Genomic DNA, 72,089 nt, shown 5'->3' with positions numbered 1-72,089 from the left:
GTCTTATGGTGTCCAATCTAGCCATAGGTGCAAAGGTGTCTGAATAATCAATACCAAGAATCTGTGTATACCCCTTAACTACAAGTCTAGCTTTGTACTTGTTGATGGAACCATCTGCATTTAACTTAGTTTTGAACACCCACTTTACTCCAATAACCTTTCTATCCTTCGGTTTGTCAACAAGCTCCCAAGTCTTGTTTTTTCTTATCATTGACAACTCATCTTCCATTGCCTTCTTCCAGTTTTGGTCTTTAATAGCTTCTTCATACCTTGCAAGTTCACAAATGGCCACATTGTATCTCCGATAGATATCGGGGAGCAGTTTTGTTCCATGGATTGGTAGATCATCCGCCAACTCTTCTTACCACTATTCTATTGCTTGCTCTTCTATTGTTTAGAAGGGAAGACTTGATTTATGCTTGCTCGTGGATGCTTCTTGTGTCTCTTTCCAGTTCCACTTCTCATCTTCATTAAAGAACACATCTCTACCGACAATTATCTTCCTTGTTTGAGGTTGAAACACCTTTTAGCCCTTGGAGGAAGAACAGTAACCCACGAAGATGCTCAATTCTGACTTCTTGTTAAGTTTATCACACTTGACCTATGGAACGTGAGAGAAACACATACAACCGAACACTCTAAGGAAATTGAGTGAAGGTTTATAGCCATACCATGCCTCGAATGGAGTTTTTTCCTCTAATGCCTTGGTAGGCAATATGTTCTGCAAGAAAACTGCAAGATTTGCCGCCTCAGCCTAGAAATTCTTTGGCAGCTCCTTTTCATGCAGCATGTATTGAGTCATTTCTATTATGTATCTATTTCTCCGCTCACCGACTCCATTTTGTTGTGGAGTGTAGGGAGCAATGATGATGCACTTAGGGCTCGCGAACTCGGAATGGGCTGAAATTTGGTCGGCCGCATGGAAATAGGTTGTTGATCGAAAGTTACTACTATATTGTAACGAATGGCATTTTTTAGCTTTTCGGAGTCGTCTTCATGGGTTTTTGAGCGTTTTTTGTAGTTTCAGTGGCGTTTTTGTAATTTTATGTTCCTTAATGTAATTAAGGTTAACACCATATAAAAGGGTGTTTTAGGGTTTCGAAGAGGACAGACTTTTGATATTATTCTATGGATTTGATAATCATATCCGAGAGAACAAATTGTTCCTCATTATCAATTCCAATTCTCTTGTTTAGCTAATTTCCGTTTGCGTTTCGGCATCAATTGGTATCGGAGCACATGTTGCCTTAGACCGATGGCTGAATAGAATCGAGGTGGTCGTGGACGGTGGCCTTGTGGTGGTCAAGGATGTGGAGTCGTTCTTGAAGCAGATGAACAACCGCATCTAAGAGACCTACGAGACGTAGAAATTGAAGAACAAAGAAGGCAAATCCAGGATTTGGAGCGACAACTTGCGGAGGCGAAATTGGACGTTCAATCCGAAGAAGGAGCGGAATCCGAGGTTCAATCTGATGATGAAGAGGAGGATGTCAACCCTTTCGGGGTTATGAACCAAGGAACGGAATCAAGGAGTATGACCTGAAAATCAGCCATATTCTCGTAATTTCGGGATGAAGATCGAGATTCCCGAGTTTCAAGGTAAGGCTCTTCCCGATGAGTTTATTGATTGGTTATATATAGTAGAGAGGATCTTTGATATTAAGAATCTGAATCAAGAGCATAAAGTTAAATTAGTGGCTATTAGGCTACGAAAGCATGCCTCGATATAGTGGGAGCATGTGAAAGGCAACGAGCTAGAGAGGGGAAATCAAAAGTGAATCGATGGGATAAGATGAAGAAATTGTTGTAAATTTTTTTTTTACCTACTCATTATAGGCAGGAGGCGTTTATTGAGTATCACAATGTTAAGCAAAGAGATTTAACAGTGGAGCAAGATACCGAGGAGTTCGATCGATTGCAGATGCGTTGTGATGTGGTTGAGGAAAATGAGCAAACAATTGCTCGATATTTGGCAGGGCTGCGGTATGAAATTTCCGATGTTGTCCAGTTACAACAGTATTGGACCTATGAGGATGTGTGCGGATTGGCCTTGAAGGTGGAAGGTTAGCGTAAAAGGAAGGACAACAGTTCCAAACTCTAGAATCGATGGTCAAGCAAAGAATCCCAAGGAAAAGTGGGGATTTCTTCAACCAATTCGACACCAACTACAGTTAAGGGTGCAAATTCTAAACCCGCATCCAAGGAAGGGCAGAGTAGTGTTGGAATTAGCAGGGGAGGAGCTACAGCCAAGTGATGTTTTAAGTGCTAAGGACTCGGGCATTTTGCTACTGATTGTCCGAACCGACATATCGTAACGGTTGTTGATAATCCAACTATTGATGAAGATCCAATTTATGACGAAACTTATGAAGGACAAGAGGATACGGATCTAGATCGGGATGACATTATCTATGCTGATTCCGGTGAGTCACTAGTCGTTAGAAGAATTTTGAATGCTGTTGTGGCAAAAGATGAATTGTGGCTTAAGCGTAATATCTTTCATAGCAAGTGCACTAGTGGGGGAAAAATATGTAGCATGATAATAGATGGAGGGAGCTGCGAGAATGTGGTATCCACTACCATGGTGGAGAAGTTGGGGCTGAAAACAGAAGATCACCCTCGGCCATACAAGCCGTCGTGGTTTAGGAAAGGAAACGAGGTGAAAGTTAGCAAGAGGTGTCTTGTGCAATTTTCGATTGGGAAAATGTATTTTGATGAGATGTGGTGTTATGTAGTCCCGATGGACACTTGTCATATTCTGTTGGGAAGGCCATGGCAGTTTGACGGGAAGATACAACATAACGGCTTCAGGAATACCTACACCTTCAATAAGGATGACCGGATTATTACCCTAGGTCCTTCAGATTTGAGAAAGGAGGTGAAGAATAATCTGCTGTCCCGGTCAGAGTTCCAAGAAGAGGCAATGAACGAGCCCGAACTTTTTACCATTATGGTGATGGAGCAGAATTTTTATAGTCTCGAAATTCCCACTCAAGTTTTGCCTTTGCTTGATGAACTTGCTGATGTCGTGCCGGGAGAGATGCCACCCGGGTTACCGCCCATGAGAGATATTCAGCATTGTATTGATTTCATTTCGGGAGCTGTTATTCCTAATAAAGAAGCTTACAAGATGAGTCCTAAGGAACATGAGGAGCTGCAGAGGCAAGTGCGGGAGCTATTAAAAAAAGGAACAATCAGAAAGAGCATGAGTCCCCGTGCAGTGCCGGCTTTATTGGTTCCTAAGAAAGATGGGTCATGGAGAATGTGCATAGATAGCAGAGCTGTTAACAAAATCACAATCAAGTATCAATTTCCTATCCCCCGGTTTGATGATTTAATGGATCGGTTGCATGGGGTGACTATCTTTTCGAAGATAGACTTGAGATGTAGATATCATCAGATTAGGATGCGACCTGGGGATGAGTGGAAAACGGCGTTTAAGACTAGAGATGGTCTGTATAAGTGGATGGTGATGCCTTTCGGATTGTCTAACGCGCCGAGCACTTTCATGAGGCCGATGAATCAGGTTTTTCCTCCTTTTATTGGCCAATTCGTTGTCGTTTATTTTGATGATATTTTGGTTTATAGTGCTTCGATTGAGCAACACTTGCAGCACCTGAGAAAAGTATTTGAGGTTTTGAGAGAGCAGAAATTGTATGCCAACACCAAGAAGTGTCACTTTTTAGCCGATCAAGTGACTTTTTTGGGTTATATTATATCGAAGGAAGGCATTTAGATGGATCCAGTTAAGAGATAGGCCATTACGACTTGGGAGACTCCGAAAAATATTCATGAGGTACGTAGCTTTCATGGGTTAGTGTCCTTTTATCGGAGGTTTATTCGGGATTTCAGCACCATTATTGCACCTCTTACGGATTGTCTAAAGGGAGGCAGATTTGTGTGGAACAAAGAGGCAGATGCCGCATTTCAGTTATTGAAGAAAAGGGTGACCGAAGCCCCAGCTTTAGTGCTTCCAAATTTTACCGAGGTTTTTGAGGTGCATTATGATGCCTCGGGTGTTGGTGTTGGGGCTGTCCCGAGCCAGAAGAATAAACCCGTGGCGTTCTTCAAGGAGAAGTTGAACGACGCGAAGAGAAGGTATTCGACTTATGACAAAGAATTTTACGCCATAGTGAGGAGCTTGGAGCATTGGGGGCACTACTTTATTCCGAAGGAATTCATTATGTAATCAGATCATGAGGCCTTGAAGTACATCAATGGGCAGCATAAACTGAATGCTAGGCATGCAAAGTGGGTGGAATTTCTTCGTGTTTTCAGTTTTTCCATTCAACATAAAGTAGGAGTGCTGAATAAGGTAGCGGATGCATTGAGCCAAGACATTCTTTGCTGTCTACAATGCAGGTGAGAGTTTTGGGCTTCGAGTCATTTAAGGGTTTGTATGTTGACGATCCCTATTTTGGAGATATTTGGATAAAGTGCAAAACATGACCTTTTCAACAGCTTTTTATTGACGAGGGTTTTCTCTTCAAAGGCAACAGGCTATGTATCCCTCAGGATTCTTGAGGGAATTCATTATTACCGAGAATCATACAGGAGGTCTAGCTGGGCACTTTGGGGTGGATAAGACGATGGCCTTGCTGTGCAAGCACTTTTATTGGCCCCGTATGGAGCATGATGTGACTCGGTTTGTAGAGAGATGCAGAATATGTCATTTGGCAAAAACCAGAGGTACCAATGCTGGTTTATATATGCCTCTACCTGTCCCAGTTGCGCCATGGGAGGATATTAGCCTTGATTTCATTTTGGGATTGCCGCGAACACAGCGGAACAAAGATTCCATAATGGTGATTGTCGATAGATTTTTGAAGATGGCGCACTTTATTCCCTTTAACAAAACATTTTATGCTTCATAGGTTGCTCGATTGTTTTTGCAGGAGATTGTTAAGTTACATGGAATCGCCAAATCCATAACCTCCGATCGTGACGTGAAGTTTGTGAGTCATTTTTGGCGCACTCTTTGGAAGCACATGGGAATCAAATTGCAATTTAGTTCCTCTCACCATCCCCGCATTGATGGGCGGACCGAAGTTGTAAATCGAAGCTTAGGGAACCCATGCAGCGGTTTGGTTAGAGATAGCCCGCGGCAATGGGGCTTGGTGTTACCTCGAGCGGACTTTGCTTACAACAGACAATAGAATCGCACTACAAGCAAGAGTCCTTTCGAGATAATCTATGGACGGAATCCAATTACTCCTCCGGATCTCACGCCATTGCCGGTTCACAAGCGCTTCGGTTCAGACGCAGATGAACATGCAAAGCAGATCAAAGAGTTGCATTCGCAGGTTCATAATCAGATCAACAAGCGTAACATGAAGTATAAGTAGCGGATGGATCGGCACAGGAAGAGAGTCATCTTCAAAACGAGTGATCTAGTATGGATTCACCTAAAAAAAGATCGTTTTCCGGCTAATAGGTTTGGCAAATTGCAACCTAGAGCTGATGGACCATTCAGAATTCTTGAGCAAATTAATGACAATGCTTATAAGATTGAACTGCCGGGTGGGTACAATGTATCCGGGACTTTTAATGTAACAGATTTGTCACCTTACCATGCGGACGAGGAGGAACCCGAGGAGATTGATATTGATGAAGACGAAGCAGATTCGAGGGCAAATTTTTTCCTAGCAGGGGAGGATGATGCATTTAGGGCTCGTGAACTCGGAATGGGTTGAAATTGGCGAACTTGGAATGGGCTGAAATGCGAACTTGGAATGGGCTGAAATTTGGTCGGCCGCATGGAAACGGGCCGCTGACCGAAACTCACTACTATGCCATGATGAATGGCCTTTTTTAACATTTCGGAGTCGTCTTCATGGGTTTTTTAGCGTTTTTTTGTAGTTTTAGTGGCATTTTCGTAATTTTATATTCCTTAATGTAATTAGGGTTAACACCATATAAAAGGGTGTTTTAGGGTTTCGAAGAGGACAGACTTTTGATATTATTGTATCGATTTGATAATCGTATTTGAGAGAACAAATTGTTCCTCATTATTAATTCCAATTCTCCCGTTTAGCCAATTTCCGTTTGCGTTTCGGCATCAGGTGAGTTGGTGCTCGATGCCCGATTCTTCACAAAACATGTTAAACTGCTCCGAAGTATACTCTTTTCCATTGTCAGACCTAATGCATTGAATGTTGCTACCACTCTGCCTCTCCACCATTTTCTTGAACTTCCGTAACATGCCGACCACTTTTGATTTATTCTTCATGAAAAGAAATCCAACACATTCTACTAAAATCATCTATGAAAATAACATAGTACCGACTACCCGTGAGTGATTGAGTTCTTTGAGGACCAACAATATTTGTGTGGATTAGTTGCAACTTGTGGGAGGCTCTCCAAGTTGACTTAGGAAATGGGTTTCTATTTTATTTACCGAATTGACAGGCATGACAATTCGGTAAATGGTTTGCAAAGACTAGTAAACCATTTGACAGCTCCTTTTTCTTCATCAGCAACATTTTTGAAAGGTGACAATGGCCTAGTCTCTTGTGCCAGGTCTCGCTCACATTCTCTCGTACATTCACTTTCCCCATTTTAATCCTTCAACGAGTACGTTAAGACCATTTTCAACCCCGTACATGAACCAAAACAAGACATTTGAATGCCATCAGAGGGACGAATATAGAAGTGAAAATACTAATTTAGGGACTAAAATGAATAAGGCCAAACAAAGAATGCCCTAAAGTGTTGGAACCACAAGTATAGTATCCCAATCCCTTAATTTATAGAAATTAAGAGACAGAAAATATATCGTGTAAAGGTATCTTGTCGTGATTGTTCATTTATGAAAATTGACAGATCGACAAAATATATATGAGGAAAAGTTTATCTTGTACTTGATTTTTGGGGGTTAGATTGCCATTGTTCATTCGGATGTTCACTAATTGCCGTAAACAAAATTCAAGCAGGTTCTAAACAAATTAATGGCGTAGAAGCCCTAGGAGAGGGGTAAATTTGGTGAGGTTAGCTCATCTCCTTTGCTTTTTCTTTATCTTATCATCTTTTCTCCGTACTTTCTGCTATTTTCCTTTTATTTGTTTCTCCGAGGAAGGTTTTCTTTGGGTCCTTTAAGAATGTTGCAAAGCCTAGTTTTATTGTGTATGATGTTGAAGATGTTGGAATGGAAGCTGTTGAAGATGGGACCTCCGAGGAGGAGGATTGTTTTGATTATGTTTGTGCGCTACAGGATAATGGTTGTTCCCTTTTATGGTACATGTGTTCTATGACGTCCCAAGACGCGTCATTGACCCATTTAAAATTTTATCTTTTAATTAAACATATGCGGAACGTGCTACTTCTCCATACAACATTTAAACAACAGTAGGGATAGCACAACAGGTAGTCAAATCAATCAACATCAGCAAAACCATAATTTTATTTATTTATCTCGTTAACCTTGGGAAATACGTATGTACAAGCCCTACCTTAGAACCACTTCCTACAACTATAAAAAAAAATACTAGGTTTAGATTAGGGTTAACGCTACTCCGTGCTAACTTAAAAAGGAATCCACGTCCACTTCTAGCTTTTCATAGCTAAGGGCTTGAAAAGTGGTTAACAACAACGGGGGAGATATAAAATCTCCGTGAGTCAACACCTAAGTCCAATTAGGGCACCGATTCGCTCAGGGCGACCTAAACATACAGGTCAATGTCAATAATAGATCAATAGCACACGACTCTCGCAACGCTATAGCTACCACATGATTAGGCACAACGGAATAGTTAACTATCAATCACATGTCAGCTTACCCCGCCTTAGCTCACATATTATACAAGACTCAACATAGCATTCAACCACACACAAATCAAGGCTCATAACCAGAACACTAATCACAACTTTCATGCCAAATATGCAATAAATAAATTGCACGTGATCAAACATGCGGTAAATAAATTGCACGTGATCACCTACACACAATTTAATCGCCATCCTTGAAAGTTGCCAATCAATTTATTACATAAGCCAATTTATATGGCTATTCCCAATATCGACATCACAATTTAAGCATAGAACGATCATAGACGAGTATTAAAACTACACAATAATATTAGTAAAATAATAAATCGATAGCTTATCGTCCAAACCTTGACAGATTATCATCACAACCTTGATAGCTTATTGTCAAAACCTTGATAGCTTATCACCTAAACCTTCGATAGCTTATCGCCAAAAACCTTGATAGCTTATCTTTCAAACCTCGATAACTTATCATCTAAAACCTCGATAGCTTATCGTCTAAACCGATAGCTTATCGACCAAGGTTAACTAACCCAACCAAGATTAATAAAAAGTAACTATGGTTAACATCAAGTAACTACAGTTAACTAAAAGTAACTACGGTTACTTTAACTAATCAGAGTGAACTAACCGAATCGCAGTCAACTAATCCAACCGTAGTCAGTTAACTTAATCCAACCATCATTAACTAAACTAGCCCACAATTAACATAAAATAATCTATCTCTAAATGTAATTAACGACCTAATTAGAGATTAGGGATTAACTCACAAATAACGGCCATCGACGACAAACGATCGGCGGTAACAACTCGAGCGCGACAACCGTAATCCTCGGCAACTCTTGGCCTCTTAGCTCAGCACGGCGGTCGGAAACTTGAGCTTGGTGGTGTCGCGTGGCTTGGAGACGACAACCCGCAGCACCACGGCAACGAACGACGAACGTCGGAGCTTGAATCAACACCGAACAAACAGGGTCTCCATCGACTAGCCTATGTTCTGCTCGGATCTACGAAATTTCAAAAATTTTATAGACAATCAGCCCTCATATCCAAATATTTCTAGATCTTATGGTCGCGTAAGAGAAAACGAAGCTCAATTTGCCCTTCAGACAAGCTCAAACGAGCGATTTCTTCTCGGGCGCGCGTAGAAATCCGAGAAGATGGGTTTTCGGGTGTAGGGGAGTTTTAGCAGAAAATTGCAAGAGAGAGAGAGAGACAGAGAGATAAAACCCAACCTTCTCTCCTCAAAACTTACTCCCCAAGACAAAATCAAGAGGTGATCTTCTTGAAAGATTTGGCTACAAAGTCTTCCTCTCATAAAAGCTTATTGTCTTTTGTTAATAATGCAAGAAGGGCATTTTGGTCATTTCACAAATAAGGGTAAGTTAGTCATTTGGCACAAATGATTGAGGGTACTTTGGTAATTTAGCATCAATGGTAAGATGGTAATTTTACAAAGGAGTAGAATAACCATTTCAAGGTAAAAGGGCAAAACAGTAAATTTACCTTTAAGGGCAAAATGGTAAAATCACTTCTAAGGTTTGGCCGGATTAGGCTGAAGAACGAATTGTCTCGAGGCTTTGATGCGACGACTGAATTATCCCGGCTTGATTTCCCTTGTCCAATGCTTTAAGGTTACCCAATACCTTTTCAATTCTATAAATCAACGTCTAACGATTGGCCTTTAATCCTCGAAAATCCAATATTATCAACTAGACTGAAATTCGTGGTTAAAATCCATCGAATTCATTTATCTTACAAACGTCGAATTTTCAGGATGTCACATGTTCCTCCTCCAATTTTCTTTTCCCGATATTTATTTTTTTGATGTGTTAATTATGCAAATTTAGTGATTAGAGTACATTTGGTTTCAATTCTTTAGAGCATTCTTTGTTCTGGTCCCCGAATGAATGTTTTGCCACCATTTTCGTTGCCATGATGCCATTTGAATTTACTTTTTTTGTTTTCAATAGAGGGGGCAAAACGGTCTTAAAGTACTCATTTAAGGACTACAATGGGAAAGTGAAGATATAGGGACCAAAAGAAAGGACGTTCAAAATACTTGGACTAAAATTATAGTTTTCGTTTAGTGATCCCAGTCTTCCAGTTTAATCCTCAAATACTCTGTTGATTCTTTTGGTCCTATTGTATCGTTTCGGTTCCTATGAGAGAAACACCCTTTCTACCCGAGTGTGTTGCTTATAGTGGCAATGATAACAAGGAATCAACCATGAGTGTAGTTCGTTTAGTACTCAACTCACTATAAAACTCCAAGATAATTGGATTTGACCGGTAGACTAGTCAATCGGTTGCTGAAGGAGAGAGCCGCCCGCTACCAAATTGAATGATTCCCAAATTGAATATCCAACCTCGTCCGAGGATTAGTAATCAATCAATTATTTGATGATGGAAAGTAGGTAATCGGAATCTACCCACTAGCAATCCAGAAAGATCACTCCATCCTTCCTTCCGTCATTCTCCCAAGAACCATCAGCTTGATATAATTCATTTGACTAGTTTCACTTACTAAGTGAGCCTTGAGCTCGGGTCTCTCACTCGGAACAGAAAGACAATTCTTGATCACACCGAGAAAAGAGGCCATTGTCAACATAGTAAACATTAAATTACACCTTTATCTTACAACTTAAGCTTTTAGAATAATTGGCGGTGATCCTATAGAATCTCACATGATATTAGAGATGGGACTTAGTGCAAACCTTCCAAGCTCCTATTTGCCTTTCCAATTAAAAAGATTCAGGCTTAAGTACTAAGCAAAAGACCAAGCTAAGTGTCAGGGGGATGTTAAGATATTAAACATTAAATTACAGCTCCATCTAACAACTTAATCTTTTAGAATATTTTGTAGTGGTTCTACGGATACTAAACATTACATCACGCCTTCATCTAACAGATTAAACTTTTAGAATAGTTAGCAGTAGTTCTATAGAATCTCACAGCTTCAAAGCTAGGAGTAGTTGCAATGGCACTAGCAATCAATTGCAGCCGTCGTCCTAGCTCTAAACCTGCTAATCTCTCTCCTCCACTCACTTCTAATCCCTAGAGCCCACGATTGCCTCCACTCTTCCAAGGTGCTCATCACCGGTGCATTTGAGCTCAAGAGCCTCGATCCAAGGGGCGGAGGACCATACACCAAGCATCGCCAATGGCCGACGCTAAAGTCGGAGGTGACAAGCACGAGTGTGGACTGGGAATTCAAGTATCTAGAATTCACAAGTGGCATATCTTAGTTCAATATATGAAGGAGCCGACTACAAAAAATTCTGGCCTTTACTAACTTAGAAAATAGAAAAAAAGTGGGCGATCTAAGAGTGTGTTTGATAAATTAGTTATAAGTGAACCAAAAAAAAATTACAAAAAGGAAGAAGTAAAATCGAAAAACAGAATCGACCTATTTTCGGTTCGATTCGCTATTCAATGCGGTTCAGCTACACGCCCTACCGGTTTATTTCATTTTTCAGAAAAATCAAACAAAAATGAACCATTGACATCCCTAGACAAGAAGGCACGTAGTTTCGCTCGTCGGTGAGCGGGTAGGGTCTACGGGAACTGCTTGGGCGAGGATCGCTATAGCAATGCCACCGAGCCGCTAGAGGACTTCTATGATTTTTTTTTTAATAAAAAAAGACTTTTATAGTTTGAGCCCATATTTTATTTGTATTTTGGGCTTGGGCCCATAAATAACTACCGCTTTATATGTTACGCCCCGATCCCCGAGTACACGACAACCCTATAATTCACTCTTAGCTAAAAAAAGGATAACATCCTAGGCATGTTACTAACCCATTTAATTTTATCTTTCATTACGCATGTAGAAACGATTTACTCCTATACAATAAAATAAACAGGGATAGTAAAGAAACACAACAACAATCAATCACCAAAAGACATTTTCATTTCATTACTAAAAGTAGATGATTGTTAATCGTATAGAGCTATATAGCATATACAACCCCACTTTTCGAGGTCGCTCCCTAAGACTATCAAAAAGGTAGGTGGGTTGGGAAAGGTTAGCTTTCTCATCGACTCCAAAAAAGGGGCTCCAACACCCTCATTCTCATCATCAACAAAGCTCTCAAAAGGATCCCACACACCTATGACCAAGAGTCCCGGCCATGAACAGAAGAGGGTGTGGGGACATAGTCTTATGCCATCGAAGGCACGTACTCCGAGTCGTCATAAATAGGATCATACTCGGGGTCTACAACCTCCCCGTCAAGATTATCAAGGTCCATCGGATCCCAAGCGAGGGATATAAGGGGTCGATTAGACGGCCTCTCACATCCGCGGAGCGGGCCAAAGAGGTTGTCCCCATCATGCACGAACTATGCTTTGAAGATATGGACCATTATGTGTCCCAATCCCTCCTCCACCTAGATAGTAGTAATGTGGTGCTCTCGGACCCGATCCGTACAAAGAACCAGATGGTACACTTTATTGAACGATTGGTCGATAGGAGCACCGAATCTGATATGTCTATCCATTACTTTGGACTTGAAAATATTTAACCATGATATGGTGTGAATAAATCTCAATGAGTCAATGCCTAAGCCGGCTAAGGGCGTTGATTCGTTCGAAGCATTCTACCAGCCAGCACAGAGTCACGACATATAATATCAACCACATGCAACTTATCAGCCATGAGTCACACATAATACAATGCTTGACACGACACGACACGACACGACAATCACATCAAACAATCACTAGCAAGGCATCACATCAACTTGCATGCACAAGACACAACATGTAGTCCATTTATTAGCAAATAATGCCACTCGGCCCGGCACACACGACTAGTGTGGCCTAACATCAAAACTGTCGGTGTCTATCAGCGGAATCGGGCATCGTCCCATTACTTAGGTGACGGTGACTACCATGCTAGTGTAATTTCGATTGACATGACACGGCATAACAGTCATTCCTGTAAGGAGCGTTAGTCTGTCACAAGCTACAACCGGCATCCGATCAATTCTATGACACGGATTGACGTGCATTAACAAGTCGTGTTGTTCCGCACGGCTGGTACGATACGAACTTGTTAGGTAACCCATTATATAACCACTCAAGCACATTCGACAACCAATCAATTCTTATCTTTGTAATTAGTCGAATGTTCATACAATCGTGCTCAAAGACTCGGCCCAAGGTCGGTTTCATACTAAAACATGTATTTTGGTCCCATACGTGGTCATATGAATACATAGTTTATCAATTAGACTTTGCATATGATATAGGGTGACTAACACTCACAAATCTACCCATAACACTCAACAACCAACCAATGGATCCAATCAAGCAATCGATCATAACGATTAATTAAACACATTTAATTAATTCAACTGTAATTAATAATTTCAATTTCAACAGATAATCAATTGCCCATCGGCTCTAACTTATCGCTCACTCGCAACCAAATAACTATAGTCAATCAATCAATTCAATTTAATCACCAACTACCCACAATCCACCTAACTATCCATTTGATTTATTTAATTGTGGCCATTTAACCTAAATCGAATTTCTAACTAAATCAACCACAATTGATCTACCTAAACATCATATTATACTAATTAAGCTATTACTAAGCATAATTAATGGCCTAACCATGAGTTAGGAATTAACTCACAATCTAACGACACGAGATGACGGTGTGGCGACATGGGCGGGGATGGCGAGGGTCGCGGTTCCGGGGCTCGGGGCGGCATCAAAGATAACCCTTGGGGCTCGGTGGCACACGGAGGGCGATAGCGAGCAAGGGCGCAGGCTGGTTAAGCTCTCTAGCTTCTCGGGTCCTACGGGCGTGGAGCGACGGCGGAATGGCTCGGCGGGGTGTTGGGGGTTGCGGGGTCGAGAAGGGGTTTCGAGGCTTGGGGTGGTCGGCCGGGATAGAAAAGTGGCGGGTGGTGGCTGTGGGGGCAAACTGCCGACGAGTCCGGCGGAACAATGGTGACAACGAAGGGTAGAGGATGGCGGAATGGGGCTATAGAGGTATCGGGCAAGAAAGTGATGTAGAGGAGGAGTAGGGGTCGCCAACCTCAAGGTGATAGGACGGTGAGGGCACAAAAGCACTACCGAGAGGTGGCGGGATAGTAGGCGGCCACGGTAGTAGGAAGTAGAGACCGAGAAGGAGAGGGAATAGAAGTTACCGGGGCTGGTTGGGTTCTAGTGGCGAAAGGGAAATGGCATGGCGGACTGCTGCGGCGGGGCGACGGTGGTGAGTTAGTGAGTGCAAGAGGAGGGCGTCGAGGTGCCGGGACCGAGAGAGTGAGGGCGAGCGGCGGGGCTGAATGGCGTTGGCTCTCGCGAGGTGACCCAACCTTGGACGGGCAATGGAAAGCCAAAGGGTGGCGCACGGCGAGCGGAGTGGCGGAGGATTGTGGTGAGGTGGTGGCCGGCACAAAATGAGAGGGGAGGAGGAGATGGTGGTCGGGTGAGTGTGAGGTGAGGGGGGAAGGAGAGAGAAAGAGGAGAGAGGGAAACAAGAGGGAAAAGTGAAGTGATGGGTGGGTGAAAAGTGATGATGTGATGGATAGATGGTGAGGTGATGGTTGTGGGGCCCGCTAGGATTCAAATATCTTGTCTTATGTGTATGAATAAGGGGCATTTTGGTCATTTTTCATTTTAGGAATGGTTGAACATTTGGCTCAACCGACGGAGGGTATTTTGGTCTTCTCGCGGCTAGGGTTCGGTCAAGGTTCAGCTCGGGCGCGAAGAGTTCTAAACCTATTGTGCGACAACTAAACTTTCGGAGCCTAATCTAAACTAACAGACGTCACAAGCATAATCCAACCATTGTCACTTAAATCCTTAAAATCCAATATCTTTATAATGAATTGAAATGCAATATTAAACCTTTTATTGAATTCAGCTATCTTACGGACGTTGAAATCCTAGGGCGTCACAATATATACTCTTTTTTGCTTATAACTTTTATCTTGTAGTTGAGTGATGTGGGAAGACGTGATAGGTGCTAATTATAATGGAATTATCTGCTAAAAATAGCCCTAATTTAAGGGTGAACCAAGATAGCCTTGTGATTCAATTTCTTTCTTTTTTTTCGCTTTTACGCTCTATTTCGTTGTGGTTGTGCTCCAAACCCTAACAATAGGCTCATCACGTATATTTTAGGACCACATGTAAAAATAAATTTTGAATCTTCGCAATTGTCACGTTGTACGCCACAAAAGTGACAAAATGATGAGTACAACAACGAAGACATTGGTTTGCCGGTGTGTTGTCAGTCGCTTCGTTTTACTCCCTTAAAAGTTGCTTGCATGTCTTTAATAATATGCACGTTTTGCTTTTCTTTTTATCTCCCCATTTTCCTTCTGATTGAGAATTTTAAATTGTAAATATAAAATTTAACTGTCCCGAACAGTCATATAAGGCTCTGTGCATAAAGCAATTCTCAATAAAGTGCAAGTACATCAAGCCATAGTTTCTGTACTAACTTCTAATAAGTGTATTCTACAAGTGTAGAGAGTAACATAGATATGTGAATCAAAAGTTCTATTTGTGATCATGGAAAACATTTGCAAATAACGTGCATTCTCATTCCCATTGATTCAAAAACTTACAATTCAGGCCAATAGATGAAGTGATGCCAATTGACTAATGATTACGGACCGTTAATCCATCAAAGAGGAAGGAAATGTTCAACTTGGGGTACAAGTTGCAATGGCAAGGCTACTTGAAAAACAGTACTAACAAATATCCTTCGCAAGGTTAGGAGTTATAGGACGTGCATTTTGTAAGAAGTGCAAATTAAATAACAAATCCATGAATGAGTTTCTCTGCGTTTCTCCACCGTGTCAATTCCACAGAATTGGTAGCTGCACAAAACACTCTAGTGATTCGCTGGTTATCTTTCATTTACTTGACAAAGACAACTATGCCTTCCTTCCAAGCCCAAAATATAAAGCTAGAAATAATTAAGGAGGAACGGTTGGAGGAGGCGTAATTATTCTAGCAGGATTCCAACTCAGGGTAGTGATTTTTCACGGAAACCTCTACCGTATCCTTTAACATACGAAAGTCCTTATTCTTCCAATAAAATTGCAATCAACATCCTGCATTGCGTACTTTATGGTGTTGACACTTAAAATTTGATTTTTCTTTAAACATAAAATGAGAATTAACCATAGTTTTCATCAAAAATTAATTTCTCATGCACAACATATTTAATTTTGTTTAGCATGCACTGCATTTTGCATTCAGGCCAATGGCGAAGCAATTAAGCTTAATTTGAGATGCGGCTAGGATCATGCACATGAGGGTGTGCCGAATTTCATGATGGCTAATTGGACCTAATGTGAGCTCAATTCAGCCCATTTTTGCTCATTTAAATGTTAAAGGCTTTTAATTCATTAAAATCCAATTTGAGCCCAAAGTTGCGCGTGATGGCCCGCAAGGAATTAAAATTCGATAGCCCATATCATAGTCCTTCTTGTCCAAAAATTGCAGAGTTTTGAGGGATCCGGACTCTTGGAGATTTAAGTCAGATTTTTTTTTAAGAGTCATATCTTAGCTAGAAAACCTACGTTGACTAGGATATTGGTAAACGCTTTGCCTATAAATACAACTCTTAGCTTTAGGGTTCAATATGGCCAACACAATTGAAGAAACACGGCGAAACAAGAGGCCACACATCATAATGCACGGCCATTATTGAGAGGGGAAATTCTGGGCGTGAGAAAGATGGTGAGGTTGAGGAAGCCATCATCCAGAGGGAACGCACGTCCACAATTCTACAGAGGAAAGAAGCTACGGCAAGAAGGGGATCTCTATTATGTCATCCTCCTCCATTATATATTATCGTACATGAGGAGATGAAAGTGCCCGCTACTGATTTTTGCTTCTTCTCTGATTTTTTTTTTAAAGTTATTGCAGGTTTCGTTGACCATCACATGATTCAAGTTATGTCATACAACTCCTGTAGCTGCTGTTCGATCACACACACCGCAAGTCTCTTGACGACGGCTTGGCTTGAATTGAATCTCGCATCGTCACCGTGCAGCCTCGACACCTCCAGCCAATAGAGATCCTCGAAGATGAAGCTGCCACCCAAGCCAGCGCCCTTGATCATTCCTCAGTAGATTGTCAATTACAACCTGAGTTGCTCCTTGCTGATTTAATTCATCCTGTTATTACAACACTTGATTCTAATCACCAGCTAACAAGGTCAAAAGGTTCTACCACTTTCAGCCGCACTTGAATATTTTTACTGCAGGTTTTCAACGAGGTCAACAACTTGGAGACCTTACACGAAATCTTCAGTCCACTGTCCTTACTTATCTCATTTCAGCGCCCATGACCAAGCAACACCGCACTAGATCCATCAAGCATCTCCGAGCTGTCCACATTCCATCCGAGAATCCCTAGAGACAGCAACCGTGAACCATTGACGAGAGTCACTCTTCAACGAGCACGGCCGCAGATCCCCATTGAGCTGACGAATCCTCACCCTGACAATGATGAAGCTTGTTGCTCCATCACTAGCAACGGACTGCTCTTCGGATAGACGCGATCACAAACCAGCTGCCCAGTGAAGGCAACGAATCCTCCCGAGTTCCCACAAAATCTGGTGGAGTTCATGCACGTTTAGTCCACTAGTGGTCAATTAACGTGTTTGATAAAGTGTAGGTTCTGGTCAAAGTCTTATTTTTTTTTTTTTAATCAAAGTCTTCTTTTAAGAAGTCCAAGGCCGTCCCAGAAGAGTTGGTAAAGAAAGTTTCGTGGAGGAAGTTTTCGGGCACACCAACACTATCTTGCCTCATCTCACCATGATCTCCCTGGGGTTGTTTTTATTTTTATTTTATTTGCTTTTTGCAGATTCTTGCATGCCCCTTAATTGAATTGCAGGCACTAGAGGGAGCTCTTGTCTTGAACTTTGTCACATGATGTCAAGTTTGCCAAGTTTCAGTGAAATTAGCTCAATGAACTTCTCAGCCCACCGAACTACACCCGCTCATCAAGCTCATTGATCCAACTCAACCGCGAAGTTGCCAATGTCTGTGCCGCGGAACTACCCGAGCCGGTCATCCATCCGCAATCCGATTAGCCAAATCAAGTAACGATTCTCATCCTCATCATATTTTTCGAATTCGTTACTTGACTTTATTTGATTGCATATCTATGTAATTTTCATGCATATCTTAATGTCTTGTGGATGATCATTGTTTTGAGTTGTTATCGATGATTGGTTGGTTTATCTAACCTTTAGTAATTTGGCCTTGTCTCATGTCATGGATGATAATCAATTAAATTGGACTTTATCTAATAAGTGGGAATCTCTTAATTGGATAATGTTTGATTTGTTGTGGATAGACTTTTTGATCTTAAGGATTATCTTTAATATATGAGTAGGTTGAATTGTTTATCTGGTGTTTGAATTGCTTTATCTTGGATGTTAGAGATAATGTCTAGTTGGGTTTGGATATTTATCCAATTTTTGAGAATTATCTAGAATCAATTTCTTAAGGGATAATTTCTCAAATTTAAAATTGGACTTTGAACGAGGAAAGGTGGAACCCACTTAGATATTTTCGGCCACCCCTCTTGAATTTTCGAAATTTAAATAAGCTGGTCCGCTCTTGCTTTTATCCGGTCTTGTTTGTTTATTTTATTTTTATAGTTTGCACATTAATAAACAAATATGCCCATAATATATGCTCTCATGTGCCTTGTCCCATTGAAAAAATAAATTACATGCCTTAGCCATAATCTTATGGAATGGGACAGTAATTTAGTATAGAATTTCGTGGTCTGCCCTTTGACAAAAGGGATGATGTTATTCTATACATATATCCACATACTGGATCGAGTCTTCGAGGATGTAAAGGATAAAATTCTTCTCTAACCCAGATATTTGGGAATTAGTGAATTTATCGAAATGCTTCCAATTGCCATAGACATGAACTAGCAATTGTATCTCAAGAGCCGTACTAATTAACAAAGCAAGTACTACGGTGTGTTGAAACTTGTTTAAGATTATAAACGAATACAAGAAACAACCCATAGGAATTCAAGCTACAGCAATAGCTCTTACAACAAAGAGAAAACTTCCTTTATCAATTTGAAGAGTTATAGACTATACATCTAAAATGACTCTAACTCCTTTTTCAATCTCAAATAAAATGTAATGAAGAATATTTAGTTTGATCACATACTATCATAAATAGTATCCAACTTACATTTCTCTTTTGATTTCAGTTACGTTAGATACTAGTCACAGAAATTTTTTAATTACTTAAAACATCTAGAAGATTGGATGGAGAAATAGAGATACCATAAGCCAAGAGAAATCAATCCATCCTCTCATATTGGCTTGTCGTCTAGTGCTACAACCGTGATCTATATAGACACATACCTGCTTCATGTGTTCTCTAGTGTCATAAACCCATAGCTTGCCAAAAAACCAATAAAATAGTGTTTCTCGAAGACCCAAGCCTTTAGTTGGTCTTCTTTCCAAATGATCGATGTTTATGTCGACTATGTTAATTGCATATCCCATGAAGACTCGAGGGACTTCTCCACTAGGTAAGGTAGGATAAGGCAAAACTAGTTTCCTGTGAGGATCACAACCTTCAAACTCTCCTCTGTATAGGCTACCAAAAGTTAAATTCAAATGAATAAGGAAATGCTTTCTACAACTCAATTAAGTTGGTCAAGGCATATGATTCCAAAGCACTAAATGTTATGAAATAAAAATGCCATGTTTATACCTTATTCCTCAAGATGTATGACACGGAATTAATCACTAATATTCTTGCCAAGTTTAACTATTTTTCCATAAACATAATTTTGGAGAAATCTCCGTTTTTGTCATATATCTTGAAACTAAATGCCCTCTCAGAATTTGTGCACACGATCCCAAGCTTTTGATCTTCACCCACAATCTTAGCAAAGATACCTGGTAAAGATCCTTTGAAATGGAAAATGCACTTTTAAATATCAGTTTGTCTAAAAGGTGAAAAAAGGGATTCACGACATCGAACAAGTGGGTCAGATATAAGGGTAAGTGATAGTTTACCTGCTAAGCTCACTATTGCAAATTATTTCAAGAAGTGCGACCACACCAATGATGCCTTCCCTATATCTTCTATGTGTTCCTTCTGAAGGGAACTTTCTAATAAGTTTATAAAGAACGGAAGCTACCTAGCCAAATGGCTCGATAAAGATCTAGAGTTGGCATCATTGGTGTGGTAGCACTTTTTGGAACAATTTGTAATAGTGAGCTTGTTAGGTAAAGTACTACTTACCTTTCTATTTAACCCACTTGTGCGATGTTACAAATCCTCTTTTTAACCATTTTGAAAAATCAATACTCAAAATTGCATTTTCCGTTTTGAAGGATCTTAGCCAAAATTCTAGGTGAAGATCAAATGCTTGGGATTGTGTGCACAAATTCTGAGAGGACATTTAATCTCAAGACTTATGATTAAAACGGAGATGTTGATCTCCAAAATGTTGTTTATGCAAAGGCAACCGAACTTGGCAAAACTATTAGGGGTGAATTCTGTGTCATATTTCTTGAGTAAATGAGGTATAAAAGTGGTATTTTTGTACTATTTTATAACATTTAGTGTTATGGAAGATCATAAAACTTGACCAATTTAATTGAGTTGTTGAAAACATTTCCTCATTCATTTGAATTTAACTTTTGGTAGTCCATACAGAGGACGGTTTGAAGGCTGCGATCTTCAAAGGAAACTGACTTTGCCTCATCCTAACTTACCTAGTCGAGACATCCCTCCACGCTTCATGGGATATGCAGTTGACATGGTCGATATAGACATCGACCATTTGGCATTAAGAACTATTGAAAGCCTAAGCCTTCAAGAAACACCGTTTTATTGGCTTTTGGGCAAGTTATAGGGTTATAATTCCAAAGAACACATGAAGCATGCCCATGTCTACATAGATCATGATGTTGTATCACTGGATGATGGCCAAATATAAGAGGACAAATTGATTTTTCTTGGCTTTCGTATCTCTATTTCTCCCTCCAATCTTCCATATGTTTTATGTAATTAGAAAATTTCTATGAACAAGATCTGACCTAACTGAAATCAAAAGAGAAACAAAAGTTGGTCACTATTCATGATAGTATGACCAAGTTCTTTGCATTTTCTTTAAGATTGAGAAAGGAGGGAGAGACGTTTTACATGCATTGCTTATCATTTTTCAAATTGATCATGGAAGTCTTTTCTTTGCTATAAAAGTTGCTGCAGCAGCAAGAATACCAATGGGTTGTTTCTTCTATTCGTTTATAATCTTGAATAAGTTTTACCACACCGTACTAGCTGCTTTGTTGATTATTACGGTTCCTAAGATACGATTTCTAATTCATGTTTAGGGAAGGAAATCTCCATTTACTATCACAAATAACCTTTTTACTATTTTGCCTCTTCAGGAAGCTAAACATACTCTTTCCTATTGTCACGTCTGAAATTCAAACAAATGCTTCTCCACTGAGTACGCAAAGAAGGATGCAAAGTCAGGAGCCTATGTCAGAGTTAAGAACGACCCTCTGTAATATAAGTAAGGTTACAAGAGCTTGTGAAGAAAATAAGCTGCAATTTTTTTGGGAAGACTAAGGACTTTCTTAAATTAAAGGACACGATAGAAGCTTCCCTGAAAAATCACTATCCGGAGTTGGAATCCTGCCCCGATACTTACATCTTCTCCACCAGTTCCTCCTAAATTATTTCTAGTATTATATTTTTGGCCTTGGAAGGATGTGATAATTGTCTATGTCAAATAAATGAATGATAGCTAGAGAATCACTAGAATGTTTTGTGCAGCTACCAATTTTGTGGAACTAAAATGGTGGAGAAACGTAGAGAAATAAATTCTTTGATTTGTTATTTAATCTGCGGTTCTTAAAAAATGCACGTCCTATAACTCCTAACCATGTCCAAGGATATTTGCCAGTACTTTTTTCAAGTAGCCTCGCCATTGCAGCTTGTACCACAAGTTGAACAATTACTTCCTCTTTCATGGATTGACGTTTTGGAATCCTTAGTCAATTGGAATCGCTTCATCTTTGCCCCAAATCATAAGTTTCTGAATCAATGTGAATGAGAGTACATGTTATTTGCAGATGTTTTCCATGATCTCGGATAGAATTTTCAATTCCCATGACTATAACACTCTCTGCACTTGTGGAACGCACTTACTAAAAGCCAGTGCAAAAACTATGGTCTGATGTACTTGTCCTCAATCAAGAACTGCTTTATGCATAGAGTTTTGTATGACTGTTTGGGGCATTTACATTTCATAATTTACAATTAAAATTCTCAGTTAGAATAAGTTCTTCTTTTTAGGAAAATGGGCTGATAAAAAGAAAAGCTGAATGTATAGATAATTGCAGACAAGCAAGCACCTTTTCAGGGAGTAAAACAAAGAGACCAACAACGCACCAGCAAATAAACGTCTTCGTTGTACTTGTCATTTGTGACTTTGGCAGCCTATAACGTTGACTTTTTGTATTTTTCTGCTGGGTAAGAGAGTCCAACGTTTGTCTATTTTGAAAATAATCAAATTATTTTTAGAAAAGAGCATTTGTTAACTAATGAATCTCTCAAATTAAAGTAAAGCAAGCTCTGTTTACACTAATTCTTTGTCTGATGCTCTCCCTCGGGTCACTAGGATGGGAATCTATTTATTAGCACGTACTGTACTGTCACGTTCTTGTCCTCTTGTTTCTTTTGTGGAAAAGTGTTGACTATCGGAGCTTGCCCTCTCCTACACTATTCTTTACGTTTGCAAAATTACAGAGCAATATCTCCAAATGACATGCTCGTAAGCTTAGTGAAATACTTGAAGCATGTAGATAGAGAGAGAAGAAAGAGTGATCTCCACTGAATTTTCTCTTTTCGAAAAGAGAAAATTATTTTCCACATTTTTTAATGTGTTTTTTCTATTGATGAATTTTTTTTCCTTATACTCATTTATTTTCTGTGAACCAAACATAGGAAAATCCAAAAATAAAAAATTCGAGGACCTTTTGTTCCTCGAAACGGACTATGAGTCTTCTAAACGAGGAGTCGTCACTAGCCTGTGGGGTCAGCTAGAGTCTGAAGATTTATCCCAACCTTTATAAACAGGAAAGAACGATCAATATGTTGAAAATGCATAATCAAGTGAAATCCAAAAGGAAATGCGCAAAGAACCACCTAACGTTTGTCACTAAAACTCACGACAACCTATTGTAAAGCCCTACGAGCTTCTTCAATTTTGAGTTCAATTTTTATCCATGCAATTTCACACTGCTAAACCTAATATATTTATTAAACTCATAAACTATGTGAATTCTGATATAAAGAAATCTAAACTAATTTCAAAACTATATTAAGATTAAAAATCTAACAAAACGAACAAAAAGACCTAATTTCTAAGCTTTTTAATTTTTTTTTATTTTTTTGGGATTCTTTAATTTTATTTTTATTTCTAAATATTTTATTTTGAAAAAGGGAACTCATGGATTAGAGGAACTTGCTCGAAATACGAACTGCATTGACAGCACTAAAAGATAGTTCGAACACAACATCAAGTAGGTAATACAAAACGGTCCATCAAGTTCGAGCATAGGCTCTCACAAGCCCATACCTTGCATGACGTTGGGATATTCAATTTCAATTTGAACTAATCCTATCATAATTTTAAGTGTGGAGTCGCCACCAATCTATTGGGTTGACTAGAAATCAAGTGTGATATTGGAATATACCTCACTTCCTACGCAATCTAGAGTGTAGACTTAATTATACTAATTATCTAACTTGTGCCCTTTCAGTAACTAAACTTGGTCATTTAGTCACTAAATGTCCATGCAGTTTTTTTGCTAATTATGAGTTTATAGTAAGTGCGCAATCAAGGAATATAAGCAATGGAAATGCAAACAGAGCAATCATAATATTTGTCTCTTAAAAAACACACAATACCCTCTTTAAAGCCCTAGGAGTTTATTCAATTTGGGTTCAATTTTTGTCCAAAGTTTTTTCACATTTTTTTATGGAAAACCTATAATGTTTATCAAATTCATAAATATGTCCATTCTAATCTAGGAAATCTAAAACTAATTCTAAACTAGTTTTAGCACTAAAAATCTAGCTAAACTAATCAAAAACTAATTTCCATGCATTTTCCCAATTTTGTTAATTTTTTGAAATTTCATGATGTTTTGTTATTGTAATTGATTTTTTATTTTTTAATTTTTTTTTTCAAATTTTGACTTTTATTTTTTTTATTAATTCTAAAAATGGGGACTTGGATCGGGTTAGGGGACCCGGTCTAAATATATGGGTTTTACCTAGACCCTAAAGGTCTTGGTTGGGTCTTAAATTCGGACAAAATCCGAAGCCTAATCCGAATGCGGTCAATTTATCGAACCCTAAGGCTATGTTTGATCATCCGAATTTCTAGTTAGGATAGGACTAGATAAGATAGGATAAAAAATTCAGAGATTTGATTATATTTTACCTACTATTTGGTGAATTGCGGATTTATAAGTATAATATCTTTATATCATATCTTATCTATTGTTTGGTAGAAACTAGCTATCAATATAATCTTTCTTGACTTGTATCATTTGGAGGCTCTTCTCTAGAGCTGACATGGTGAATCTCGGACCGCTCGCCGGGCGTGGGTCAAAGCTCGAGGGGACAACCGCCAAGAGCTGCCGATTCTAAGACATAGTAGCATAAGTCGCATAAAAAATAATATTAATATAAAAATATTGCATTGCTCAAGTCATTTCACAATGAGAAAATATATTACCCACAGAAAGCATAATTAGCAAATTACAAGTTTTGGGGAAGTTTATTTGACTTGTAGAATACTTGGTTTTTAGCTAAAAATTTTAGGAAAGGTGGGCCCGGGTGGTTGGATTCAACAAAATTCAAGGGATTGAAAAACATAACCAAAGTAGAAATAGGTGCCGTCGTGGATGGAAGGGCCACACCTTTGCATTCCATGGGTAGCATCATGGAAATTTACTTACCTCGACGAGAGGTTGTTTAAGCTACTAGATTTTATGGGGCACCATTAACTCAAAGTGGTTGTTCTTGGAAAAAAAAAAAAATACCAGATCTACGATGGTTGCTGTTGAGCATCCGATGGGCAACAAAGACTGTCTAGCTACGGAAACGAAGATCTTGCACTCATTGGCGTTTGAGTGGGAAGATGTAGTTGATTCTATTGCATTACAGGTGATCCCATCACCAATGAGCAGCCTCGCCTCCGCTGGAGAAGCAGATCGGACCACCACCGGTGGCCTCGCCTCTGCCGGAGAAGCTGCCCGCTGCTGCCGGAGAGGTCCCCGCCTTATTATATCGGAGCCAACTAGTTCCTATATTTTATGTTCTGATTTTTCTTTTCATTTTCTGTTTTCTGTTTCTTCCCCCCTGAATCCTGATGGCTCTATTGACACTGAGACCTTCATCCTCCATTGCCACCAACGAGCTCGTCAGAGCAACTTTTCCTCTGGCCATCGACATCAGTCATCAACACCAACCTAACTTTGCCGCCGGCCGTGACGTCCACTACCGGACAATCATTTCCGGTGATCGAGACAAACATCTCCATCGACGGCCATCCAAGATCACCAAAATCCCAATATCGCACAACAAGCATTGAATATGAAAAATGGACGAGATAAACCTAGTAAATTAAGTACGTTTCAAGGGAGCAATATCCAGGATTCTCAATTATTTTGAGGCCACGAGCAGGATATCACTAAGGCACCGTACATAACAACACAAAGAACACATGTTCAGCAAAACACTCATCAAGCTCCACAATGCATCAATTTCATGCTCAATATCTGGTCACTGGATCATTTTCACACGAATCACAATCAAATTAAACCAAACCGAAGCTAAATTTTTGATCAACTCTCTCGGGAGTATTTTGTCGAACAATGTGACATGCAATTTGAATATGAGGCAGAGGAAAACAGAGCGTACAAGGGAAAAGTCTACCTGGTTCCGATGGCCACGACCGGGGATGGTAGAAGATCGAGGTTTTGGAGTGGCTATCACAGGTGATCGGCATCCACAAAAGAAGCTCCATATGAATTTCTGAGCTCTTCGGACTTCACGGCCTTGGACGAATGTTTCTTTTGTTCTCCCAAAAATGCGAGGATTTTCTTTGATCCATCCCCCTGTATACGGGCCAAAATCGAATCAGTTATTGAGAATCTCCGTTGCCAACGTCCAGCCACGCACGTCGTTCGTGAATCGTGGCTCCATGATCTAGATAACTTGCTCAATAAACATTTCAAACGACTATGTACAGTCAACTCATAATATCTCCAGATAGTTACTACCTTGTGAAATCTAAATCCATGAACTATTTAGGAAAACTTTAGTTTGTCAATATAGGATTGTTCTAGAAGAGAAATGCTTTCATAACAGTCTAATAGTACTTTCAGTTATTTCTGACTGCAAATCCACACACCATCACCGCGTGTTTTGCATAAAACAATTATTAATTAAAAAATCGTATGATCAGAAATAATGACAGTACTATTAGACTGTCGGGGTAGCAGCTTCCGTTCTAGAACACATGGTAGGGGGAACAATGGATGGAATTTAAATGATAACTTAACTTGGAATTGAGTCACGCGACACAACTAAAAGCAAGTAATATCCGCTTTAATTGATTAATATATACGTTGTTGGTATAAAGGATAGCCAAAAATAAGGGGTATGAAGAAATAAACCTTATTTCGTTTGGGATAGAAAATTAATCAATTGAAGTCTTTTATGAGCTGCTTTTAATAGCAAAATTAGTCTTGAACTAGGCCTCAACCCCATTGGACCCATATATTTCAGTAGGCCTATTATGCGAGCAATAATAATCAATTTATTTAGGGAGAAAGAGTCTCATTTTGATATAAAAGTATATGTAAGCATGGCCAAAGAAATCCACATGATGATAATCCAGTTATGTTTTTTAAACCAGTAAGGACTTCAATCACTTGAAGAACAAAGTTAAGAAAACCTTTGCCTATTAGGATTTATCAATCACGTAATTTGGGTATAAAATCCTCCTGACCAAACAAACAGAACTCTTCATCAACTCGATAGCTAGATTCTTTCGGTAATCATATCTAAGAACGACTTGTATTCTAGGGGCATCTTCCTAACGAAACCCGACTCCTCCGCCATGGCACGACAACAACAAGAGCGTTCCACACAGTCTCCGACGGCACTCATGAATGGACCAAGACGACGACAACTTAAAAGAGTGGTTACAAGATTTTCGGTGGAAAGATCACCCCAGATAATCATGGAGGTTCACAATTGGGATGATAGCCCCAATATTTCCTCCTTCACGACTACGCTAGAGAAATCTTTTGGCTTGACAACCGAAATGAACGATCAAAGGGCACGTCGAAAGGAAATGAGCATAAAGTCAAGGAGAAGGGGCGAAACTTTGTCCACGTTGATTTGCAACAGTTTAGAAATAATTGGGTTGATGACTTATTTTCGTGAAATAAGTATTAGAGTTACATTAGGGAGTATTCCATATTTGCATCACATTAGTATCGATGCATGAAAACAATTATTTTTTCGTCTATTTCTTGTATTTTTTCACAACTATATAAACTCTCCAATGATTCCGTGGTACATAAGGGGATTTGACTATTGAAACAAACTTTATTTTGCACGTACATGTGACCAATAATCCACTCTGTAGAAGTGACTTGCATATAGCAACTTCCCCTATTGCTTGGCGAAATTGATTCTTGAATCATCACTTAATCTTTAATTAGAATACATATCGAAATCCATTAGACCATAATCCAAAAGCTGATGTCATTGTATCTCATACAAAATAAAATGGACCCCCTATTTGTGCTAATTTTTAGCTATATATAAACATATTTTATTTATGTACATAGATAAATAGGTAAAAAAAAAGGCATAAATACACAGTTATGCATCTATATACATTTATTTATGCATATATGTGTATATCAATTTGATGAATTGAGTATATAACTACTTTTTAGCAGATGAATTGTGACATATGTGGGGTGAAATTAATTATTCTAAAGGAATAATCATATGAAGCGAAAGAGTTTTCACAAACATTTAGTAATAAGACTATAGTGGAGTAGGTAGAGCATGTTTCATTTTACAACCAATTATAACAAAATAAATAAGGTTAATACCGCCTTAAACCCCAAACTGGTATACTTGGGATAAATTTATCCCAAATTAATTTTTTTACTATAAAAAACACCAAATTGGTACACCTCCAACAAAGTTACCTTGAATTATTTTTTTGTCACAAAAAATCCCCAACCGATACACCTATGACAAATTGACCCATTGTTAGTTTCCGTTACAATTTACCATCAAATTATTGAGTAAATGACACATGGTAGTTGATCGGTGTACCAATTAGGGGTTTTTAACTTTTGTTTGTCACAGGTGTATCAATTTGAATTTTTTGTGGTATCAACCCAATTTAATGGAAACTAATAGAGGGTAAATTTCTCATAGATGTACTAATTTGGCATTTTTGGTAGCCAAAAAGTTAGTTCATGTAAATTTATCATGGGTGTACTAGTTTGGGATTTTTGATGGTCAGAAAAAAGTTTGGTATAAATTTTTCACAGATGTACCAATTTATTATAATCAAAAAATAGTTTGGGAAAATTTTGGCATAGGTATACAAGTTTGGAGTTTTTGTTGGTAAAAAAATAATTTTGAGTAAATTTGTCATAGGGTTTGGGATTTTTTCATGGTACTAACCTAGATAAATATAATTAAGTTTTGACTTTAAGCCTTTTCTTTTTCAACATTGATGCAAATCTCTGAGGGCATTAAGATATAAAGTTTTATGGACTAATATCTGTAAAATGTGTTTCGTTTTCTTGATAAACGGATACAAATAAAGAACTGTGTTTTAATTTTTATTTTTTATGCACATTTTGACCAAAAAAAAAAAAACTTGTTCTATCTACCAATCTTGACCTAATGCTCCCCCTTTTGCGCCTCTAGTAATGAATATTTCCTTTTACATAATTTGTTTGGCGTTATTATTTTTAAGCTAAATAATTAATCCTAGGAGCCCCTTTTCTAACTAAGTTAGGATAAGTTTTGCCACTGGCCTAAGTTGACCAATAATATTTTCCATTCTCAATAGTCCCACTATATATGATACATGCTCTCAATATATTTCATAAAAATAAATTGACCACTCCTATATCTCAGTTAGTTGTACTAATTGTGTATTATTCATTGCAATTCGTTATGAAAAATAAATCTCAAATATATGTGGAAGAATATATTAATTCAAAGGAATAATTGTGTGAAGCGAAGACTGAGACTATGTAAAAAGCAATCTTTTAGGAGAATAAACATAACAAACTTCATTAAGTCAAAATGGTGAGATATCATTGTTGATTTAGTAGTGAAAATAAATATAATAAAGTAAGTCATACCCTCCAATTTGGCAATTCTTCTGTTGCCGTCAGTATTAAACCCACTACTGCCACTTCACAAGCAATTACCCACAATATCATAAACAAACCGCAGCCAACTCGCTTCAACTCCATTGCAGATGGTCCAAAATTAAAAGACACTTTTACTTTTGACTAAATTTTTTCATAGCTCAATCATAAAATAGGCATTATCAATAAGGAGAAATACTGACGGTCAAGTAATTATATGTCATATGTCTCTTTTATTTTGGTATTTCCTTTGATTCTTGCAAGCTGCCTCCTCATTCTTCTTCCAATTCTTTTTAAGTTTCTTTTCTGCCATTTGTTTTGATCGACTTTCAATTAAGAACATTTTTCTACCTCCTCAAAATTGTCAACTTGGTATTTGATCAATCTATTACCAACAACAAGATTAAAAACATGCATTTTTTTGGGTAGAGTGTTTTCAAATTTGAAGCGTCTGTTACTTATCACCCTTATTTTCCAAAGTTCTATTTGGCAGGCTAAAATTATCTTTGAAATTGTCAAAGCGATCAATCCTTTTTTGTAGGTAAACAAAAAGGAGCAAAGGGAGATTTGTCCTAGCCATACAAATTAATTGTGCGGATAGGTCCATATCTTCAAGGGTAATCTTCAATTGTAAATTGTTATTCTTAATTTTAGAGAATCTTATTCTATAAGGAAATATTTGATGAGGCTATGAGAAAATTCCTATAACTTTAAAGAATCTCAAGGACGGAGAGACTTTTAGATTGAATCCCCATTCACTCAGCCCCAAGCAAACCGCATTTTTTTTTAATTTTTTCTTTTCACCTTACTCCGGTGAAAAGGCCACTAGGGTTCCAATATCTATTGGAGCAAGTTGTGAAGATGAAAGAAAAAAAAGAAGAAGAAAAGAGGTCTTCAACATAAGCCAAAGCGAGTTTCTTTTCTACAGTTTGTTTTGGTCGGCCTTTGATTCAATATATTCTTTACCCCATCAAAATTGTCAACTTCGTTGTTGAGGAATTCCTTATGGACAACGAGGTAATCCTCGTTATTGGAGCTTGACACAACTGCTGGGAATATCAGCATTGTGGTGATTGTTGAAAAATTCTCAATCTTGTTTTGATGATAACAAAAACAATCAAAGGCTATTCATGTGAGTATTAGTTGAATTATACCGGATGATGTTAAAAAGAGAACTAGATGTTTGGAGTGCTCTACCGATCTTTAGGGTTGGTAACCGATCTTTGAGGTAAACAAGATATTAGGCATTGAATATGTCTACAAACTAGAAGGATCTCGTGAACATTTGGAAGGATCTTGATCAAGGGTGAGAAAGCCGAGAAGAACGAGAGCGTTCGTGATGACTTGAAGATACAAAGATCAGGTGAATACTTGGATGGACCTGGTGATGGTGGACAAGCCTAGAACTGTAATGTTCATTAAAGCTTGGAGGGACCAAACTTGTGAAGGTAAACAGCTTGGAGGAGCCGAATTTGCCAATATTCTTAGAGGGGCTAGAAGAAAGATTGACCAGATTATTATCAGAGTAGCAAATCTTTGGCAGAGAGTAGTTGTCTTATAAACATCGGTGGAAGACTTAGACAATACTGATTATCTTTGTGAATCACTGAAGATAAGGAATTAGCAGGGGATTCGATGACTTTTAAAGTCTTTATATGCTGAAGAAGCCAAGAGGATTATTAGTTGATTGATCGTAAATCAACCACAAGCCTTTTCTTTGAGCAACATCAATAAACTAGTAAAGATCCGGGCGTCCCGATTTTGGATAAGGGATCGTGCAGATGTTTGGTTCCCAAGGTGCTGGTGACTTGATCAATCGACCAAATCTTTAGTCTTGAAGGATATAGCCGCTACAAAGATTGTGATGATATTAATGACCTGAGTTCAAAAAAGACTACATACAAGATGAAGATCTTGACAAGGAGAACAAGTCAAAGATGACGAGGTGTTCATGATGACGAGGAAGTACCATAGTCAATCTATCATCAAGGTAACGTCTCTAGATCTTGAGATACTTAAAAGGATCATTGGATAGGTGATCACAAGTCATCTAGATGGATTTTCTATAAGCATCACCAACGGACCCAAAGATCAGATTTGTCGATGTTTATATCGATATTGGGTTTGGTGTTGTTTGAGTAATGAACATGTGCGGATGTTTTGTTGGGAAGATTATAGCTATTGGCGAGTGAAAAATCTGCAGACCAAGATCGGGGAAGTCTATTGGGAAGATTATAGTCGTTGGCATCTATCGCCTTTTGCAAAACAAGATCGAAATAGCAGATATTTCAAAATGGTGCTAGTAACATCAACTGCAGCAATTCCGATTAATCTCCAATGGCTAGTTGGACTTCTCAAGTGTCACATCCGTGAATTTAGACAAAGGACCACTATGAGGCCTAACTCCATATATGTCACGTGCTGGTCATGGCACAACTACGAAGGTAGCCATGAGCGACGACGAAGAACGGCCATGAATGGTCCTCCTCCGACATCATAGTTTAGATTTTCTTGAGTTATACTTAATTTTCATGATTTTATTATTAATTAGGTTACCAACAAGAATAGTCAAATACTTAGGAAAGAAGTAATTTTGTGATTTTCTTCATTTAGAGGGTATAAAACTCTAAATTCTAGATTGTTGTAGAGAAATAAGAAATTAAGCTAGTTTAGGAAACCTTGTAATTGGTTCACATATTAGCATATTAATCAAATTAGACTAGTTTGGAGAGGAGGAAACCTTATGATTGGCCCAAATAAATTAATAATTGACTCGACTTTGATTATGTCTTGGAGAATAATAATAAAACTATAGGGTTATGACATTTGGCCTAGTTAATTTAGAATTAAAATTAATGTAATATTAATCTAGATTAGCAAGAAGAAATCATATGATTGGGCCATATAATCTAGTTTAATTAAACATGTGATCATTAGGTAAGATAGGCTTAGAGAAGAAGAAATCTTCACTTTGGTTCAATTTCCTTAATCATATTATTTTGGATTTAAATAAATAGGCTTAGGCAATAAGAAATCTTATGATCGGTCCACTTATCTTAACCATATAAATTAGATTAAATTAATATGAGCTTAGACTACAAGAAACCTTCCCATTGGTCCACTTAGCTAGTCATCATTAAAACCATCATGATCTCTTGCTCTATAAATAGAGCACCTTCCCATCATCTAGCTTGTTCACCCAAGTCACAAGCTCTCTCTCTCTCTCTCTCTCTCTCTCGCTCTAGATGCCACCACCTTCTCTTCCTCCCTCTCTTTCTCTAGTCGTCGTCGCTACCTCACCCTCCCTCTTGGGCGCACCATCGAGACCACCACTACCGCACGTTTTGATCACTTGTCTTGAGTAATGTAAGTAAATTATCTAGCCTTAAGTCAAGGTATTTGCTTGCATCTTATTTGGGTTATGCATGCTTAATTGTTCGGCTGATTGCTTGAGAATTTATATGTATTTGTGCCAAGTAGATGAGGCGAAGTATGTCCCGATCATGAAAGAGAAATGGCACTTTGAGCCGGCTGGCTTTCTCATGCCCCAGCCATGGTTGCCTATATTAAATGCTGGCCATGGATAGTTCATAATAGATTGCATCATGATGCAAGCTAGCACCAAGAATATGGTTCATCGTCGTGTCGTTTAATGGATGAAAAAGTTGATATGCAATGATTTGTGATGCATTTTGCATGATCACATAAAGAAAAAGTAAGACCCGTCGTTGCTTGAGGTGACAATGATGCCTTGCCCAAGGGAGATGTACCTTGTCCGATGGCGGGAAGGCTCATTTGACCTCGAGGCTTGGTACGGGACAAGTTGAGTGGGAATGATAGTAAGACTTGGCAGGTTGACGACGGGATGCCCCAAGCAATGTTTCAACATGCCCCGATGCCCCGTAAGAGAAAGACGGGAGGTCCCCATGGAAGGGTTGTTAAGTGGGATGCTACAGAGTACGATGCCCCTTGATAGAAAGCCCGTGACCTGTGATGGGAATGATGATTATGATAAGAAAGGGAAAAATAAATAATCAAATGGATACATGGTTATGATGCACGAGCATAAGGCATCTAGGAAGTATCATGCATGAAAAAAAGAATTTCTTTGCTATTGATTTGCTATTTATGCATGTGGTGGTGTGCATGAGTTATATCTTATATGCATCTCATAATCCTATTTAGTTTTGTAGGCGTCGAATGGAGCGGTATGTAAATTCCTTTCCTTAGGACTAAAGATTTTACTTACTGAGTGTTGACTCACTCTTCAATAATTCAAACTTCTAGGATGGCGGACCTACGCCAATTAATATCGAGTTTTCATTCACTAACCTAGTTGCCGTGGAGGCGGACCCTACCTACCGCCTTTGCAAATCTACTATGTTAATACAATTAGCATGACGGAGCGTGTTCCTCTTACGTTTTATGCATGGTACATAGTCATGGACGATGACTTCATCGGTCCTTTCCATGGGACCAATGGGCTAAGTGACTCTAATGGTGGGGGTTTGGTTACCGCTTGATAACCATGAGACTTGAGGGGAAACAATTTTTTAGTCCGAGTAGCGGAGTTAGGCTCCCCTCTACCCTACCTTTTCCCGGGCTTGTAAATTGGAATAAATAAACTTGTATTGTGCCCAATGACATTAGTAGTAAAATATGGTGTGTTATGTGAAATCTTGATGACTCTACGTTTTCTTGTTTATATGACTTGTTGGGGATGTTTGTTTCGCTTTCGCATGAATGAAGATTAATTAAAATAAGAATGCGATTTGATGTGATGCGCTTGGAACGTTACCGCCTCGACCGGCCTCAATCTCAACCAACGCTAAGCAGAAGCCATCCCCGGTGAGAACGCCTCTTGTGGGTGGCGGGTCGAGCTGGGGCGTTAAAGCCTATGTTGGTATCGGAGCGGGGTTTATACTTGAAGTGATAAGGTGCGCTAAAACGATAGAGTCATAGGAAAATGTCTAGTGCATGTGAATATGTGCTTATGATGTTAACCCCGTTATTTCCCCTAACCTTTTATCAGAGTTTTGGTAACTCTTACTTGTAGTTCTATCGAAATAACATGGGGTCCAAAGGGGGACCACCGAAACAAGTGCTATCGAACCCCGATCCATGAATGGATAGGATTACGCAAGCTCTTGCTGACATTGGAAACCTAATGGAATGGTAGTTGCCATTTACAAGGCCTAATAGAGCAATTCTTACGCCTAAGGCCTCCAAAGTTTAATGGTATGGACGGTCCCGAAGAAGCTGAGCTGTGGATTAACGAGTTAGAAAAGGTTTTCGCCTTCTTTGGGTGCGATGATGAAGATCGGGTAACTTTGGCGGAATACCAACTCTAGGGTAATGCCGGCTTCTGATGGCAAGCGACGAGAAACACTGTATCCCTGGCCGAGACCGCCGTTACATGGGCTGGTTTTGTCGAGACGTTTCTCAAGAGATATCTTTCGGAGCCGTTCGAGATAAGAAGGTGATGGAATTTATAGAGCTCCGACAGAACAACCTGACGATTGATCAATATGAGGCAAAGTTTGCGGAACCGTTAAGGTTCGCACCCAAATTGATTGAAGACGAAGTAGAAAGGGTATAACGATTCCAAAATGGATTATGAGACATCAAAAGTAAGCTAATTCCGTTGAAACTTAAGGATTATAATGAGCTGTATGAGCGGGCATAAATGATCGAGAGTGATATGGCAGAGCAGGCCGCCGAGTTAGCTCAGAAAGGGTAAACCTTCCAAGCCGGCTTGCGTCTAAGTTTTTGTTGTAACAAGAGGCCTATGCAAGGAGAGAAACGATCTTTTCCTGCTAAGAAGAAAAGAAACAAAGGACCTGAACAAATGCGGAGAGACATGAGTGGCTCCTATAGGAGACAACATGGTAACGTGCCCTATTTACCACACACTGGAGCCTATTTTGGGTGCGGACAACAGGGCCGCCCGTTGAAAAATTGTCCGCAACAACAATCGGGAGGATCATTTCGGCCCTCGCCAATGGCCCTATAAGCTAGAACTCTACCGCAAGGAACTCTTCAACATCCCTTGGCTCAAGGAAGAATTCACACTCTTACGCAGGAATAGGCCGAGAATGCTAAGGCGATAATATTAGGTACGATCTCTATTTACGATAGGAGTGCACATGCATTGTTTCATTCGGGTGCAACACATTCATTTATATTGGAACAATTTGTTTGTTTAAGTGGATTAGAATTTAAGTCGTTGGAAATTGCACTCAAAATTTCTACACCTATGAGGGATAAAATATTGTCCACCTTAGTTTGCCAAGGATGCAAAATCGTTATAAGTGGATAGGAGACGGGGATAGATTTGGTTATGTTAGCCATGTATGACTTTGATGTTATCATAGGGATGGATTGGCTCGGTATGCAACGAGGCAATATGGATTGCTATGCAAAAATGATCCAATTTAGTCCATCCGACCAGGCGATGCATAAATTTCTATGGTGGAAGTATGTCGGCTCCTTGAGGACGGCTATCAAGGGTGCCTAGCTACAATAGAGGTTAAGTCAATAAAAGAACTCAAGCTAGAAGATATCCCCGTAGTAAAGGAATTCCCAAATGTCTTTCCAAAAGAATTACTAGCGTTACCCCTAAAAAGAGAAGTAGAATTTGCTATCGAAGTAGTTCCCAAGGTAAAATCTATCTCCAAAGCCCCCTATCGAATGTCCACAACCGAACTTTAAGAATTGAAGGTGTAACTACATGAGTTACTTGATAAGATTTTTATTCGGCCTAGTGCATCACCATGGGGTGCACCAGTTCTATTTGTGAAAAAGAAGGACGAGTCATTACACTTTTGTATTAATTATAGACAGTTAAATCGAGTCACCGTTGAGAATAAGTACTTAATGCCTCGGATAGACAATTTATTTAACCAGCTAACGGGAGCGTTGCTATTCTCCAAGATTGATTCGAGGTCTAGATACCATCAACTAAGAATTAGGAAAGAAGACATTCCAAAGACAGCCTTTAGAACTCGATACGGCCATTATGAGTTCACGGTGATGCCCGTTAGCTTAACCACTGCACCCGTCGCCTTCATGGATTGAATGAACTAGGTGTTTAAGCCATTTTTAAAATATTTTGCGTTTGTGTTTATCGATGATATTTTGGTATATTGAAAGAGTACAGAAGAGCATAGAACACACCTAGGACCGATGCAACGGATGATTCGGGACCACCAACTATATGCCAAATTTAGTAAATGTGAGTTTTGGCTATGCCGTGTGACATTTCTTAGTCACGTGGTAACCGGCGAAAGAATATAAGTAGATCCAACAAAGGTGGAAGTAGTAGTCAATTGGCTACGACCAATGATAGCTATAGAAGTCAGAAGTTTTTTGGGGTTTACAGGATATTACCGAAGATTTGTTAAACGGCTTTCTAGTATAGCTACTCCTCTAACCCAGTTGATGAAGAAGGGTGTGAAGTTTGAGTGGACAAACAAATGCGAGAGAAGCTTCCAAGAACTAAAGAAGAGGCTGACAACCTCCTCGGTACTACCTATACCATTAGGATCGAGAGGCTTTGTCATTTATGGCGACGCTTCACACAAAGGACTTGGTTGCGTTTTGATGCGGTATGGGAAAGTAGTTGCTTATGCCTCCAAGCGGCTTAAGCCGTACGAACCGAACTACCCCGTTCACGACTTGGAACTTGCCGCAATTGTATTTGCCTTAAAACTCTAGAGACATTATTTATACAAAGAGAAGTGTGAGATTTATACGGATCACCAATGCCCGAAGTACATACTCTCTCATAAGGAGTTGAATATGCAGCAACGACATTGGATGGAATCGCTTAAAGATTACGACTGTGAAATATTATACCATCCCACCAAAGCAAACGAAGTTAGTGATACTCTTAGTCGCAAGTCCGCGATAGCGTATCTCGCGGTTAAGGAATGGATCCTATTTGAGCAGGCATGAAATTCGGAGTTTAAGCTAGACATGGGATCCCTATCAAGCTTAATGACCAACATCCGAATCGAACCAGAAATAATACGAAAAATTAAGTCCCTATAAGATGTTGATCTAGAGATTGTCAAGATTTGGAGAAAAGTCACGAAAGGGAAGAAACCCGAGTTCTAAATATCTAATGATGGGATCCTAAGGTTTCATGGGCGCCTATGTGTCCCCGATGTCGAGGAGCTCAAGGAAGAAGTCCTATCAGAAGCTCACCGAAGTCAATACAAGCATCCACCCGGAAATACCAAAATGTATTGAAACCTCCACTAGAATTGTTGTTGGAACGGTATGAAGACCAATATCACCAAGTATGCTGCCAAGTATCTAACCCGTCAATAAATTAAGGCACAAGACTACAAGCCGGATGGATTGCTGAAATCATTGGAAATACCAAAATGGAAATGAGAGCATATCATAATGGATTTAATATTGGAGCTGCCAAGAACACAAAGAGGTAACGATTCCGTATGGGCAATAGTAGATCGATTGACTAAGTCGGCTCATTTCTTAGCAGTATGGAAGGATTATTCAATGGAGAAATATGTTGAGCTATACCTCAAGCACATAGCTCGATTGTATGGAGTCCCGGTTACAATTACCTTCGATCGAGATACAAAATTTACTGCAACCTTATGGCAACACCTTGAGGCGACCATGGGAATGAAATTACAACTCAGCATAGCTTACCATCCACAAACCGGTGGCAAATCAGAATGAACCATCCAAACACTAGAAGACATGTTGCAAACTTGTTCTATTGATTTCAAAGGCAACTGGAATGACTACCTACATCTCCTTGAGTTTGCCTACAACAACAACTATCAACAAATCATATAAATGGCACCCTTCGAGGCTTTATACGGGTGATCTTGCAGAACCCCTATCTGTTGGGATAAGGTTGGCGAAGAAAGATCACCGGCCCCAAGTTAGTTCAGCTTACAATCGATGTCATAGCTACAATTAGAAACTAGCTTAGAACATTTCAGAGTCGGCGGAAAAGTTATGCCAACAAATGTAGAAAACCCTTGGAAATCCAGATAGGCGACTATGTGTTTCTTAAAGTGTCTCCACTAAGAAGTATGTCTTACGTCGGAAAGAAAGGTAAGTTAAACCCCAGAGTTGTAGGGCTATTTAAGATTCGGGGAAGAGTGAGTGATTTAGCTTATCGATTGGCGCTACCACCAAAATTAGCCAATATCTATGATGTCTTCCATCTCTCCATGTTGAGGGAGTATAAGCCCGATATGATGCACGTCTTGAATTATGAGAGTATTTATATTGACGAGAAAGTAGCTTACATCGAAGAGCCGGTATGGGTCGAGGATTGAAGAGAACAAGTTATTAAAAATAACATAATTCACTTAGCGAAAGTTATATAGCAACATCATGGCAAAGAAGGAGTGACATGGGAGAATGAGAACGTGATGAGAAGCGGATACCCACATCTTTTTCAATAGCTAGGTATGTCAAAGTTTAGAAATTTCGGGGATAAAATTTTTTAAGGGGGTGAGAGCTGTTAGAATTTAGACAACGGACCACTACGAGCCCCAACCCCATGTCGGTCACGGCACGGCTATGAAAGTAGCGTTTGGTAACGTTGGCCTTGAGTGGCAGTAAGCACCGATGAAGAACGGCCACGAGCGGTCCTCCTCCGGCGTCATAGTTTAGATTTTCTTGATTTATAATAAATTTTAATAATTTTATGATTAATTAGGTTAAAAACAAGAATGGTCAAATACTTAAGGAAGAAGTAATTTTGTGATTTTCTTCATTTAGAGGGTAGAAAACCCTAAGTTCTAGAATGTTCTAGAGAAACTGGAAATTAAGCTAGCTTAGGAAATCTTGTGATTGGTTTACATATTAGCATATTAATCAAATTAAGCTAGCTTGGAGAGGAGGAAACCTTATGATTGGCCCAAATAAATTAATATTTAACCTAACTTTGACTATGTCTTGGAGAATAAGAAAACTATAGGGTTACGACATTTGGCGGGAAAAGTACACTAGAAGTGTCATAACTTTTGTATGGCGTTCACTTGAGTGTCATAACTTTCAAAATGTTCACTTAAATGTCATAATTTTTAAAAATCATTTACTTGAGTGCCATGTTGACGTGGCAGCCGGAAAAGCTGACATGGCGGCCGGAAAAGTTACAGTAGATACCGGAAAAGTTACTGTAGACGCTGGAAAGCCGACCTAGCACGCCAGAAAGGCGATGTGGCATGCCGGAAAAGTTCTTGTAGCACTCAAGTGAATGATTTTTGAAAGTTATGGCACCCAAGTGAACGCCATACACAAGTTATGGCACTTCTAGTATACTTTTCCCACATTTGGCCTAATCTATATTATGCAAGAAGAAACCATATGATTGGGCTACATTGTCTAGCCTAATTAAACAGTGATAATTAGGAAAGATAGGCTTAGAGAAAAAAAAAAATCTTCTTATTAGTTCAATTGCCTTAATCATATTATTTTGAAGTAGCGTCTATGGTTACGACCCATAAGAATCTCCTTCGGGATATCATCAAATGAAGGTGGTCGGATAATCTCTTTTGACAGTTTCAAAATGCTTTTAGCACATTAGTGAAATACATGCTAGTTGTTTGTCCCAAATGTTGAAATCTCTCACATAAATGTCTATTAGAGTTACCATGACCAATCAAAGATAAAAAGATCCCAACTTGTTCATCTACCCTAACATAATGTCTATCTTTTAACCAACCTCTTGCCCTCATTAAATCACATAGGTTCTAAACAACATGCCTCTCTAATCTAAAGGCTTCATATACTCTATCAGAATATCCACAAAGAATCTCCCTAACCCATTCGACTCTTGACAATTGACCGTCTCTAATAGGTTCTTTCATATGCACAAACATGTCTATTGTAACAATGCCCAACCATGCTATTGTTATGTCAATATCAATATCATCCAAGTAATGATCAACTAGTGCTACTTGGCCATTAGACTCACTATTTTGTCCCCCTTCCATAGTACATATGCCATCACACAAATAAAAGAACATTAATATAGATATATGGGAAAAAAACTAATAACAACCAATAACATAAGTCGGAGAGTGAAAGGAAACCAAATATAACAATCCCGGAAGGAAAACATTGTGCCCATACCACTACACAAGTAAAAGAGTCTTAACATAGATATCTTTAAAAACCAAATAACAATGCAACATAAATCATAGAGTAAAATAAAACCAAACATAGAAATCTCACGCAATTTCTAATAGATTTTCAACATCTACTGAAGATGTTGGAGAACTCCATTTGTCAATTCGGTTGGAGTTTGGATGAAAGCCTCCCTTCATGTGGCACTATCCATTGATTGTTCCAGTGCTTTGTGGTAAAGATCTGAATCTACCTCGGGCATGCTAAGTAGGACATTAATCACAGTAGATACGGAGAAGGGGTCTACAGGTGGTAATGTGACTTGTGAGGTGCCAAAGGATTCACTTTGTTGACTTGCCCTGGATTTAATCATCTCTTGTAAGGCTTTGCATGTGTTGGAAATTTCACATGCTTTACTCTTTCTTCTCCTCTTGGTATTTGGAGTCCTATCTAAGTTGTGATGTCTACTTGTAAAGACTCCCTCATCAATTAGGTGTTCACCGAAATCATTTGGATCATCGTCTGCATGACCACCATTATCGCTACCTTTCTCTAACCCCACCAAATCTTCAACATTTCCTATTGCTTGCTTGCCGGTAGCATATGTATCACCAAATACAATAGACAACTCGAAATACTAAGAAAACCTATCCTTCTTGAATTTTACCCAGTCAATATTATCCTACAATTTTCATAATAATGATATACTTCAAATAACACAAGCAAACCTCTTAAAATCCACATATATAGTGATCTTAAAATGAGCAAAAGTTAAATGATACCTTGATGTGAAGTTCCCATATACTTAGGTCATCCACAACAACTGTTTTATTCACATTATCTTAGCTAAATCCGAATTGTGTCAGAAGCTTCTTAAAACTACCAAACAATCTTCTCGGTTTGTTCATCTTGTTCTTCAGCTGTGATACCTTATATTGGCATCTTGCTCGACTATTGAATTCATCCAATATGATTTTCCACCCTGCTTTGTTGAAAGTACAAGAGGTGCGATTTTCCTTTTTTACTTCTTCTACCATCAAACTTATAAAGAGGTTGGTCACATGGTCGGTCCATTTTGCATTACATGTATCTTTCTTGGATGCCATGGCTAGCACACGTAACCATAACATGGCCATAACATTGTAACATAAATACTAGAACAATTCTTTTAAGAAAAAGTTATAGAGATTCAAACTTTAGTTTTGTATCCACCCACACAAGTATTCGGTATTTACAAATTAAAGGAAAAAAAACACATTATACTTGCTGCAAAAAGGATGTCACGTAGCGGAACTAACTTTTTGTAACAAATTCTCGAAAAGGGAGGACAACAAGACAAAGTGAGGTTGGTGTTGTTTCAGAACAAAAAAGAAGAGGCCAAACAAAATGAGACTCCAACAAGAAGGATGGTCATCAAGGTAATCTACCTTAAAGAAACACCTGTATGACTAAGAGAACTAAAGAAAAGGGCCATTTCACAACAATGGCTTTATCTTGGCAGCTTTCAAGGCAACGATCAACATTTAGGGTACTAATATTGAATAGCCTTATTAAATAGAGACGAGTACAACCCACAGCAAATAGAGACAAACACAAAATACGAGCATCATCAAGTGTTTCTTCAAATTATGAGCATTAGAAAATGAAAGAACGTTGTGGCTAAATTGCCAAACCAAAGTAGACCGAGCACTCTCGAGCTTTAAGGATGGCGAGGCGCCGCCCGGTTTCGCCATGGCAAGTGAGATTGAGCAAAATTGCAAAATCAAACTCCCAACAAAGAAAAAAAGAATGAATAAATTTGGACGAGCATGAGGAAAGAGAATGAACAAAGATAAATACGAGCACGCAAATAAAAATGAAAACAACACAAGACGAGTACGACAATGAAAATAACACGGCACGAGGGCAACGCTTGATTGAGCTTGATTAGGGAGACCCTCGCCTAGATCGACAAGGGCGACGATCGATTGAGGGAGCAGCAAATGCCGGGAGTGAGGAGTGGTAGATGTGACGAGAGACAAAAAAGAGTCGTGCGAAACTCACCGGAGTTGTGCTACGAAGAAGTGGATGGCGGCGGTAGAGCCGAGGACAAGCAGATGCGAAAGTGAGCTAGAAGCCGAGAGCCACAAACGATGAAAAAGAGCGAGTGTTTTTTTAGGTCGGAGAAGAGAAATGAGTTATGTTGTGTTTTATCCCATGAGAATGAGTTTTGTAAAAGTGGTTCTTTTTGAAGAACCAACTTTTTTTTGCTTTTATCTTTGGCTTTAAAACTGATTTTGGGAACATAATCAAAATCAATTTTATTTGCATTACCAAACGTGATTCTCATCATTTCTTATTCCTAGAATCGGAATCGGAGAATGTGAATAGTTACCATGTAGGCCTTGAATTGCCTAGCCTTACTCCGGCGACTATTGGCCATGAAACTGTTCCCGATCGGCGCTAGATGAGGTCAAAGTTCGGCTTGCAAAACCATTTGAAATCACAAGGGAATGGGGAAGAAGAAGAAGAAGAAGAAGGTGTTTGGCAGGGTTGCTAGGTCGGATCCGGTCCAATCCGGCAGACCCGGCTAACATGAAATTCTCAAATTAGCCCTCCAAACTTCAGAAATTTTCAAATAAAATGTCATAATTGGACTCAAGGACACGAATTCTATCAAAAAATGTGGTTTTCCTTGAAAATTTGTAGTGAATTGTAGAAAAACCCCAAATTTATACCTTGACCCGATAATGGAGATTGCACGATTCAAGCCCTAAATGACCAATTCGACCCAAACTACCCCCCACCAATCAATTTAGCAGGTTGAAAACTATAGAGTAGAGGTCTTACTTTTACATGACAGCCCCTAGATTCTGATTAATTTTAGTTTGATTGAAACCGAAGGACTAAATTGTAAGTTTTCCAGTACTTAAGTCCTTTTTGCTTAATTTCTTTAAATTTTTTGGGCCAAAATGAATAAAAACGACTTGAGAAAAATATCACAACTTGTAAAAAATGAAAATTAATTTTTAAATGACTCAAAAGGCATTTTTTAAGCAAATTTGGGGTTATATTTAATGAAGCAACCCACCCATAGTCCCGAATCGAATTTTTCAAATCTCAAGATTCCAAAATGAAAAGAAAATACCACCCACCTGGGTGGCGCCGTTGGTTCGCGCACTCTTCCTCTCGCAAAAGGTCCGTGTTCGAATCCCGGGGGTGTCGGGGTGTGGCACGTGTGTGGTGGCTAGACGTGTTACCCCGGTTACCCCCGCGCCGCGGGGTCACCAAAAAATGAAAAGAAAATTGAAATAAAATTATTGACTATTTTTGCTTATTTTTGCGACCTCAAATGCTATTTTCTTCATTTTTAAGGTATTTTTCTATTTTCGAAAAATATTTAAAATGCAAAAAAATGAAAAGTCATTTTTTGTTCAAAAATGGTTCCTTAGTCTTGGCTAAGGTTTTCAAAGTTAATTTTACAAATTTTTTTTTTGGCTTTTTTATGGATTTTTTATGAATTTTCTAAAAAATTACTAAAAACAGATCGATGGAAAATCTGGTGTCAACAAGGCCATACCCTTGGATTAGGCATGCCTACTATTGGTGTTTGAAATTTTACTATGCACTTGTTATGTACGGCTGACTAATTGATTTGAATAGAGCTTCCGAGTGTGCCAAATTTATATTGAAAGATTAAAACAAAGAACGTAAGTCTCAAGGTGGTGGCACATCTGGGACATTACACCCGAAATAATGAATCTAATGATCAAGATCATTGACAATTGTGTAAAAATCCTTATTATAGGCAGAATAATTCTTTCTTGATCCTATAACCTTTTAGCTGAAATATACTAGAGGTTTTTGAGCTTGGGTGGGAACAGCTCCAATTCCAACTCCGCTTGCATCGCATTCGACCTTAAATACTTGATCGAAATCGGGAAGGGAAAGGATAGGAGACTAACAAAGCTTTGTTTTATGATTTCAAAGGCATTGTGGGCAACCTTAGTACATTTGAAGGTTCCTTCTTCATGCATTCCATAATATGAGCTATGGCAATGCTGGAATTCTTCGCAAACCGTCAATCGAATGATGCAAGACCACGAAAACTCCTAACATCAGAAATTGATTTTGGCTTGGGCCAAGTCTTTATTGCATCCACCTTGGATTGATCGATAGAATTCCATTTTTTTTACACCACATATCCCAAGAATATGATGCTTGTCAAAAAGAATTTGCACTTCTCTATCTTAGCAAATGGCTTTTGCTTTCTTAAGACTTGAAAGACCTGTTTTAGATGGATTATATGCTCCTTCTCATTCCTGCTATAAACAAGAATATCATTGAAATAAGCAACAATAAATCAACCTACAAAGGAACAAAGAACTTCATTCATTAGTCTCATCAAGGTGTTGGAACCATTTGACAATCCGAATGGCATAACTAGCCACTCATAAAGGCCTCCTTTTGTCTTGATGACTATTTTCCATTTGTTACCTTCCTTCATATAGATTTGATGATAACTACTCCTTAGATCGATCTTCAAGAATAACGTCTATCCGTGTAATTCTTCGAGCATATAATAAAGTTTAGGTATAGGATTCTTATACTTGATTGTGATGTTGTTGATGGCTCAGCTATCGAGACACATCTTGTACGTTTCATACTTTTTTGGTACAAGTAAGGCTGGGACCAAACATGCACTCATGCTTTCCCATACGTATCCTCGTGCAATAAGCTCATCTACTTGTCGTTGCAGCTCCTTTGTTTCCTTAGGATTACATTGATAAGTAACTTTGTTAGGTAGAAAAGCACCCCGAATTGAATCAATTTGATACTCAATATCTCTTGTGGGATGTAATCTAGGTGGCAAATTCTTCGATAAAACATCCTTAAATTCATCGATCAAGGATTTCATTTCAGGAATGCGGGGGTTTCTCAATCTCACCTTTTCTATTTATAGCCACAAACAAAGCAAAAATATTTTTATGTCTACTAATGGCTCTCTCTACCCGTGTTTTATTTAAGACAAATTTTCTTTGCTAGTGTTTCCCTCCCCAGGTTGACTTTTCTGTATCAAGGATAGGGATAAAGGTGACTAACGAGTTTCTGCTCTTTTTGAAAAGAGTAGGTGTTTTTTGTCTATCATGGACAACTTTGTTGAGAAAAAACTAATTGATTTTGAAGTTGACAAACCAATCCATGATTTCTAATATCTAATGCAATGAAATGTTGTTTTACGGATTGTCCTAACATACATTTGAGTGTTAAAGAATAGGTATACGGGATTGAGTTTGGTAAGAAAGGCTCAAACGATGTCTTGAAGAGCTTAGACGTTGTATGGAGCTTATACATTGAGCGGGTATCTCGGACGTGATACGTTGAGAGGGGAGCTTAGACATTGGATTGTTGCTCAAGCACTAAGAGAGTATTTCATATGCGACAACCATATTCTCAAGAGATATATCCAAGATGATTACATCATCACAGTGATGTAACTATCTTGCTCGGGTACCTTGGGTCCTTAAATATTCTTAGGTTCCGATTATCGGCAAATTGAATATTTTTATTGGCTTTCCTAATTCATTCGTGAATAGCCACCTTGTACGTTATAAGAGTAAAAGGCCTGGGGCATAGGAGGATGAACCAATGTGAATGAATGAACCGTCTAACACAAGAAAAAAGAAGAGAGGGTTCTAAGGGTTTCTCCTCAACCCCTTCCCAAACTATACAAGTTTCTTCCAAAGCATGCGGCTTCTTGCACTAAAGATCTTACCATTTCCGAAGGAACTAGAGAAGAGGAATTGTTTATTCGTAGAGTAACACGTCAAAGGGGTTTTTCCTAACTTTGTCCATGTCAATAAACAATTCGAAATGCCTCTCTCGGCTCCAACAAGCGGGCAGCTAATAAGTCTTTCTCATAAATAGAGGAGGAGTACGTGCGCTAGCGCGCTTACAATTCTGAAGTTGATCGAAAAATCATATTTTGTGGGATATTTTGGAGAAAATCGAGTGACTTAAGGGAAGGGGGACCCCTAAAGATATCAAAGAAGTTGCTGGCTGCATACCAAAGGACCGGAGAATGCGATTGCAATTATAAGGCCGCAATTGAATGGAACGAGCAAGTTCAACATGTGTTCTATTCTTGACACTTTTGATGAGACAATACGTGCCAAGTCTTCGGACTCATCAAAAAACGGACTCCTACTACTCCTCCTCCTCCTCCTTCTCCTCCTCGATCCTTTATTATATAACATTTTCATCTTACTAAATCATTTTCCAACTTGGGAAGAAGTGTCCCCGAAGCATTCAATTCATTTGGTGAAAAATAATGCTCTATCGCGATCTATGGAGGATTGGAAGGCTTTCACTAGGTTAATTGGGAAACTATGAAAAATCCTTCTTTGTCATAAGTTTCACCCCTTACTAATAATCACGGTGAAGTATTGGGGAGTTCCCAAGTCCATCATAAGTGATGGAGACTCAAGATTTACTAGGCGTTTTTGGACGGAACTCTTCCGACTCATGGGATTGGATCTTAACTTATCCACAAGTTTCAGCAAAGGCCTCCTATTCCTCTAGATAGAACTTATGGGATTCTTGCTTCCATATGCCACCCACTGAAATTGCATGAGTAAGAAATCGATGTATTTCCATGGGGTGCTCTCGTTCCGTACCTTATCGGATCCAGGCTCTAGGTGTGATGTAGATTAGGTTCCCGGACCAAACGATTTTCCACAAAGTGGTGACAAAAGGTCTAATTTGTACAAATCTTTCCATTTTGCAATTCGATTTGACCCATTAGTTCGTAGAGCTATTTACTCGATCATAGACATTTCTAGAGCACCTCTAATAGAGGAACACCTACCTAATCTACTTGATTTATAAGAGAAATTCATGTTAACTAACTTTAGCTCTATCCATTCCTTCCTTTAATCTGTCTTGAACCTTTTTCTCTTTACTTTCTATATTGCCATATGCAATGATGGAGATGGAGTACTTGGAATCAACAGAGTTCTAAAACTACGGAACCAACTGTTTTCACACCGGGATCATTATAGTTCTATGATTCAAAGCATCATTTCTTATTTGATTCCTTTGAATTTCATATTCGAAGTTTTAAAAAAAAGAAATTTCAGTTATAATTCACTAGCAAAGTAGAATTTGGTTACTTCGGGTGGTAGAGCAGCCTTTAGTGTTTCGAGTAGAGCTCACTTCCCCACTCGCTTTCTAATCATGGATTACCAAAAGACTTCCAAGACTGGACATTACACATTAGACCGATTGGACCACTTAAAAGGACCCCTTTTGGTTGGCTATTCTAGGCCTTCTAGATCAACCCCTTTACTTTTATTTTTTATTTTTTTCTCCTTCTTTTCCGTTCTTTTTTTTTTTAATAACCTACCACCTTTTAGAAGTGGAACTCCGATGAAAACATAGTCTTGCTGCACCTCCTAAAGGAGTAGGGGCTAACTTTTCCTTAAAATAAGTTGGATCCTCGGATGTTGGTAGAGGCCGGTGTTTTATCTTTGACCTTTAGCCCTTTGGCACACCACATAGCTTTTCACATACTTTCAACTTCTCCCCTTGAAAAGAGGGGTCATTTAAAAATAGAAAAGCACGAGGACCTTGGCTTCGTTGCTCCTTTACATAACCATCTTCAGTCTTAACTTAGCCCTTTCAAGAGAACTCCCTTTGAGGCTAAGATCTAGCACTAAGGCGAAAGAGGAAATATGGTCCGAAGAATCTCGATAGTAGTTCCATGAACAATCCTTTGCGGGATTGGATTTTTTTTATAGTGGAAAATGCAGTGCAAGCACCTGTTGACCTAGTCGCCCAAGGCGATGAACTTGACCCAATAGATCGCAAAGATTAGGAATTTCTCTCTCAAGGGATGAAACTAGTTGAACGAATAAAAGCAACTCTATTTGGATTTATCTTTTCTTCTTCCTAAATCTAGCTTGATAACTTGTACCGAAGTAGACCTAGCTTATTGATCTATGAAATGTCCAGTGAACTGTAGCAAATCATTTATTAAGAAAAATTGAGAAGCTTAACACAAAGGCGGATTTGCGAAGAGCAGCACCTTACAATGTTCATGGCCAATTGGAGGTATAATCCATGGAATCAAAGAAACTATCAAAATGAAAGAACTTATGATAACAACTATATGCATAGAAAAAAAAAGAACCCCTTTTTTGTAATTCCTATGATGCAATTGGAGCTTACCGATAGAAAAGAATCAATTTAGATAGTCCTTTGCGGCTTCGATGGCGACTAGATCAATGCATTATTGCTTCAAGAGAAGTGTCGATTTGACTCGCGTCCCGCGGTCCTTTTAAGTCTCGATTAGTTTATACCGAATCCACGCTTCTGCCCCTTTAAAAATTATCCACTACACTCTAAAGCATTCAACAATTATATTCATTTATGATCATCGTCAAAGATAGGATTTGAGGCCTTTGTCCCTATTGTTTTTTAGTTAAGTAGGGGACCACTATATACATAGGAGCAATAGCGAAGCCAAGCCGTATAAAGGCGGACATCCCTTATAGCAGCAATAGCAAACGGCCTACTTATAGCCTTTTCCCATGTTTTTTGAAGCAAATCCTCTCTTGAAGCAATTGGTTCGCCTAGAGTCACTCATTTCCATTTCCTTTCTCTTTGCACAATAAATCCACTTTGAAGTTGACTTATTCGCTCAACTAATCGTCGGAAGGGTCGCCGAGCTATTCTTCTCTCTTGGCAGACCATTACGTGTAATATCTACTCTACTCTTTCAAAGTAAGCCAAATGGCTAGGAAATCCCGATCATCATTATCCGACTCCCCTCCCCACCTTACCAAGTTGGAGCAAACGCAAACCAAACCGTCCCACGTTGGAGCTTTTTAGGGCTTCATGCTTCGAACCGCAAGTCTCTAAGCTATCCGGAACAAAAATCACTTTTTTTTCTATAGGGAATTTGGTTGCATCCTTTAAGGGACAGCTATCAAGTAGAATTTCCTCTTGTATATCACATTCTACGGAAAGTTGAGCTCCATATCTTTTGTAGTTTAGGAACTCGTCCATCCACGGGATACCTTTCCTTTGTAGATCTCCGGATTTCACCCCTACACATGAAATTCCCCTCTCCTTTGTCTCACTCAAATGAATTGGTTTCGAGAGCATTCCGCCACTTTTTGGATCTTCGGGCAAAGTAACCAATTCGATTAACCTCGGGATTTGAAATCAATGCTTATATACCTAGTATTGGTCATAATTCATAAGAACATTCTATAGTCTTAGTAAGAGGGAAAGGGTTAAGGATTTACCTGGTGTGAGATATCACATTGTTCGAGGATTTTAAGTGTCAAAGGTAAAAATGAGTAATAAGAAGTGAAAAGGACAGAGACACTCGGCCAGCAAATCAAGCTGAATCGTTCTTAGAGATTCTCAATCTTGAAGATTAATCAAGGATGTGGATTAAGGGAGATGAGGATGACTCATCTAATGAAGAACTCTATCTATAGAAACCTAGGACCATAATTATATGGGCAATTTGATTTAACGGCAAATTCATTCCTTTGTCAAGCTCGATGGCTCCAAGATCTTTTGTATATAACCTCATTCAAACGGGAAGTTTGAAGAGTGATTCTTCGATGATCTTGCAATTGAAAGTTGGAGATGGAAAAGTATAAAAGGATACTTCGAGGTTAAAGAGCAAAAAAGACGAGAGAACAGAACTCTAAATTCCAAGATCAAGAGAGCTTCACATTCTTTACATACCTTTGATCCAAATACTATAATACTTAGAGGAGAACATTCGAGTATAAGAGTGTTATATGGGAAATCTATTCATCGAGTTGTAACCTCTAATCTATTCACTCGTGAAACCTAGCGGATTGGCCACCAACGTGAAAAATTGGACATAAGCTTGAACAAAGAAGAACCACTATATACTCTCTCCGTAAATTCTCTATCCCTTAATATCCTTGTTTATAAACCGTGATAGTAGAATTGTGCACGTCACTTCATCCGAGGGTATTTCGGATCTTAGTAGCAAGCATCATCCGAACGAAACTCTGAGTGTATTTGTTTATATTCCGCATTGATTTCTATATTTCCTTGAAATCACCTATTCACCCCCTCTAGGTGATATCGCTAGCACCAACAAGCTTTTCTATCAAATTACCACGACCTTCCTAATAATAAGTGACATGTATCCATCAGAAAAACATCACAAAGAACATGATCGCCATAGCTCTTCCGGGAAATGAAATGAAGGCTTGTTTTGTTACCCGGAGATCGTTCCCTTTGTTCACCCACTGCAATTTGTATAGTTGGAAGTGTTTGGAAGTAGGAAAATTCAACTTATCGATTAGAGTTGTCAATGCCACATTTGTGCGGCTTCTACCATTGATGATCAAGTTACACACCTTTTTGTTAATAGTGCAATTGTTGGAAAAAATATTCGCTCTTTGCTCTTCCGCTTTTGAAGTGATTATAGAGTATAAAGCTCTACGAAAAACAAGCAATTCTCCTTTGTACGGTTGCTCGATGATTTCATCTTCTGCATCAAATTTGGACTCATTCTAGTTGTTGTTTTGCACAGCTTCTTGAAGCCCCATATTGATTTTCTCGAATTCTTGAAGAGTCATTTCACCTTCAATTAGGACAAGTGGCTTGAAAGTGTCCATAACTATGACATTTGAAACATTTTTAAACATTAGCATCGGTCTTTTTAGAAACTTCTTCGACGGATTCCGTGGGTTTCTCTTTGCCTTTGTCCTTTATTGATGAAATCTCAACCTTGTAAACCCTTAAAGAAGGATGTCCCCCTTATCAAAGATTTGATCAACAAATCTTTGCCCCGCATCAATTGTTTCTCCACGTTTGTGACCATTTTGCAAATATCTTCAAAAGATCAATAAGGTTGAAGTTCAACCAAATTAGCAATCTCTTTATTCAAACCACCAAGGAAACGAGCGATGGTTTACTTGGGAAATTCAGGAACATCGCGCCTCATAAAGAGTTGCTCAAACTCCCTAATATATTCTTCAATACTCTTTTCATGTTGTTGGAGGCAATTCATCTTGACGAAAAGGTCTTGCTTATAGTCATAGGGCAAGAACCGCTTCTTCATGAGTTTCTTGAGTTTTGTCCAAGATTTGTTGAGATTTTTCCCATAAAGAACTCTCTGCTTGCTCAAGTTCTCCTACCAAAGTGAAGTATATTTCTTTAGTTTGAGAACAACAACTTTATAGGGCTTTTTTTTCCGGGTATGAGTGGAAGTCAAATGCACCTTCGATATCGTGAAGCCAATCGACGAAGTCGTCTGGATTGAGATTACTCTATCGCATCAACTTTAACTTCATGATCATTTTCTTCATGCCTTCTTCTTCTCCTTCGGATTTGGTAATCTGAATCACTAGAATTGACTCCAATGGAATCTATATCATCTTCATAATTTTGACGAGAATCTGCATCATCATGCCAAGGTTGATCATTAGGACGCCTCGCTGGTTGTCCTTATCTCGCTATACTTTCCAAAAGATTGAGAACACGCTCCATTTGTTATTGGAGATTCTCTATAGCACGATCACGCATTTCGTTGTGTATTTGTTCCAAAGTCAAGCCTCTTTAAACTAAATCATCCATATTTTTTAGAAATAAAATGAAATGAAATAGAAGATGAGTAACATAAATAATCACTCAAAATGAGTTCAACCTTGCGCTCCGATACTAATTTAATGCGGTTGCAAGGGTGGCAAGTGTGTTTTGAATGATGTCGAAGGAAGTGTAAATAGATCAGAGTGTATGGGGATGGATATAGATGGATGGATGCTAAATGCAAGATAGAATAAGATCATATCAATGCCTAAAGGACCACTAGACAAAGATCAAGATCAAGATCGACGAAGTTCACCACCGGGGCATAAGAACGAACCACCAGCCAAGGATAAAGGATTTTGTTATAAAGAAGCTCACTACTAAGGCCTAAAGAACGAACCACCACCCGAGGATAAGGCTTCTTGGCTCACCACTAAGGGAGTCATCAACTCTCAAAGGATAAAGAAATCAAAATAGGAGTTATCCACTTTTCAAGATATTTGCTCACACAGAGGCAAATCTCTAATATTTTCATTCATCAAAGTTTGCCTTTATAGAGAGAGGAAAAGATTCTTCGAATTCCTGATAGATGCTTAGGGAATTTACCTAGTTATAACTCTTAAAAACAACACCACACAATAAAGACTCATAAAATGGTGTGAATTGATGAAAGATTAAATGCACTTCACTGGATGCATTGAAGCTTGAAGACCCTCTAAATTTGGGTACCAACTTGTGTAGCCCAAAAGAGACCACAAAAGGTAATCCAAAAGTTGTAGAAAATAGACCAAAATAGCCTCCAGTTCTCGGGTGGTTGATGGAAGTATCGAAATCAGCAACAAGTCTTGTAAATTGACAACTATATTGCATAATTAGCAAGCTTCATCCTTGAACCTACATAATAAAGTTGCAGCAAATATTAGCTGAGCTTGAGGATGGACCGAATAAGCTTAATCTCCAGCATCATTTTCCCTCGATCCGCCCGATCCATTAGATCGGTTCATAGCGCGTTCTCTACCCGAGCTCAAAGTCGACTTTATTCATTTTTTTTTCTTAGGGTCTAATGTAATTTGTTGAAAATGGACACTAGAAGTGGCAAAATATTCATATTACACGTACTTCAGTCCCAAAACTTTTCGACGGATCATTTCAGTACCACATTGAAGAAAACATGATCACTTAAATGGTTATGATGACTAATTTCCAAAAAATTTCCTACGTGTATTTTTTAAATATAATGTTAATCACTATGAGTTTTTTTTTTATAAAAGAAAAACAAGTATAATGTGGACAATGAGATGAACTTTCATGAAAAAATGATGTTGCACCTCTTCAAATTTACTCTCTCTCTCTCTCTCTCTCTCTCTCTCTCTCCCTCTCTCCTCTCTCCATTGTCATTATTCTCTCACTCGGGAGCTATTTTTGTCTCTCTCACTTACTCACTCAATTGGTGACATCCTCTCTCATGGTCAAACACGACGTTAAGGCACAAGGAAAGGCAAGAACTTGGAGGGAAAAAATTAGGTCTCCGTGCCGGAGGGAGGACAATAGGGAAAAGTTGAGTGTTTATTGTGTTGGTAAGATGCATTGTTGTTATCTATCATTTGAGCAACAAAATAGTAATTGTTGATTCAATTTGGTGCAATTGTGAGGATCAATTTTTTCAGTTTGTTGTCATTTGTATGTTGGGGTCCCATTAACTTTTTTTTTTTTATGGTGAAGCATTGATGTAGGCTATACCACTGTACCCATCACTATTCGCTAAGGTGGGGAATTTGTTGTTGGTGATGAGGGAGAATATGCTGACTGAAATGTTGATGTTGTCTTAGTCATACCGACTTTGTGAGGGATATAGTGGAATAGTTAGGATGAAAAATAGAAAAGTTGTATTATAGAGTTCTTGGTAAGAGCTTGAAGAATGGTCTAAGGTATATGTATGACGATAAAGATATTAGCGATATTGTTTACTATTATCTCTATGGTGAGGATGCTTATGTGTATGTTGAGTATTACAGTAATGAATATGAGGACACTAATGTAAGAGGAATATGAGATTATATTCAACAGTAAACTCAAGTGGGGGATGGATTTATTTAAGAAGAAAAAGTCATGAACGTGTGTATTGATTTGGGCGTACATAAGAGTGAGGCAAGACATAAAGCTCATGATTTAGAGATAGCTCATCAAATAGGGGTATGTCCCAAATCTAGTGAAGAGACAAGTGGTGAAGAACGGATCGGAGTGGGTTGTGAAGTTGCTTTGTCTGGTGAATAAGATGATGAACTTTTGGGGCATACAAATAGCACAAGTGATCATGAGGAAATTTCAGAAAAAATGGTGATGATGAGACCGAGAGTTTAGTTGATACTAATGAAGATAATGAAGTAGTTGAGCGTAGAACAAAAAATATGTATCATTCTTATGATCCAACTATCGCAACTTCTCATTGTGTGTATCTATGAAATTTGTTGGTGCAAAACTATTCGAAGATTCTATGGTGAATTAATTGCTCAACATATAAGCGTTGAATACATTAAAATATCAATAAATTTGTTATAGCAAAATCTTCACAACAAAATTGTCGATGGAAGATATATGTCGCATTAATTAAGAACAAGTGGCTTGTGATCAAGAGTCTTCGATTGAAACAATTAAGAATGAGCAAGTAGTGATTAACACATCTAGAAATTAGTGCAAAAGAACTAAGCATAGGGTGATGAATACATGAATGGGTAGGTTCAAGGAAGAATATGCACGCTTTTGGGAATATGATATTCAAAACCCATCCGTAGAGTTTATTTACATATGCCACTATTTCAATTTGGGACAAAGTTTGATAGGATATAACTAATTGATGCGCGCAAAAAGAACTTCTTGGTTAGTTGTAGAAGGGTGATCGGGTGAAATGTATGTTTTTATTTTTAAGGGTTTATACAAAGGAGTGTTATTGGCTACCACTAAAAGAGATGGAAATAACTTTCCACTAGCCTAGATTGTTGTGAAGTTGGAGAACAACAAAACTATCATGTTGTGTTTGGTAGTTCGGATTTCTAGCCATGATTTTTTTTTTCTAGCCAGGATTGGATTGTATAGGATATGATATGAAATCCAAAGATTTTGTCATATCATATCCATTGTTTGGTGAATCGCAGTAATAAAGTTGGATATTTCACATCCTATCATGTTCATTATTCAGTATTTAAGACATATCGTTGTAAATGAGTTTGAAAATCCACATATGGAGACTATAAGAATATCTCATAATTAACTGCAAAATCTAGTAGTAGAGAGAAAATATAATCATTCACTTTTGCGACTATGAAAAGTTTTGCTTCTCTTGCTACTTTCGTTAAACTTGAACATGCACCACAAAACTACGGAGGAGAAAGAGTTTTAACTCTCTTTATGCTTTCATGAACTTTTGACATGAACTAGAAAGTTAAGAAGGAGAAGAAGCTTTGACTCTCTCGCCGTTTATTAATAATGAATAATAGTGAAAGGGCTTTTTTTTTTTTTTTTTTTGGGAGGGGGGGAGGAATAAGACATATCAAATTGGTGGTAATGGAAAAAATAAGATAAACCACTTTATTACTATTACTCATTTTGGAACTAAAAATACTTTCTCTTATCCTCATGAATCGGACAATACTATGCTATTTTCCCTGGTTATATTAGTGTTATTTACTTTGTATGCTAGAGTCATAGGAATTCCCTTTTCTTTTAATCAAGAAGGAATTCATTTGGATATATTATCCAAATGGTTAAATCCAATCCCCCATTCTTCGAGAATTAAAAAGATCATTTTCAAGCATGAATATGTTTACTTAAAATTTGGGTTCTTCTACTTCATTTTCTGTGGTTTATTTTTAATTTTTAATATCTTTTTTATCGTTGGTTTTATTTCCTTCCATCATTCCTTAATAAATTTTTTATTAAACAATAAACTATACTACTAAACTTATAATATGTAATGATATAGGTACTAGGCATATACATATATAGATGCTATATATTATAAGGTAGAAAGATATTAAATAGATAAATAAAAATTTGAATAAACTAAAATGAAAATTATTATTTTTTGTTATTTTGAGTTTTCTTTTTAATATTAGAATTCACAAATAATTTAAATTCAAATTTTATTTTAATTAATTATTTAAGAAAAATAGTTTTTATACCATGAACAGAAGAAATCCTATCAATCTTTTTCCCACCTTGCTCCTTGGGATAATTTTATGTGGGTTATATCCCTTTCATATCCAACTTTATTTTGTCCAGGCGAAAACCAAATACGATTATATGATAAATCTTATCGCATCTTGATTTTTATCATGACTACCAAACGTAGCCTCATGGATAACAGATAAGGGAGGGTGGTTCAGTAAAAGGTAATGCCAATATCAACGGTTGTATTGCTAATATTAATCACATATGTTGCTTACAATATTTGTTGGTTTGAATCATTGTAGGGATTTGTTCTTATATTAGCAGAGTTGTTGCCATATGCCTGCGAGGCACATACACGCAAGCTGGGCAAAGACGTGCAAAAGGGGATAAACTGCCAAAAAACAACGTTGGCTCATTGTAATATTTCGGCTTAGAACAAAAACTTAAAAAGAAAGTTCAAGCCCATGTTTTCCATAGCCATACTTGAGGAGCCCACCTTTAAATTTTCCTTCGTATGGTACTTGTGAAGTCTCCGAACGCTCTGACGAAAGAAAAAAAAAAGTGACAGAACAGGGTAGAGGAAGCAAGCAGTGACTAAAAGCAAGGAAAGAGGAAAGTGAAGTTCATTCGTGAGCAAGGGGAAAAATAGAAGAAAGAGAAAGCTTTGATTGACCGTACACGCCTCGGATGGTCTCGGAAAGACTGATTAACTCCGTTTTTGCAGGGCCAACAAAACGCACGCCGACAGTTACACGAAGAGTAACTAGTTGAGGCTTGTTTGGTTAGCCAAATTTTACTTTACATTTGAGTAACGAATCAACGTTACCTCGGTCGACATGAAAATTTTGCATCTGAACATATGAAGGGTTCGCATTTCGAGCTTTTTTATACTTGACGCATCCATAAAACCTTCTTCCTTGAATCAATAAGGTATTCTTTCTTGGACTTCCGAGCCCACAATAGCGGTATTATTCACCTTCGTCTTGGCTTAGCACGAACTTAAGTTGCTTATTATAGTCTTGCTTTCCATTGCAAGATTCAGCTCTTAATTGTGCTCCAAAATGTCTCGGCCTGTGTTAGGCTTTGAATAAGAGAGGGGGAATCGAGACGATTTGTCCCCTTTTCTCTTAAATTTCGGACAAACATGTGTAGCGACGTAGTTATAGGGCATTTATGCTGAATTATTGTCACGTTGAATTTTTGGTAAGTCACGTGGGGCGCCAAAAATATTAGAAAATTGTCGTGTCGAATTTGTGGCATCCTAATCCACAATAGCACCTAAGTGATCTAGTTTCTATCAAAGTGATAATAAAATGATTCGACGAAGAAAATTTGTGATATTAAAGTGAGCGTCGTATATTTCTACTTTAATTTTTCTCCCTATTTCTTCTGTATAATTTGTTTGGTTTCTGTCAATAGGAAAAGAATCCAATATATTCTCAAAGGTCCAGGGCCTCGGGGAAAATTCTGAGGCCATCGAGAAAATTCGGAGGGCGCGGCCGAGATTGATTTCTTCTCTCTCCCCTCTTTTGTCTCCTTCTCCGTCGCATCCTTGGCTCACCTCCACACAACGCCATCACCAGACCCCACTCCCCTCTCTCAGCCAATTTCGCTGCACCACACAAGCCCACCACCAGCGTGAACCTCCGCCGCATCACCGGAATTCCACGCGTCGGCCCACCCTTCCGCCGTCTCAGTTTCATCGCCGCCCTGGGGCGGTCCGGGCTCAGCCTCCTCGCGGGAGTCGTTGATCTTCGTCCGTCGCCGATCCTGGGTCCGGCTTCGGCGTCGCCGTTTCCGATCCGAGTGGCCGGAGCTCGCTGGCCGTTTCTTCTGTCAGGACCAACTCCGCCGCTCTCGCAGAGTCGCTGCCGCTGGTCCTCGCCCCAATCTGCTTTGACTCGTTGTCGCGAGGGGTTGTCCCGAGCGGTCGCTGCACCAAAATTGCCGAGACGTTACTGAATTGTCGCTGAGCGGCTGTTGCTCTTTGCCCCCATCACCTCACACAGAGCTTTTAAGCTTTTCGTCACGATCGGGTAAGGTTGCGCTCGGGTTTTAATCATTTTCTTGAATTAGACTAGGGAGCGATTGATCTTTACATTGGGCGTGTACCTCTTTTGATCGTGGTTTCAATCACGTGACGAATGCATGCTTGGTCCAATTGAAATTGATCAAATTTAGTTGCTGTTTGGCGCTGACGGGACTATTCTTGATGAAGATTATGGAACTTTTTAATGAGGAGAGAAACTGATGTCTATCTGGTGCTAGCTCACCAATTAAGGTTAGGAGGCAATCCCATGCTTAATCAAAAACTGAGTGGCGGATGTCGTCATAAGGTGATGTTAGACTGATGGTGGGTGTTCTCTGTTTGGATTTATTTTTGCCTACTTGCATGTTTACGGGTAATTTTGAGCTTAGTTAGGCTCAGTGTTGTCACTACGTGATACGGTCCATGTGTACTTGTTTGAGTCCAAATTTGAGTTGAATATTTTTGTTGTTCATTCTAGAGTTTCTGTGAATTTTGCATTTTGCTAGGTTATGGTAGTCAATTTTTGGTAATTGCATTAGCTTTTATCAATGACCTTGGATGTATGGTCATCTAGAATTGCATGAACAAGATTTCATGAAAAGTTCTCCTTAAAAAAGTGATACCGGTAACAAGTGTTGGATTACTGTGGCATAACCAAAGCCTTGTGTGCAAAATCTGGTTCACAGAATTAAAGCAATTTTATGTGGTGTACTTGGCTCCTAACCGGTCTAGAATAGGTTAGTGCGACTCCAGCATGAAAATGAGTTAATCCAAAATGTGCGAGAAACCAAGTTCCGTTTGATAGAGCATGGGAGAGTCACGTGGGAGAGTCACGTTGAAGCATAAGCACCATGTGGCGAGAGGATTATTCGCGCCTGCTAGCAATCTGTTAAATCCCTCATGGGGTTTGATTTGAGATGGTTTTGTCAATATAAATCATATTGTTAAAGAACATGTTAAGGCCTTCGAGTGCAAGCAAGATAGTCTTTATGTCCCAAATGAATGCTTTCTTCGTTCGTCCTGTTGCTGTAAGGCAGAATGTTTTAGGGTTTTTTCCTATCATGCTGATATTTGCTTTTTATTTTTTGTTTTCTTTTTGGATAAATATAATATTTTCTTGTTGGGCCATGTTTTGACAAGAAATTGGACAACATTCCGTGCTTATCTAATCAGAATTGTTGTTGTACTATATATGCTATATCCTTAAGTGAGTACAATGTGGTTATGATGTGTGGAGACTGTTGTCAGTGAGGCTGGAATTTCCGTGCAATCATATTGCTTTTTTTTTTTTTTTGCCATTAAATAGATTTGCAACGAGCTTCTACATTTATAATTATATATGGATCAATAATCATGTGAGTTGGTTTGCTTGTTGATTGAGTTGCATAATTATCTTATGTCCATGTTATGTTTATTATGCCTGCAGACATCAGGTTTGGGAAGTTAGCTGTATCATCCCTGATGACTTCCTCTGTGCATGACATCTCAGGTACATTTAATCAATATGTATGTGTCATTTTGGTGTTTTTGATATTCTCCTTTGGAGATTATGTGTTGTTTTCTGCTAAATGATTGCTGGTGTTGTCTATTTGCTTTTGATATGGATTTTCTGATGCTCATACAACAAATCGTTGGTGTTGGTAGAATTCTCTGTCTCATACTATCAAGTAACTGCTTTCTCATCAGTGCCTGAGTTGGTTGCGGAGTCAATCTATGAGTACTTAAATTCTTTTTATTATCTTTTAAAGACGGACCTTTCATCAGATGAGTTCTTGCTATTTGTCCTTTGTTTTTAACATATTCACAAGATGTCCCAGAACCATCCTATGCATACCCTAGGTTATAAGTTGAGGTAATGACAGTGGGGTGACCTGACAACAAAGGGGGAGTTGCTATGGATGTCTGCGAGAACAGTGATGTCTTTGCTATGATCTGACTCATGGCATATTGTTCTTTCAATCACCTTGATACTTCAATGAATGCCTTTGTAAAAACAGAACCTTGTTTTTTTAATGATAAGGAAGTAGACCTTAGGTTGGTAAACTTCTGGTTCACGAAGTGCCCCAGTAACCTTGTGGACCAATTAAGATGCAAGCCAAGGCTTATAGTGGTGGTCCCAATATTGAATGATTTATACTTGGTGGTATGGGCAATCAAATTCGTGTTCTGTGCCTTATTCACACTCTAAAGCTTCTGCAGTTACTAAGCCAACCCCAGGGGTTGTGGTGACAAAACCTTCCTTTAGTAGACTCCATTTTATCGGGCTCTACCCCAGGGGTTGTAAGGACAAAACCTTCCTTTGGTAGACTCCATTTTGTCGGGTGCTTTTCCTTTTGTGTTGGGATTTTTGAAATGGTTCCTGATGGATCGCTCATCTACAAGTCTTGTACTACTTGGATTGAATCTGGTTAATATCGATGTCGCTTGAGGAATTGTTCGTGTTGGTGCCTACAGCTATGGGCAAAAAGTCTTTCTGCAATGTAGCCCTAGTTTTGTCATCTGTGCTTGTTAGCATTAAACTTTTTTACATCTTGTGTACTTATCTGACATCTTTTGATCCTCAATACAAAACACGTTACAGAAAATGGGGAAGCTGATGAACAACAAAAACATTCAGAACAGCATGAGTCCTCCCCTGCAACTGGAGTGCCTCATCCTGGTGCCACTTTGCCCAATGTCCAATATGCAACACCTCCACAACTAGGAACTGGACATGCCATGGTATTATGTTCATGTTGCCTCTATAACGTCAATTAACATCTATGCTGGTATTTTTTTTTCCCTAGTATTATCTTGTTGAGGAAAGAGTCAGAGCTTTCATCTTCCATTTTGCTTCTCCTTCCAAGGGTTGTGTTGCCTTAGGTAAATGATGGAAGAAACGAAGACCTAACAGGTCTTACAAATGCAGTATAGTGCTATAGTCTCAACTGCGTGGGATGTGAACCACTAATTGATGTAAACCCAGGGTTGGCAGTTTTTTGGCTGGATAATGAGATGGCGCCATGTTATACAAACATAGGTTGCCTTTTTGCCTAGGGGACACATCCAGTCTAGTTGTCCAGATTGAGTTACTTTTATTTGGTTTGATGAATCACATGATTTCACACGGGAAGCTGTTTACTTTCGTCTTTTGCTGGTTGCTTCTTATGCCTCTGTGTTTACTGTTCTTTCGATGGACATAGCTTTTTGGCAGTAATCATTAAAGGCTTGAATAATATAACAGAATGAGTAACTTGATTGATGACTCAAATATAAAAATTACAAAGTCAGGTGCTTGCTTTTGTCTTCATGTGATTGATGATTGAAATATAGCAAAATGAGTAATTGCATTTTCATTACCATAGAGATGTAGTTATTGTGGCGTTGGGTGATGATGTGTGTATTAAGAAGAAAAATACTCTAGCCAATTGAAATTTAGACTCTTGACATGGACCAATTGACTCTGTTCTTTCGCAAGCCTTTTGCTGTAGCAGAAAGATATTTTAGATAAAGTGTTTTACTAGGTTGAATGGCTAATGAAGTTCTTGCGGCTAATTATGGTTAAATGGCTCAGGTACAAGGGAGTTCTGGTACATTGAATGGTTAATTATCAACATCCTTAGGTTTGTAGAGTTTTCATTTCTTGAGACAATTTTGATATTGTCTGTAAATTCTGCCTTGAACCCTATCTATTAAAATTTTGTTGCTCCTGGACAAATCACCAAGTGGGTAGTAACTTGTTTACAACGTAATTTAGCAGACGACTGATCTGTGAATTCGGCTGAATCATTCTAAATTGCTTTTATGACCACTGTATGCAAAAAAGAATCGACTGTCGATTCTCTGCACTGGACAACTCTAGCTCTATCCTTAATAGCTCTCTCTGTAGTGGACAAAAAGGGATGAAGGGCATGATTATCAGAGCCCATATTCACCCACAATTATGGGTGGGAAGCCATTGGTTTGCCATTGATTGTCCTTTCTTTCACTGGTATCATGATTAAAGTTGAATTTTCCATCTTGTCCCCCTTTGATGTTTGATAATTTTTTTGGTGAAATTTCTCCCTCTCTCTGTTGACAAGTCAGAGGGTGAGTGAAGCGAATGAGACTTTCTCCCTTCAAATTGTTTTCAAATGGGTAACTCTGTCCCCGTTATTAATATTTAGGACCTATATTGATATTTATTGTTATTTGGGGTTGATCCATGAATGGTTCTTATTTTCTACTTTCTTTAGCATACTGCATATAATCATGGTCTGGTACTGCTAGATATGAAAAGGCTTAGGAGTAGTTTTCACTAGTGGACTTTTTGTCTGAGACCAACTTCCTTTTTTGGCTCATTTCTTTGCAGACACCACCTGCTTACCCATATCCAGACCCTTATTATCGAAGCATCTTTGCTCCCTATGATGCGCAGTCGTATCCACAGCAGCCTTATGGTGCGCAGCCTATGGTATAATGCTTTTGAATATCAAATTACTGGAATCATTTCTTTATTGAATGAAGCTGCATATTCTGTGATGGACCTTTGATTTCTCATTTATTTGAACGTTTCTATCATCCAAAAATTGTTTGCACAGGTCCATCTGCAATTAATGGGAATTCAACAAGCTGGAGTGCCTTTGCCATCAGATGCAGTTGAGGAACCTGTATTTGTCAATGCCAAACAATATCACGGCATCTTGCGGCGTCGACAGTCTCGTGCAAAAGCTGAGTTAGAGAACAAAGGTCTTAAATCTCGCAAGGTATGTTGAAATTCAGATGTTAAGCTGGAATGTTATTCTGATAGGATGACAGATATGAAAGGGTGGAAATATCAAATACTGAAGTTTTCCAGCTTAGGTATGTGAAGAAGAATCTATTAGATATTGTGTAAGGAGATAGATTGCGATGCCTCATTTTGATCTTACATGTTCTTTTTTCTTGTGCTGGTTTCTTGTCTTGTGAGATTAAAGAACAAATTCATGTAAGAAATTCCGTCATTAGTCAATGAGACATGTGCTTGAGTTGCTGCAACTCCAAGGCTTTGTTGGTGTTCTCATAAGTGTATGACATTAGGACTTTAGGCTTACATAAAAGCCTATGCTTAATCAGAAGTTAGATAGTGATTTGTTCTTATTATATTTCTCTAGAAAGCGCAGGAATTACTGAAGGAAAGAGTTTTATTGAGAGGAGGATGACAATCTTTTTCCAGACTATTTTGTAAGCTCCCCAGCAGATAATACAGGAAGGACAAAACTTATTTCTACCCTCTGGTGGGTTTGGACAAGAACTGATTCCATGTCATGGACACTGGATGATTGATTAATTTTGAAATTATAAGTCATAGAAGGTGTTGTTGGATCCTTTGTCATGATAGTTTATTGTCTTGGACTACTTGCAACATCCCCCAAATTTGTGTCTAGTTGCTTGCGTTTAGCATTGCTTTATAGTAGCGTGTGATACATGGGAACGTAACTTGGTCAATCCCCCTTTTTGGGCTCCGTCCAACCACATATGTTTGATTAGCATGGACGCCCCTCACCAGGATGAGAATTCATTGTGTCTCGAGGGTCATACGAAAATATAGACTGGCATTGTTGGTTTTAGAAATGCAAAATAGATTTTCAATGAGATCACTCTATTAGGATCTGTAAGGGTGAGATAAAGCAATCTCTCTGTTGTTGTGTAACTTTGAGTCTTAATAGTAACTAGGTTTAGAGTAATTCAGTCTAGCTAGAATATGAAAAAGGAAAGCAGTAACAAACTGTCACGTACTTAAAGGACATCGTGCTAAATGAATTTTACTACCTTGTGCTTACAAAGTCAACATTCGCAATGACCATTTGAGCCGCTTTATTTCATTTGATTACTCATGTTTATCCTAAAGCATTGTTGAGCTGATTATTCTTGGGTTATAAATAATATGGCATTTCCTCATTATAACAACTCCATCTTGAGTGCTCAGTCATCTTATAATGTGCTATTTTCTCTGTTCAAGCATCTCTCTGTTGTGTCACAGTTTCTGTATTGCTACAAGTTCGCAATGTGATTCTCCATGTTCTCTTCTGTGTCTCTGACATCCCTCATGCGTAACGAATTTTGCAGCCATACTTGCATGAATCTCGACATTTGCATGCATTGAGAAGAGCTAGAGGATGTGGGGGGCGGTTCCTGAACTCAAAGAAGAATGAAAATCAGCAGAGTGAGGTTTCTTCTGCTGACAAATCACAGGCAAATATCAATCTCAACTCTGATAAAAGCGATCGCTCGTCCTGAGATGCAACTTCCTGATCTCTGCAAAGTAGTCTCTTTCGTGCATGGATAGATTTCCCATACCTAGCCTAGCCTCATAATTGCCCTGCTCTCCTGCTTGTAGGTCAGTCTCTTTAGTTGGTAGTGTGAATTTGCTTGTAGTTCTATGAGATACCTGCTGCATAGATGGTGGTTTTGAGTAGGTCTTCAAGTTGTTATTGCTCGTACCTCTTCCGGCATCAAGAGCTAGATGTTCTATTTGGCCATTGCACTTGAATATGTGGCCAGTTGGAGTTCAGAGAAAGAGAGTTGGGTTGTTCTTGTTAAATTATGATGCTCCAGCGTGTATCCTAGAATATGTTGGTGGTGTCATTTGCCCTTGTATAAATTTACTTTCAAGAGAATGGGACAATAAGCTAATATGGTTTAGATAAAAAAAAAAAAAAAAAGCTAATATGGTACCGAGCAGTGCTCGTGGTTTTGGTTGCACTATGCAAACTGTTACCTTTACAGGAGGGGTGAATATCAATGTTTATTCTGGCCTTGTCCCAAAGGGACATGCATGTCTTTGAGGAGAGGATGTAGTTAGTCCCTTGTTATTGATTTCCGAGTTGTTTTTGGTTCGACGTGACATTGCTGTTTGTTAATATACAGCTTGTAGGTGTCATGGTTATGTTTCCATGGCCAAGCACCTGTGGTGCCATGTCACATTATTTTGGTAGTCGGCAACTGTAATCAGAGGCGATTTTCTTCTGTGTAGTCAACGTCCGCTCTCGCTCGTAGTACTTCCAATCTTTGTCGGTTTTGCAATTATTTACCGTACAAAACGAGGGAGGCTAATGTGAAAATCAAGACTACTAAAGACTTTCGTGGTAGCGTTCCAGCAAAGCTTAAGACTGGAAGTCAAAATTATTGAAGGCAAAAGCGGTGGCGATTCTAGAGTGGCGGACTCCAATCTCATTAAAACTTGACGAACCAAATAGAGTTACGATGCAATCATGAATTCCTTTGCGCTAGACCTTTTGTGTCCTTTCTTAGAAGACGTGGCAAGACTGAAAGTGTGCATCGTCGAACTCAGACAAACTTAATAAGCTGACAAAAAATGGATTCCTGGTCTAAACCCAAAGACAACATTACAAACAACAGTGGTCCTTGGTGTCTTAATATCAGGGGTGTCAAAACAAAACAAGATACCCAACCCGATAATTTCTAGCTTTTCGGGTTGGCAATTTGTTTCTGGTAACAATGAAATTAATCGAGTATTGTTTTGGAATTGTTTGTGTTCAGAAAGCCAAGACCAAATACAAAAACAAGATAAACACGGAAACAAGACAAGACTTACCTCAATCTCGGAGCGCAAATAAGGAAACAAACCCTAGAAACAGAGAGAATAGAGAACGAGACGAGGGAACACGGCGCAGGTTCTTCTTCTATTTCCGAGAATCGTGGTCTCCTTTTCTCCTCTTGCTCGCATGACCTAGTCGCACTCTGGAGCGGCCGCAAAGTTAATATCCATTCAGGTTCATAAAATGTGGCACCTTCGCTTGAGTCCACCTATGGCTTGTGTTCTTGTACACTTCATCGTCACGTTTGTGCATTCTTTTGAGGCCATTCCCAAAAGTAACAAATTTGTGTGTATCCGATAACTATCATGTCTGTGGGACAAGGGGAATAGGCGAATGTCGCGCCGAGTGGGCATTAATAGTGATGCTTGAGTAGTCCCCAACCACTCATTGATATAACGGAGGACGTGCATTTGGAGCTCCTCCATAGCACAGGACGACCAAATAGTGTCTATCTATGTTGAGGAAATGCTCTAAAAAGAAAAAATAATAAAAAGGAAAGAAAATAACAATTATTAAAATAAAAATTATTTAAAAGGAATGCATGAAGGAAAATCATATATGTTTTTCAATACCGAATGGCAAAAAAAAATATATATATTTCAATTCTATTTTAGTTTCTGACCGAACATTAAAAACTATTGTCATTTTTTCTGAAAAATGACCTCTTAAAAAATATTATCCGAAACTATAAAATTTTTTTGCGAAATGAACAAAGCCTTAGTGGGCCTTCTAATAGGACAAATGCGTGGCAATAGTTTTGAAATTAAACAATAGTTATATCAATCGATGGGATCACTGATGTTTGCTTTCAAGTTGTGGACTGAACGATTATTTCTGATATGTGTGGACTTATGCTAAAATGATATGACTCATTTTTGTATATTATACATTGAACTTGGATAACGTAATACCAATAGTGAAGGGGAATTGCATTCAAAAAGAGTTACATAAACCGTATACCAAGAATAATTTTACTTGCAACTTTTGACAATAATTTTGTTACCTCATGAAATCTCACATGAAATTTTTATCTTACAGGGTTTTGGGAAAATTTCAAATAAGGGCCTAAAATGCTTTTTTTTTTTTTTCAAATAAATGCTTGAAGTAGATCCTATTTCAATAAGGGCATGAATAATCAATTTGTTTCAAAGAAGGGCTTGACCAAATGGCATCTTTGTCCCATACTTTTTGAATTATTTTTTTTTCTATTTTTCTAATTTTCTATTTTCCTTCTTTTTTCTTTTCTCCCCTCCCCTCCCCTTCTTAGGCTGCCCTTGCCCACCCAAGCGAGGGTTCCTCTTGCTCGACGCCGATGAGGGCAACCTTTGCACTCACCCGACATCGGGCCGGGTGAGGGTCGCCCAAAGTAGGCCTGGGAGAGGGCTTGCCTAAGGCTAGCGATGGCCTTAGGAGGGGAGGAGAGAAAAAAGAAAGAAAAGAAAATGCCAAAAAGAAAAAAGAAAAAATTAAAAAAATAAAGGTATAAAATATCTTTCGCTATGTCTTTCTTTAAAATAATTTGAGCAAGGACTCTTATTTGAATCAATGTTTATTTCAAATTCTTATTTGAGAAAATGATGGCATTTCATACTCTTTTTTTTTTTAGAATTTTCCCAAGGGTTTCTCATCTTATTCAAATAAGATGAGAAAAATTCAATTCTCAGATTTCAAGAGTTTTTTGTCCATTACCGTCGTAATTTTTTTTTTTTTTGGGTCGAAAAGAGGTGCATTACTGAAATACTACGGGTCCTTACACGGAAAGCCCAACGACGGGGCATCAGAACAAAGAAAATTCCAAAAAAGTCGCGGGAGGATTGGAGACCCAAGACGTGGGGACACAATTCAAACGGTGGCTTTCGGCCAACCAGTCAGCTGCAAGGTTTGCTCTTCGGTTGCAATGGGTCACGAAAACATCAGGCAGACGGGCCAGAATGTTCTCGGCTTCATTCATGTGGGCTTCGGCCTCCCAACAGCACTCCTCTACTCCGTTGACTACTTCAGCTAAAGTCCTGCAGTCAGATTCAAGCCATCGAGTGGAGTACCTTCTTGAGTCTCGGAGGATCCCGGCTATGGCTCCATCTTCCGAATTCCTTGTTGATGGAGGCGTCTACATTTAGCTTCAGGTCGGGATTCGTCGGGCTGTCCAATTGATGGGTAAGCTGCTTGGATCTGACTTGGTAACGCATAAGACTTTATTATTCCACCTTCCGTAGCTACTCAGAATCGCTTCTGCTTGCTTGATTAGGTTTGATGCATCCGGGATCCTTCCTCTGAAAACTGAGTCGTTTCTCGCTATCCATATGCACCAAAGGATTACTGCTATCAACTCGAAGGAAGGTAAGTAGGTAAGGCTCTCTATTAAGTCCTGAAGCCACGCATCCATTCTTGTGTTGTTGGGTGGCTGGTTTTGGCCGAGAACATTCGGGTCGAGCCATATCGTCTTTGTCCAAGGGCAGTATAAAAACATGTGTTCTGTCGTTTCCACCTGTAAATTGCACAGCGAGCATAGTGGTTGTGAGATAATGTTTCGCTTGCAAAGGTTCTCCTTTGTGGGTAAGGCATTATGGCACATATTCCATAGAAAAATCCGATTTTTTGGGGGAATTTGGGCTTTCCAGTTGCTATTCCATAATCTGCCTGTAGGTTGAAAGGAGGCTGATGCTTGGTCTGGTGTGGGTATGAGTTCTTTGTCTCTGAGTACATTGTATGCACTTTTGACAGTAAAGATCCCCGATATCTTCTTAGTCCAGACTAGCTTGTCCCTCCCCAGAGTTGGATTGAGTGGGATGGTTAAAATTTCCTCAACAAGCTCCTCATCAAACATTGTTCTGAGTATCGGTTCATCCCACTTAGCCTCCTGCTTCGAGATTAGCTCTGCCACTTTCACGGGGTCTTGCTTGTTTGCTGGACCGCCAATGGGTCCCCTTCGCAGCCAGTGATCCTCTCTTATGCTAACATCTTCACCATTGCCAATGGACCATCTCACTGACCCTGAGATAGTTTCTCTGCCACATAGTATACTTTGCCAACCCCAAGAAGGCCTATTGCCTCTCTCTCAACATGCAAAAAGGATCTGTTTGGAAAGTACATTCCGTACAGAGAATTCTGATTTTGCGCAAGTCTCCATGCTTGTTTGCCTAATAGTGCTTTGTTAAAGGCAGTGAGATCTTTGAAGCCCGAGCCCCCATTATCCTTCCTTGATTTTAAAATTTCCCATCTTTTCCAGTGTAGTCCAGTTTTGGATTCACTGTTCTTCCACCAAAAGGAAGCTACTCTCCTTTCTATTGATTTGCATATGGAGACCGGGATCTTCAATATCGACATAGCATATTGAGGGATAGCTTGCACCACATTTTTAATCAGAACCTCCTTCCCTGCTTTTGAAATCAGTTTCTCCTTCCAGCCTTCCAGTTTCATATTTACTCTAGCAGAAATCCCAGAGAACATCTGTTTTTTTTATTCTCCCCAATCAGATGGTATTCCTAGGTATTTTCCGGTTTTTCCCATCACCGGAACTCTCAAAACATTCGCAAGACTCTCTTGTAACTGCTGAGGACAGTTTGGCCCCATGAAAAGTCCAGACTTGTTAAGGTTGATCTCTTGACCAGAGGCATAGCAGTACTGGTTCAGAATTAGAGCAAGATTCTGGCATTCAATCATCTTTCCAGCCAAGAAGAAAATAGAGTCATTAGCAAAAAGTAAATGAGATAAGGTTCGGCAGAACCTGTTTAACTTTATTCCTCTGATAGTCCCATCAGTCACAGCCTTTCTCATTACCATTGAAAGTGTATTGGCCATTAGAATGAATAGGTATGGTGATATGGGAACTCCTTGGCGAATCCCTCTTGAGGGTTGAAAGTACTGCAAGGGTTCGCCATTGAGCTTTACACACAGCGTTGCTCAAGTGACACACATCATAACTCTATTTACCCAAAAAGAGCAGAATCCCACCTTGAGAAGGCATTCTTCTAAAAAGTCCCATTCCACCCTGTCATAAGCTTTCTTCATGTCAAGTTTGACATGGCTTGAAATCTCCTTCTTTTTTTCTAACTCCCAACTGATGTAAAACCTCCTGAATGACCAGAATGTTGTCCTGTATTTGTCTTCCCCCCACAAAGGCACTCTGCTCTTCTGCAATCAGGTCAGGCAGTCATCCTTTTCAGCCTGTTTGCTAAAACCTTGGATATAACTTTGTACGCAAAGTTGCAAAGGCTAATTGGCGTGAACTGGTCAAGCCTTTCTGGAGTTCTAACTTTAGGAATCAGTGTAATATGTGTTCTATTCAGCTCAGGGTGCATCTCTCCAGTTTCAAAAAATTCACTAACTTCCTCGAAGAGTCCCATCTTAATAGTTTCCCAGTTCTGATGGTAGAAAAGACCATTCAAGCCCTCTGGACCTGGTGCTTTTAGAGAGCCCATTTCAAAGACAGCCTTCTGAATCTCTGTTATAGTGACTCTCGCTGATAATTCTACGTTCATCTTGTTTGATACCAAAGAGGGGCACTGTTGTAAGATTGGGTGAAAATTTAGAAGGCCTACTGAACTGTATAACTCTTTGAAGAAGTCTGAGGTCATCTCCTTCAGGTTTGAGGGGTCTTTAATCCAGGACAGGTTTCCTCCCCAAATTGTTTCAGCATTGAAATTCTGTTTCGCTGTCTTCTTTGAATAGTAGTGGCATGGAAAAATTTGGTGTTTTTGTCTCCCCATCTCAGTCAACGCATAAAGAGAGTGTTATGAATTGACACATCCTGTTTAGCTTATAGAGTCTTGTGGAAGCCTGCAAAGCTAATTATACCAGGGCAATGCTAGTGACTTCCCTAACTTCTTCAGAAGTTGCTTAAAGGAGAAAAAAGAGCTAAAATCATCAGCAACCACATCAAGTGCTAATAGCTTCAATTATCTAAAATGCCATAAGCCACTACAAATCTAACCTTTTACTTGGGTGGAAGTCCAATTACAACCATCATGAACAAACATCACTATCAATTACAAGACCAAGGCACTTCAGTTGTCTGAACCAGGCAAATACAATCGGTTGACCTGCTAACTTGCGGAAATAAAATCACCTAGAAAAGAGCACTGACTGATGAGCAAATTATGAGATTCAATATCAACAATTTTCAGTGCACTACTCATAATACTAAGCTCAATTCTCCCCCCAGAGTCGTTACCTTTGGACCCAATTGCTGTCCGAGCATAACTTAGCTTCTTCACATCACACTTGAGTCACTGTGGCCATTTAATCTGCAAAGAGAATTTTCCGACCAGTAGAAATTCGGGAGGATAACAGCCGATCTCGTTTTATGGCGATTGGACCTGCTCCTCTCCCCAATTATTGAAGTTGATCATAGAAAAAAAAAAGGACTGGGAAAGTAATATGATTTGGAGAGAGAGATAGAGAGAGACAGACAGACTCTGTGTTGGTTTGAGGAATCGAATGGTTTTTCCTTGGAAGAAGGAAAGGGGAAGGAGAAATTGATGTTCCAAATCCTAACTAATGAGATTCAACAGGCTCTCTTCTGGACGGTTTTACTGAGAAAATCGGCTCCTGATTTTAGCTCTGTTTTCTACTTTAAGCGGCTTCTTAAGAAGTTAGGGAAGTCACTAGCATTGCCCTGATATAATTAGCTTTGCAGGCTTCCATAAGACTCTATAAGGTAAACAGGATGTGTCATTTCGTAACACTCTCTTTATGCGTTTGCTATATCTGGATTTACGTTCTAGGTTTGGTAGTTGGGTCATATTGTTCATGTACATGTTAACAAGTCATCTCCCGCATTGCTGGACCCACCTTAATAGATTATAGTCCAATAATCTAAAAGGCGGTATGTGAGGGGAAGGCTTAGCTCGTTTCCTCTTTCACCTTGTGTTACCATTTTGGACCTTTACTGATTTTCTGTACCACGATATATGCTGATGAAGGGTTAGCAGCTTTCTTGTGCGTTTGCTGATAGAATTTTGTGTGAACTTGTATAGCATGGACTATTTAAAGAGTAAAATTTATCTCAAATGCTTAATCTAACTTGGGATTTTTTTTTGGGTTCCTGCATTCTAACACCTTTAATCATAGCTGTTAACACTGGTTGTCGTGATTCCAACTCACTGAGGTCCAAGAGGTCTTTGTTCGAGTCCTATGTACCCATTCCACCTTACCTGTCAAACGTAGTATTGTATTGCTGAATTTGATGATTTGGGCTTTAGTAAAACCAAAATACATGAAAGAAGATACTTGATTGTGGTTCTCTCATATCCTGAACTGTATGGTCTAGTTATTAACGTCAAGTTACTGTTTCTTTCTCGATGTTGAGAAATTGTAAGCAGTTCCATGTTACATACCCTTTATTTGAAGTTTTCTCAATGTGTAGAAGTTTTTACACTCTGTCGTCAATGGA

The 72,089-nt window shown here is 38.9% G+C and overlaps 3 protein-coding genes and 1 long non-coding RNA gene across 7 annotated transcripts in view; 2 read left to right on the top strand and 2 right to left on the bottom strand.

The window, feature by feature from the left end:
* LOC125314133 overlaps positions 1-229 on the bottom strand; it is a 3,736-nt gene extending 3,507 nt beyond the window's left edge. Inside the window, exon 1 of the mRNA XM_048275615.1 lies at positions 1-229. This exon is cut by the window's left edge and continues 72 nt beyond it. Within this exon, the coding sequence (XP_048131572.1) occupies positions 1-229 (229 nt within the window).
* Positions 230-30,442: 30,213 nt separating this feature from the next.
* LOC125314255 lies at positions 30,443-49,541 on the bottom strand. Its single transcript, XR_007197816.1, has 3 exons — positions 49,435-49,541; positions 47,983-47,987; positions 30,443-30,455 (listed from the first exon to the last, which is right to left on the bottom strand). It is a non-coding gene; the product is annotated as an uncharacterized LOC125314255 (long non-coding RNA).
* An 8,098-nt stretch (positions 49,542-57,639) lies between these two features.
* On the top strand, positions 57,640-64,772 carry LOC115754336 (nuclear transcription factor Y subunit A-7). 3 transcript variants are annotated; one of them, XM_030693330.2, is made up of 7 exons: positions 57,640-58,146; positions 59,566-59,628; positions 60,721-60,860; positions 62,470-62,571; positions 62,699-62,863; positions 64,206-64,379; positions 64,477-64,772. In XM_030693330.2, exons 2-6 carry the CDS (start codon positions 59,601-59,603, stop codon positions 64,374-64,376), a joined length of 606 nt encoding a protein of 201 aa, XP_030549190.1. In that variant the 5' UTR covers positions 57,640-58,146; positions 59,566-59,600; the 3' UTR covers positions 64,377-64,379; positions 64,477-64,772. The 3 variants fall into 3 exon arrangements, with proteins under 3 accessions (XP_030549190.1, XP_030549189.1, XP_030549186.1); XM_030693329.2 differs by having other exon boundaries at positions 64,206-64,401; XM_030693326.2 differs by having other exon boundaries at positions 57,645-58,146; positions 64,206-64,772.
* A 6,505-nt stretch (positions 64,773-71,277) lies between these two features.
* The window catches only part of LOC115731312 (kxDL motif-containing protein 1), a 6,087-nt gene continuing 5,275 nt past the window's right edge, over positions 71,278-72,089 (top strand). Inside the window, exon 1 of one of the 2 annotated variants that reach the window (XM_048275814.1) lies at positions 71,278-72,089. This exon is cut by the window's right edge and continues 111 nt beyond it. In XM_048275814.1, coding sequence (XP_048131771.1) covers positions 71,998-72,089 — 92 coding nt within the window. In that variant the 5' untranslated portion in view covers positions 71,278-71,997. The other variant, XM_048275813.1, reaches the window with a different exon arrangement.

Source organism: Rhodamnia argentea, chromosome 3, assembly GCF_020921035.1.
Source record: "Rhodamnia argentea isolate NSW1041297 chromosome 3, ASM2092103v1, whole genome shotgun sequence".
NCBI classification, from domain to species: Eukaryota; Viridiplantae; Streptophyta; class Magnoliopsida; order Myrtales; family Myrtaceae; genus Rhodamnia; species Rhodamnia argentea.
Note: the sequence above shows the minus strand (reverse complement) of the source record. Positions and strands in the feature narration are given on the sequence as shown.

Bases quoted from the DNA above. Each gene is read 5' to 3' on its own strand.
- LOC115754336 (XM_030693330.2), top strand. From the start codon at position 59,601: ATGACTTCCTCTGTGCATGACATCTCAG. The intron at 59,629-60,720 runs GTACATTTAATC...AACACGTTACAG, and splicing joins CTCTGTGCATGACATCTCAG to AAAATGGGGAAGCTGATGAA. The intron at 62,572-62,698 runs GTATAATGCTTT...TTGTTTGCACAG, and splicing joins CTTATGGTGCGCAGCCTATG to GTCCATCTGCAATTAATGGG.